The 72,089-nt window shown below is 36.5% G+C and overlaps 1 long non-coding RNA gene across 4 annotated transcripts; it reads right to left on the bottom strand.

The window, feature by feature from the left end:
- Positions 1 to 16,490: 16,490 nt before the first annotated feature.
- On the bottom strand, positions 16,491 to 67,852 carry LOC112655933 (uncharacterized). Of its 4 annotated transcripts, none has more exons than XR_007404876.1 (4): positions 27,284 to 27,325; positions 26,559 to 26,659; positions 25,711 to 25,809; positions 16,491 to 16,687 (listed from the first exon to the last, which is right to left on the bottom strand). It is a non-coding gene; the product is annotated as an uncharacterized LOC112655933 (long non-coding RNA). The 4 variants fall into 4 exon arrangements; XR_004808240.2 differs by lacking the exon at positions 27,284 to 27,325 and adding an exon at positions 26,869 to 27,273; XR_004808239.2 differs by lacking the exons at positions 26,559 to 26,659; positions 27,284 to 27,325 and adding an exon at positions 67,553 to 67,852.
- Between the last annotated feature and the right edge of the window lie 4,237 nt (positions 67,853 to 72,089).

Below are 72,089 nucleotides of genomic sequence, written 5' to 3'. Positions count from 1 at the left end.
TGTTTTGTAGATGAGGAAAGTGAGATTCAGAGATTCACAAAACTAAGACTAATACAACTTCTGACCTGCCTAGTCTTTTGGTTAAACTGAAAACTCAGCCAATTCCAATGCCTTTTTTTTTTTTTTTTTTTTGAATAACAATCCGGATTATGTATGTCCTATGTAAACACTGGCTCAAATTTCTCTTGACTACTTAGCTAAGGGCAAAGCTAGAGGTAATTACCTCCTTTGGTCAGGAAACCTTTATGTGGAATAGCTAGAAAGGCCCACTAACTTATTAGTAAATTGCAGTATTACTCCCAGGTTAATCTGAATACTTTTAGAAGTCATTTTACTCTGGATTAAGGAGTTTTGAAGGAGTGGGCAGTGTTTAGATAATTCATCTCTTAAGGGAAGAATGAAGCAGAGAAATTCTTTTTAAGTGAGAGTTTCCATGAAAAAAAATAAAATTTATGAAGTTGCGATAGACTACATTTGGTGTTTAATACCCACCATATGTCTGGTTTTATTCAGGGACTAGAGGAGTGGGTTAGTGCTTATTTTCACAGATTATATAAATAACAGTCCTGCTATTGCTTATTTCTTCTAGGTGAAAACATTTTGAATTATACTAAATAAAATGCTAGGGAAAAAATTATCACCATCCTAATTATTAATAAAGGCAGCCCGGTAACAGTTTAGTGTCTATGATACTTTGGGCTGTGAGATTTTAGAGTGTGGATTGTTTTACAACCAGAGATAAAGGTGATTGATTGTTTTCAGGACTTTCAATATTAATATCTCCATTTCCTGTTGTCCTTTTTCTCACTTTGATTTTTTCAGGCTTTGCTTTATGACTCATAAATCTAAAACTGAGTTTTAAAATAAGGGTCCAGTCACACCCTTTGATATTTTTCTTTTTTTCTGTATCTATTCCCCATTAGGACACCAAACATCAACCTTTCCCATTCTCCTTTCCCTGCATGCATCTCAGTGGTAGAAGCGCAAACAGACCTTGCCTGGTTCAGTGCCCAGAGGGAAGAAAGGTACTAACATTTGTGGAGTGCTCTCATGTCCAGGCACTGTGCTAACCTGTTACATATGTGGTGGTATAATATTTCAAAGTGCTAATTGTCCGGTATAACTGCCAATTCTCCCCCGGCTTGGCAGCTAAATGGAAAAGCAACATGGCCGTGGGGACGATTTACAGTGGGGAACAAAGTTCTCTAGCTTTTAAGTTCAAAGGGCACCATCTGGGTATGAGAAAGGAAATTTTTTGAAAAGGAATGTAGTCAGGGAGAACAGGTTTTTCTTCCTAATTCGAAATTAAAGAGATAAAGGAGCCTGGAGCTGGCATCCAAGTCTTCTCCAAAGTTGTCCAGCTCCAAAGACACTGACTGGACTTGATGTTACTTTTTACTTTCCTTCCTTGAAATGTGTTGGCTGCTGCTTTGTTTCAGAGGCCACCCAGAGTCAGCAGTTTGGCAAAGGATAACAGATTGAAGTTACTTCTTTGGGATTTGTAACAAAAAGGGAGCAATTGAGTACAATGGACATTGACTATAGAATTGATTAAATATTTTAGTTGAAGTGTTTACAGATATGCTGTTTGGTCGTGGACATAAATCTTTCTATTCTTCCTCATTTTCTGGTTAATAACAAATAGGTCTTGTCTCAACTCTACCCTTCTTGTTCCTTCCACCTTTTACTTCAGAAGGCTTTCAAGCTTTTGCTGGGATATCTTCATCTTCAAGGAGTAGTTAATGAGAGGGCTTGTTTCTAGCCTAGGATTCCTAGCAATCTTTTTAAGTGCCCCCATCTTTGAACGGCGGCACTCTTCTCTTATCCGGCCCTGTGTCTTCACCCTCTGCCATCTGGCTTTCTGTCTCTCACTGCCCTTTCCTTACTTTCCACCCTTTGCCCTAGCATGTCCTATCTAACGCATACTCCCCTGGGCAGTAGTTCCTTTCCCATAGGGTTCTCTGGCAATATGCAAAATGGACAGGTTATTTATTTCCTTTAGAAAGTTGTCATTTTGGAATGAAAAATTTAGTATACTCTTAGGAGGAATCCTCCCTACTTCCGCCTACCCCAGAAAATAAGTCCAAGCTGTTTCTAGCTACTTCCTGAATTTCTAATTTTAAAGCATGCCTGTAGCAGCCCTCTTCAGAATGGTAGTGACCACCAGCTGCCAAGATTGCAGAGGGAGACGTGAGCTTTCTATTAGTCATTTAGTGCTGTGGCCACCCTGAGTGAGCAATTCTAGATGTTAGGGTCTTAAGTTCACACATAGCCAGTCCCTTGTGCAGATGTCACGTTGGACAACAAATCATTTGTCTCTGTCTCAGTTCTTCATCTGCAGGATGGATTTCTACTGCCTCGGAAGCAGGATAAAATGAGATGAAAGATATGCAGTTTTTCAAGATAAAGATTCTTTTAAAATGCAGAGTTGTGGTATTATTCTGTGGAGATACTGTAATAAAAATATCTACTATCTCTTATTTAAAACTAATAGACTCAAAATATATGTACTATTTAGATTGGATTGTAAAGTAAATCTATTTTCAAGTAAAATTTGAACTGTTTTTGACATTTTCATATTGCATAAACTATTTAAACCAAACTTTTTTTTTGTAAAATTGAGCAAATCATGTTAATTTTAAGATTCTTCCTCTTACTTTGTAAAAGTAACAGTCAAAAAATAAATAAAAGTAACAGGAAAATTAAAAGCCATTGTGCAAGGCAAGTGAGTACAAAGAACAATGTCTATTGGACTCTTGCTACTTAATAGGAATTCTTGTTTAGTTCCAGCCTTTAGAAAAAGCTATCACTTTTTATATTTGCTGGCAACAATCAAATGTAAGAAAGTATAGTTTTTAGGAAAAAGCCTAAATAAATATTTTAGAGGATATGCAGATCTGTTTTCATTTTCACAGATGGAAATACTGCAAAGTTGGTTACAGCATATTTATCTCATTCAGAACAATCCAGTTGAATGTTTCCTTTTATACAAAAAATTGCAATTTAAGTGGAAAGGTATACTTTCATGTCACAGTGATGTCCTATGTGGCCTACATTTCAAAACTGATAGATGATATACATAATCTTTTTTATTTTGTTGAAAACAATAATCAAATTGTAAGGGTGAAAAAAATTGTGTGTTTTTTTTGCAAATGTTATGTGGCAGAAAAACAGTGGAAGATTTGGTCAGGGATGAAGGCTGAAGCACTGATGTAGTTCACACAGAGCTGCAGCCTGTGAAGGGGGCAAGGCCACAGAGCCACCCTGCATTTCCATAGGCACAGGACAGAAAGTGGAAGAAAACGAAATTGCCTCAGAAATGCAAAACCATTACAAGACTCTATTAACTATATTCTTGGGATGAGATCTGGAATATTATATCTCTCACTGCACTTCCAATGCACATTTGTTCAACTGTGATAGAATTTAAAGCTATAGGTAGCCTGATGTCAATATTGCAATTTAGAATTTTAATCTGATTGAAGACACAGCACTCTCTCCCTTGCAGCATGCTCTATGTGCTTGGGTTTTTGGTAATTAGTTGGTAATTATTATTTTGGTAACAGTATTATGAATGACTTTGAGGCCAAGGAACCCTGCCTCGCGTCACTGTTGGTCATATCTCTGGCAAGACAAAACCACAATATTTTGTTTATCATGAGGGATTAATAAATACTTTTAATTAAAACTTAAGATATGAAATGTATGCAGTTTACATGGTGTGTGTTTACTGAACGCAAATTATAAACAGATGTTTATATTAAATAGAAAAATACTGATCATGGACCTAGCCAAGCGGAAGTACACATAGACAACTGAAAAAAATGTAGTGAAAATTTCAGAAAAGCAAATACTGCTTTTAAAAGAAAAGTCTGCGGATGCCCGGGTGGCTTAGTGGTTGAGCCTCTGCCTTTTGTATAGGGCGTGATCCCAGAGTCCCGGGATCGAGTCCCACATCGGGCTTTCTGCATGGAGCCTGCTTCTCCCTCTGGCTATGTCTCTGCCTCTGTGTGTGTCTCTCATAAAGAGATTAATAAAATCTTAAAAAAAAAAAAGTCTGGCTCTGGGAAATACTAGAAAAAAGTTTCTACATATCGCAGAAATGTGCAGGTTTCATTCATTGATTCATTCATTCCTACAAATATTTTTGATCATCTGCTATGTGAAATGCATTGTGCAGGGAAGCAAGTTATATGTCTCTGCCCTAAGTTAATTCTATGACGACATAATAACTCATCAGAAGTATCTTGGAATATCATCCAAACACTAAACAGTTGTGTTAGCAACTTTAAAAGAAAAAAAATCTGCACTTGAATTTAAATATCTGCACAACTCTACATGACAAAATAATGGTATCAGATAAATTCACTCAAAGATAAAAGCTTGATTTTATAAGGTATTAGAAGCAATGGTGCATGAAAAACATTGATTTTATAATGCTCTTATTAACTTTATTGTGCATAGATGACACAAATCTAGATATAAAATCGCTAGATCTTCTAACATTAAAATTGCTGCCCTACAAATACTAAAGATTGTGTATTAGTTTAATATAAAATCAGAAGCTCAAAAAAAATCAGAAGCTCCACATGCTATGTTACACAAGAATAGCGTAGATAAGGAAAAAAATAAATACAGTTATCTTAAAACAAAGATAAAGAAATACAGATACCATTATCACTCTTTAGAATGCACAAGACGAGGAAGTGGGCAGAAATAAGAAGACCCATACAAATTCAGCCTCTAGTGACTATGTGTGTGACTTGTCTAGTTCACTTCCTGGGTATCCTACCTCTGCTCCCATCTCCTTTCCAAAAAACAGAAAATAAAGAACCTTAAAATTATGGGATAATAATACACCTGCCTTCCCAAAGTAGTTGCCCTTATTTCACTAAATTGTTGAAATGATCAAAATGAGAAGCTGTATATGAAAACCTGGTTAAATACACACATTCATACCCATGTGAACAAATGCCATGATTTACTACAGTTATACTTATTGCTACCAGTTTTCTTTTTTTTTTTTTGCTACCAGTTTTCAACTCACTAAAATTTTTAGAAATTGTGTTTTGAAATGATATTATGACCATTTGCTCTGTCTCATAAAAGATTCAATCTCATATTATAGTTGCATTTCTTTTTTAGTCAGACCACCCTTCCTTGGTTTAAATTACCTACTTTATTCATGGAGCAATTTCAAAATTACCTTTGATGGGAGGGAGAAGAAATAAGGGGGAGAGAACCCACAAGTGACTCTTAAACATAGAGAACAGAGGGTTCGTGGAGGGAGGTGAGTGGCAGGATAGGCTAGATGGGGATGGGTATTAAGGAGAGCATCTGTCAGTGTTGAGCACTGGGTGTTGTACGTAAGTGATGAATCACTGAATTGTACTCCTGAAACCAATATTGCACTGTATGTTAACCAACTAGAATTTAAATAAAAATTTGAAGAAATAAAATAAAATGTTCACCCTACAAAAAAAGTTACCTTTGATTTTGTCAAAAAATTCAGTCAAATCCTCAAAGGGGACATTTGCCATTAATAAAGATATTCAAAATAATTTGACTCATGTTTTTTAATCAAATACATATATATATATACATATATATAAATGTATATACGTGTTTCAGAAAAGCAAATACTGCTTTTAAAAGAAATATATAAATATATATATTTAAATATATATATAAAGCTGTATAAATCCTAAGAGTAAAGCTTGGTGAATTTCCACAAAATGAATACACTGGTTAATCACAACCCAGGTTAGAAAATAGAACATAACCGGTACCCCAATGCCTCCTTTGTGCCCTCCTCATAGTCATTCACAATTTCTTTCTTCCCCAAAGGTAACTACCATCCTGATATCCATCAACATAAATTATAGAGAAGAACTTGATATAGGCAAGATTGAAAGGAATGTATGCTTTTGTATTATTTACTCAAAACTGATAGTTATCCAAGTTATTACAGATATCAGTAGCTCATTTATTTTCACATGACAATATACTGAATGAATATTATGAATATGCCACATTATCCATTATGATGGTCTGATGATCTTTTGAGGGAAATGATCTAACTAGCATTGGGCTATTTCAAATACTATTGCCATAAACATTTTTGAACATGTGTTTTGCTGAACATATGTCTGCATTTCTCTTGAGTACATTCTTAGGGGTAGAACTGCAGGATCAGTGGACATGTATATCTTAGTTTCATTAGACACTATCAGTTCTCAAAATGTGATGGAACCAATTTGGACTCCCACCATTAGGAGGTAAAATCTCCAGTTTATTTTTTGATGATATATTACTTAATTTCCAAACATAAAGTGGTTTTATAGTGATTTGACTATTATTGATTCCTACCTTTCTTTTTTCTCAACCTTTTTATTTTTTAATTTTATAATTAACTTTTAATTTTAATTCCAGTATAGTTAATATATGGTGTTATACTGTTTCAGGTGTACAATATAGCAATTCAACGCTTCCATATATCACCCAGTGTTCATCACTTCAAGTGCCTTCCTTAATCCCCATACCCTATTTCACCCATCTGGTAACCATCAATCGGTTCTCTATAGTTAAGAATCTGTTTCTTGCTTTTCTCTCTTGTTTCTTTCTTGTTTCTTACTCTCTCTTCTCTCTCTCTTCTTTGTTTGTTTTGCTTCTTAAATTCCCCATGAGTGAATCATATGGTATTTGTCTTTCTCTAACTTATTTCACTTAGCATTATACTCTCTACCTCCATCCACATCATTGCAAATGGCAAGATTTCATTCTTTTTGATGGATGAATAATATTCATTTATATATCATATATATCCTTTATATATCATGTATCATATATATGATATATATGTGATATATATGATATATATGTATCACTCTTCTTTATCCATTCATCTATTGATGGATACTTGGGTTGCTTCCATAATTTGGCTATTGTAAATGGTGCTGTAATAAACATTGGTGCACATTACCCCTTTGAACTATTAAATACCTCTAGTGATACATTGAGAGATAATCTGAGTGAAGCATTGGTAGAACAGCAACAAAGAAGACTGTCTTGTACTTACACAATTATGGAACTTATTTACTTGAATATCTCATAAATTATATCTGAAAGTAGTTTTAAACTTGTTTTTCAAAAATACCTTGACCACTTAGGGACAAAAAATCAAGACCACAAGGAGGTGCATGTATCCCTTTGAGTTAGTGTTGCTATATTTTGGGGATAGTTCTATTTTTAACTTCTTGAGGAACCTCCATACTATTTCCCCTAGTGGCTGCACCAGCAGGAAAACATATACAATGGGAAAAAGACAGTCTTTTCAACAGATGATGTTGGGCTACATGCAAAAGAATGAAACTGGACCACTTTCTAACACCATACACAAAAATAAATTCAAGATGGATTAAAGACCTAAATGTGAGGCCTGAAATCATAAAAATCCTTGAAGAGAACACAGGTAGTAATCTCTCTGACATTGGGTATAGCAACATTTTTCTAGATGTCTTCTGAGACAAAGGAAATAAAAGCAAAAATAAACTACTGGGGCTATATCAAAATAAAAAGCTTCCACACAGCAAAGGAAATAATCAACAAACAAAAAGATAACCTACTGAATGAGAGAAGACAGTTGCAAATTAAAGATTTGATGAAGGATTAGTATCAAAAATATATAAAGAACTAATGAAGCTCAACACCAAAAAGCCCCAAATAATCCAATTAAAAAATGGGCAGAAGACATAAACATTTCTCCAAAGACACAGAGATGGCCAATAGACACATGAAAAGATGCTCAACATCACTCATCCTCAGGGGAATGCAAACCAAAACTACAATGAGAGATTATCACGTGGCAGAATGGCTAAAATCAACAAGAAACAAGTGTTGCTGAAGATATGGAGAAAAGGGAACATACCGTTGGTGGGAATGCGAACTGATTTCTACCTTCCTTTATAGTCCAAAAATATATTATTGATTAAAATCCTTTGAATTTCTTACAGCTTGCTTTGTAGACCTGCATATGGCCAGTTTCGATAAATACACAATGTTTACTTGAAAAAGAATGTACATTCTGCAGTTGTTGTTGCTTTGCTGCATATTAGGTAAATTAGGTCAAGTGTGTTAAAAGTATTGTTAAAAATTTTTATAGCCTGGGATCCCTGGGTGGCTCAGTGGTTTAGGGCCTGCCTTCAGCTCAGGGTGTAATCCTGGAGTCCCGGGATCAAGTCCCGCATCAGGCTCCCTGTGAGGAGCCTGCTTCTCCCTCTGCCTCTCTCTCTCTCTCTCTGTGTCTCTCATGAATAAATAAATAAAATCTTTAAAAAAAATTTTTTATAACCTTAATGAAGTATTTTGTCTTTTTTTTTCCATTATTGAAGTAAGTATTTAAAATTTCTCACTATAACATTCTACTCTTTTTATAGTCTGGCAATTTTATACTGCAATATATTTTGCAATATAAATTTTGCAATATATATTTTGTACCTATATTATTAGGTACATATAAATTTAGAGTTGTTTATCTTCCTTGTGGGGGAATGTGAAGGAACATCTTTTGTTTATATTTAGTAATACTTCTCCCTTTAAATTTTACTTTATTAATTTATATATGTTAGTTTTCTTTGAGTTAGTATTTGTTTAGAATATTTTTTTTCAGACTTTTTCAAACTTTCTTTGTCCTTCTTTATGTCTTTATAAATGTGTCTTATAAGCAGTATTTATTCTGGATTTTAAAATCCAATTTGGTAGTTTTTGCTTTTTTAAAAGAAATTATTTAGTCCACTTATTTTTATTGTTTACACATGTTTTTATGTTTGTGTGTGTGGTTTTGTTGTTTGCTTGCTTTTAATTTTTAGTGAAGTGAAATTTAAATATGTTGAGATGTATATTAACTGTATAATATGATGAGTTTTTACAAATATAAACACGTGTAAACAACATTTCAATCCAAATATAGAACGTTTCCATCACCCCAGAAAGTTCTGCTGGCCACATTACAGGCAATCTCCACTTGCATACACAGTGTTCTGAACTCTAGTACCATGATTAGATTAGATATGTATTTAATATAATTGAATTATACAGCCTATAAGCTTTTGCATATAGTTTTCTTTGTTCCACATGATATATGTGACACATATGGCATATTCTTTTTATTACTGAGTAGGTTTATATTGTATAACTATTTTCCTGTTGACGTACAATTGAGTTGTTTCCAGTTTTTGTATAGTATGAATAAGACTGTTATAATCATTTGTATGTACATACATTCCTATTTCCTCTGGGAGAAATACAAGAGTGTAAAATTTCTGGGACATAGGATAAATGTACACTTAACTTTATAAGAAATTAACAAAAAGTTTTCCAAAGCCATGGAGCTGCTTCATAATTGTTCTAAGCCAGTTAGATGTAATGTAATCAAGGATACATTTGATAGTAATTCTATCATTTTACTCCTTTTTATCTGTTTGCTCTGACTGTTCTATATCTTTTTCTGGTGTTTTGCTTTTTTAGTGTGTTTTTGTTTTTTGTTTTTGGCATCCTTTGGATTTCATAAAATATTTTTTTTATCATTCCAGCTTCTTCCTTTGAAATTTTTGGTTACATATTAATTAATTAATTAATTATATTAGAAATCATACCATGTATCCTTGACCTACAAAAATCTAATATAAATCAAATCTTTATCACTTTTTATACTGTATAAGGATCTTAAAACTCTTCAATGCCATTTATTTACACCTCTTGCCTTTGAATTATTTTTGTCGTGCATTTTAATTCTATAAGTACTTTTTAGCCAATCAGGTAAAATTATTATAATTATTTTCAGTCCATATTTATTTAGGTTTATCCTAATATTTCAAACTTCATTGTTTTTATTCTTTTCTGCATTTCTGTGCTTCCAACGATTATAATTTTCCTTTTGCTTGAAAAATTATTTTTAATATTTATTTTACACATGTCTGTTGGCAACAATTTGTTGTACTTTTAGTTTGTCTAAAAATGCTTTTATTTGTCTTCATTTTAGAAGAATATTTTCACTGGTTATAGTTTCTAGGTTGGTGCATTTTTATCTTAAGAGACATTATTTTATTGTTTTCTGACTTCCTTTATTTCCTTTGATAAATTTGTTATTTTGGTCCTTGCAAGTAAAAGCTTGTATTTTTTCTCTAGCTTCTTTGAAAGTCCAATCCTTTCTTTTTAATTTTTTTCAGCAAATTTTAGTAATTTACCTAAGTGTATTTTCTTTGTATTTATTGCACTTGGGGTTCATATTGCTTTTTGAATCTATGGCTTGATATTTCTTCATCAGTTTTGAAGACTTCTTGGCTATTATGTCTTCAAATATTGGTTCTTTATCATTTGCTCTTATTTTCTGCTTTGGGACTCTAATTATACATGTATTAGATTTTGACATTTTGTCCTATATTCTCTTAGTCCCTTTTCTAGTTTTGTTCTCTCTATACTTTATTTTGGACATTTTTTTTCCATGAACACAATTTCCAGGTCATTTTCGTCTCTTCAGTTGTACCTAACCTATTATTATACATATGTATTACATTCTCCATTTCAGTTTATCACAATGTTTTAGTTCTAGAGAATTAATTTGCTTTCTTCTTTGAACAGGTTTCAATTTTTTATTGTCTTAGTCTGTTTATGCAGCTATAACAAGACTATGTGGGCTAATAAACAACATTGATTTACTTTCTTACAGTTTTGGAAGCTGGGGAGTCCAAGATCAAAGTGCTGGCGGATTTGGTATCTCGTGAGCACCACTTTCCAGTTCATAGTGGTCATCTTCTCACTGTGCTCTCACATGGTGGAAGGGGCAAGAGAGCCCTCTGGCGGCTCCCTTATAAGGGCACTAGCCCATTCATAAACACTCCACCTTCATGACCGAATCACCTGTCAAAAGCTGCACTTTCTAATACCATCACATTGAGGATTAGGTTTCAGAATCTGGAGTTTTGAAAGGACACATCTTCAGTCTATCATACTAATAAAATTATTCATCTTGTCAAATATTTTCTCAAGTTAATTGTAATATCTGTACCTTATAACTTTAGTATTTGTATTATATCTGCATTTGTCATCTATTTTCACTCTAGGTCTGATCAGATTGCTGGGTTCACTTCTTTGTGTTTATCTTCTCTCCAGAATCTTGACCCCTCAAGCCCCAGACTACCAAGTTTAGGGTTCCCAGTCCTCTGAGACTATAGAAAACTACTCAGCTTCCCAGCCTCTTCATATCACATTCTGCTCAATTTCTCAGACTTTATGTCTGTGCTGATTAGGAAGGGGAAAGTGGCTTAAAATGCTGAGTCTCATGTCAATGAATTTCTGTTCCCTTTGGGATCTTGGCTTCTTAAGTCTGGCTTCCCTGAGAGCTCTACAAAATCTTCAAGCAGATTTTTAAAAAGATTTTATTTATTTATTCATGAGAGAGAGAAAGAAAGAGAGAGAGAGGGAGAGACAGGTAGAGGGAGCAGAGAGCCTGACGTGGGACTCAATCCCAGGTCTCCAGGATCATGCCCTAGGCTGAAGGTGGCGCTAAACCACTAAGCCACCTGGGCTGCCCTTCAGGCAGATTTTTAAAAAGTATTTTGTCAGGCTTGTCGAATTTTTTTTGGTGGGAAGACCATTCTATCCTAGTCTGCCATAGCCAGAGATATTTACCTTGAATTTTTATGGCAAAGACAAATAACTTAATACCCACAGAATCCTGGGGTTGGGCAACATTCCTATATGACTTTTAGCCAATGTGGCTTTTAGTTTCAGGGCAGAGGCAAGCTACCATCAAGAAAATTTGTATGTGCAAATTTAAATTTAGAGTAAATCAAGAGAAATACTCCAAATTACTGTTTCATCTTTAGACTAAATACTACAAGAATCACTTTTTATTTTTTGAGTTTTCAGGGGTTTTTTCTTTAAATAAGAAACAAAAATGGAATTAGTAAGACTAAAACACTAACTGTACAATTAAAATGGTTGATTTATACTATAATAAATCAGAATAACAGAATTAGAAAATAAGTTTATAAAGACAAATATAGTTTCCTCATTTCCTTTCAATTATAATGAATTATATCCTTTACCATCTTAAATTAATGTTCTTCTGAATTTTTAATTTTACTAGATTCTGAAGATTAACTTCAAAATCCTTAGAAGAAGAGAACAAACGGTAAAAATCATATTTAAAATTCTGTGAACCTTAATTATTAAGTATACTTTTGAAGCAAACATTTAAAAACATTCTAGTGTCCACTGTTTACATAGCAATTACATTATAAATTATAATTAAAAAATAAGATCTTATTCTAAATGTGGTATTTAAACAACATTGTAATAAACGCATAAGGAAAAAATTCCTTTGGTAGAGCCAACTCTTTATTTGTGTTTTCCAAATTTGAAATATCTATTATTAAATTTTTAAAAGTGAAACATAGCTATTTTATTTATTTATTTATTTATTTATTTATTTATTTATTTATTTATTTGTGAGAGACAGAGAGAGAGAGAGAGAGGCAGAGACATAGGCAGAGGGAGAAGCGGGCTCTTCTCAGGAGCCTGATGCGGGACTCCATCCTGGATCCCGGGATCATGACCTGAGTTGAAGGCAGCAGCCCAACCGCTGAGCCACCCAGGCATCCCAAAACATAGCTATTTTAAAGCAGATATAAATTATAAGTAATCCTGGCACCCTATTCAAGAAAATTAAAATCATATTTGAGGTAATATAACATATTTTGAAAACACAATTAGGGACTTTGACATTAGTAAATGCATAATTATCTGAATTAAAGTTCTGTATCTATAATCCTTTGTAAGTTGATTATGAAGAAAGCTATCCCATTGGAGGGACCACCTATCTTCCTATGATCCTGAGAGGCAGTCCTCAATACTCAACATACTCTTAAATGTTGCAATAATATGAACTCATGTTTTAATCAGAAGGTTAAATATAGTCTTAAGGGTTCTCTAATTTCTAATTCTCTTTATTCATTTTCCTTTGGTGATTATCTAAAGCTAGAACCCTGCAGGTTATTTTGCTCAGAAATGTTTAAGCCAGACTGCCAAAAAACCTTTTCCTACAGGTTTTGAAAAAACATTTCTCAGATGTATAGGAATTCTTATTTGTCAAAAATCTGCATGAATCTAAAATTAAACACAACAACAGCAATTCATGTTGAAAAGAATTTATGAAGAAGGAAACCATGGCAACAGAATCATTTATTTTTAACTGCACCAACCCTTATCTCTACCCTCACCTCAAAACTAAGCATACTTAAGCCATTGCTTTTTCCATGCTTCCTTTATCCCATTGTAATTCTGCAAGAGTCAAAAATAGCAACAGGAATTGTCATATTTATATTACTAAGTACTGTGCAAGCCATCCTTCTCTTCATATTTACTCCCTCACATTATCCTGCAAATAGTCTTTGAGGAACTTCTGTAATTGTCAAGGGGAAGCTCAGGTAATGCATCCTACAGGGTCAAGTGCCACTGTTAACTTGGGCAGGCTCTCCAGTGGGAGGATTAGGGTTCTGATTTAATTACTCGAGGATTTTACATCTTATCAGAAGTGAGCTGACCATACAGAGCAGGAGCAAATGTAACTGCAGCATATTTCAACATAAGTTAAGCTTCCCTTGGCTCCTCTTTGTGCACAGAATCCAGAAAGCTCTGCTTTTGCTGTGCTACTGCCTTTTACATCACTGCCTGACCTTACATCACCAGGCCAGGAGAACTAACACAATGTATGTGCTTTTCTGAAGCAGAGGATTACAAACTTCTGGTAAAGACTGTTTTGTTAAAATGTTCTAAAATGACCTAACAGAAATTTTTATATGATGGATAACACTAAAAAAACATAAGCATATTTCCCTAGAATTTCAAATACAACTCACTTTCAAGACCAATATATACCTGAAAATCTTATAGCCTCTTCTAGTAAATACCAACTAATAGGTTTTGGTATTTGAAATGTGTTTATCCTGAATCCTTTGTCTATTTTGATTTCTGTTAGCTCGGTTAGGGTGAAGAATGTTGGGTATACAAAATAAAGGTCCATTCCTCATTTGTTGAAATCAGCTCTTCATCCAAGAAGAGCCCTATGAGAAACAAAGACTTCAGTTTTGAAGATCAAGACTTGGGTAACAGAAAAGGCACAAGAACATATTTAAAGCATGAAGGGCATTAACCCAATAAGTCAACTGAATTGCATGGAAAATTGATCTTATATTTTCTTAAATAAATGGAAAATCTGATAGTTAAAAGGGCTCTAGCTTGCTTATCTGTTAGCCACAGTCAGTGTTAAATAAGAGATTGCATGAAGGCTCAGTCTTATACCAGTCACATCAAGAGGAGAACAGAGGCATCAGTTCCTTATTGCTTCATTCCAACTTCTCCCTCATACATAAGGAAGTTTCTTTGCCCAGTTTCCCAGAATTCCCCCCATTAGGTTACTCTGCAGGTCAGTTTGCCTGACCTTGTTTCACTGAAGGTTTTCTGGGATATGAGCCAAAAGATTACCTGGTATATTTGCACAAAGGCTTTGGCAAATTCTCACATAGATACTTAAAAGAATGAATATTTAACAATGACATTAAGCGTCTGGATTTCTCTGAAGTAAAGGAAAACAAGAAAAACAGTGTTTTAGATGATTTCTTTGAAATGAGACAATGCCAAAGGCGTATCTTTTTCAGCTTCAGTACGGAGATACAAAATCTTTTCTCCCTTTGGAAGAATGATAAGGAGAAAAGCAGGAATATCTTGCAGTTCCTTTATTTCTACAGCTGCAGTTACTTTATTTCCTGCGATTGCTTCTTTGTTTCCAACACTTCCCAGTTTTGGTAGCAGCTCTGGGAATTGATTCAGCAAATATTTATTTTGTCCCTATGAAGTCTAAGTCACTGCCCATGATCAATGGTTAAGTGTAGAAGTTGGGCTACAGGAGCAAAAATATAAGGGGCTCCAGGTGTAAATATGGTTTTGACTAGCTGTCTCTTGCCATGCCTTGGAGACATGCAAAAAGAAAGGTGCTTATTTGACAAGAAAAAAATAAGAGCACAAAAATAAAGGACAGAGATTTTCTTTTCCTACATTTTGTAGAATATGTAAATGACTGTCCTTGAAACAAACCAATTTGGGACACCATAATTCAATGAGCAGATAAGAAAAAGGAAAATATCAACCTTTCTGAGCTTATGGTCAGCTTTGATATAGTCAAGCTTTATCAATTTGGGTGCCTTTGCATTGAAAGGCTCGCTAAGAAGTTGATAAGTCTAACAATTTTTACTCTTCGGATATGTCATTGGAAATGTATTAAACATATTAAGTAGGTAAGCAAGTGACAGGGGAAATTTGGAAATATCTGAAAGAATTGCTTATAGGCATCTGGGGTGTGCCTATTCTTGGGAAGAGACAGGTATTTAAATTCTTTTCCCCTGTTGGCAAACACTGTTAGGAAAAGAAGGCTGGGGACGGCTGGGTGGTTCAGTGGTTAAATGTCTGCCTTCCGCTCAGGGTGTGATCCTAGAGTTCTGGGGTCAAGTCCCACATTGGGCTCCCTGTATGGAGCCTGATTCTCCCTCTGCCTGTGCCTCTGCCTCTCTCTGTGTGTCTCTCATGGATAAATAAAATAAAAATCTTAAAAAAAAAAAGGAAAAGAAGGCTGATGTTAGCATAAGGAAAATTGAAGACTTATGCTCCAATATTTCATTTGTAGTCAACCTCTTCTCAAGCGGCTGTGTTCAAATGTCTGATATATAATAGGATAACAATGATAAACATGTGAGGTAATCAAGACAAAGAGAGAAGCAGAGTAGAAAACAATTGACATTAAGCCAGAACAGGGATGGGAATGTAAAAGGTGTGAGTGTTAGGAGGTGCTGCGCCCTTGCCAGGAGAGGAACCCTGATTTGTCCCAACACTTTCTGGCCACCATCCTAAATGGGAAACCAGTGGTTACATGATTTACACTGTCCATGAGCTAAATCTAGTGCAATCATTCAGAAAAAAAGCATAATTATTCCTGGTACTTAGACTTGAAAGAAATTTTCCCTCCCTTGGGTCCTCATAAAAAAGCCAGTGAATCATCTGCTGAAGCTCCTGGAGTGTGTCCTCACTGGAGGTGGAGGCATTTCATGGAGAGCTGCCTCCACTCAGGCCCCTGGGGTCTGGCATCCACTCACTACTCAGTAAATTAAGTCACTTAACCTCTCAGTGACCAAGATGCTTCAAATAAAAACAAGGGCCTGAGTGACCTCTTGGGGTTCATCCAGCAGGGAAATTCTGTTTCTTGGATTCTAGTCAGTACAGTAGGTCTTGAAAAAGCTCTGCTTGCTACATTTTTCATCCTAGAATTGTTTTGAAATAAGACTATACATATGTGTGTGTGTATATTCATTGAAACTTTTTACTCATTGATATACTGTACTAGACAAGGTCCAGGAAGGAAATAGAGTCCATACCAGTAATTTGAAGAGATAATATTCATTTATTTATTTTAAAGATTTTATTTATTTATTCATGAGAGACACAGAGAGAGAGGCAGGCAGAGACATAGGCAGAGGGAGAAGCAGGCTCCATGCAGGGAGCCCAATGTGGGACTCAATCGCAGGACCGTGGGATCACGCCCTGAGCCGAAGGCAGATGCTCAACCACCCAGGCGTCCCTGAAGAGAGAATATTTAATATAAAGAATTATTAACTGGTAGCAGGTGAGTAGCCACTAAGAGGGGATAAAAGAGAATTCAAAGAATACCTTGGGGCTGAGAAACAGTACCCAGTGAAGGAATGCACTTGAAGTGGGGCATCCTCTGCAAGGCTGAGATTTAGACTTTACTGGAGAGAGAGTAGCTGGACCTACTGGTTGGCAGAGAGTTCACTATATTGTCCAGGCTAACTCTTGTCACAGCCAGGTGGCAGGGATTAACATTCAGAAAACCTTCCATTGGTGTCTCAGCAAACTGGTAGAGGGTTTGTTCCCTGGTTCCCCTTCCCCATCACCTCTAGCAATTGAGCCTTAGACAGGAAGAGAGGAAGCAACCAAATCAAGAGAAGTCTCTTCCTCTGGTACAATCTGTCCTCTGACACCAGCAACTGACAAAGCTTAATATGGTGCCAGCTGGCAAAGGAGAAATCCGTACTGATTCCAACTCCAGTATCACAAAGCAGGGTAATAAAACGTGAATTTGGAGATTAGAGGCAAAAAAAAAAAAAAAAAAAATCGATCACCGGCATACCCACCTTTCCCTAAGTCATTAAGTTCTTAAATGTGTAATGTGCCTATACACATGTTCACCATGCATTTTATGCTACAGTACATAAAGTGATGCATATTACAGAGGTTTAAGTGTTGGGATAAGAAAGAATGGCAGTAGGATCTAGGGCATTAGTAATTTTTCCAGCAGTCCCATGGACAGTTGACAAGGGAAGTTTGTCAAAGGAGCATACTGTATTGCTGTAATAACTTTCCAATATTCATGGCATACATGTTTGTGATTTAGAGCATCACAGCAATACTCAGTAAGCCAATAATAATCTGAAAAAGAAGACCATATTTTGAGTAAGTGCTAATTCATTTATTCAGTCAGTCAGCTTATATTTGACAAATATCTATTATATGCTAGAGTTAGGGATATAGAGCAAGATAAGAATTAAAAATCTCCAAAGAATTTGCAGTGGTAAGTGCTACAAAAGAAGAAGAAGAAATTGCATAAGTGCTATGAAAGCGAACTATAGGGAAACTTCACCTACTCAGGAAGACTGCACAGAATTTTCAGTAAGTGCAATTGAAGGTGAGCTGAGAAGAGTTACTTGCCTAAGGGAAGGGTTTGGTGGAAAAAAAAAAACCAAAGCAAAACAGGGCCAGGCATATCATGTGCAAAGACCCTATGATGGGAAAGAATATATATTCAAGGAACTGAAAGATCTGTGTGTCTGAAGCCTAGGGATCATGGAAAGGGATCACTGAGGGAGATGAATTCTCCAGCTAATATCCTTTAACTTCATCTGTACTGTTGGCTCTTCTGGGTCTCCAGACTATTGGCACATAACACAGATTTGGACTTACTAGGCTCCAAAATCATGTGAGCCAATTTCTTATAATAAATATCTTTTTACATATATCACATGTCCTGTTGGTTCTATTTCTCTGGAGAACTCTGACTAATACTAAGATTTTGGTAGGTAGGAAAACACCATGTGGACACTTCTTAATGATTTAATCACACTGTCAATGGTTCTCAAATGGGGGCAAATTGGCAGACATTTAGCAATGTCTATAGATATTTTTGGTTTCCATCCCTTGGGGAAGGTGATATTGGCACCTAGGGAGTAGAGACTAGGTTAAATCTTCTAAAATGAATAAACACAGTCCCCCAACTACAAAGAATTGCCCCATCCATATAGTCAATCCAATTGTAGCAATGTTGAAAAATCCTGCTCTGTCTGAATGGATAGCCACTGAAATCTTTCAAGCAGGACTGAGTAGGGTGTTGGAGTGGGGTGGTAGGAGGAAAGATCAGTGAGACTGATCTTTTGCATTTCAAAAATATATTGGTCTGGAGAAAGTCCGTAGTAGATACACATTGTGATCAAAGGAGTCTTAAGAAATACTGCTGTCATTGGTTAGCCTTATAAAACCTTAAGTGAAATTTGTTTACAATCATTCATAGTTTTATTATTTTTTAAAATCATCACTATATAAATTCTGGACCCCATTCCTCAGGAAGGAGAAAGTGAGTGACAGCATTATTCAAATGGCTTAATATAGGGGGAAACAATTAAAAGATGGATAATGTTCATCTTTTAGTTATCTTATTCAAATGACATGAGTTACAGGTTCCTGTGAAATTAAGGAATTGATTTATTTCCTATCAACTCAACTTGCAGACTTAAAAACATTTTCAGGTAAGCATGCAACAAATTCCCCTAAATTTCCATATGGTTAAGTGTTATTAAAGACTAGCTGTAGAGGAAGTCATAAATATTCCAGGGGGAAGGTAATGAAGATTAAATTCTGAGATTTCTAATTTGCAGCCATAGGACTCTTAGCTGAGATCTGAGAGGAAAAGATTCTAATTGCTGTAAGAAGTTTTTGGTATTGCAGTGATAGATGTGAAAAATAGGAAAAAGCACATTCAGAAAGCATAGTATGTCACAAGGTATTCAGATAGCATAGCATATCAATGTATAGCTTGTAGCCTATCCAATTTACCCTACCTTTAACTCAGAAAGGGTAACATTTTAACATTTAGACACCTTTTTATTCAATACTTTCTGTCTAGAGATAATGAAAAGTATAGATTGCAGGTATACTTCTATAAACAGCTTTGTGCTAAGATTTTTAGGAGATATTTTGTTTTCAACTTTCATAAATTTTTAAAAACTTTTTTGTTTTTTATTATTATTTTTTAAGTAGGCTCCACATCTAATTTGGAGCTTGAACTCATGACCCTGAGATTACGAGTTGCATACTCTTACCAACTAAGCCAGCCAGGCACCCCTCAACTCTTTTAAATGAATTATGAGTATTGAAAATCTTTGTAGCAAAAGTATTTACCAGACTTGTTTGAGTATTTGGCAAATTCTTTTTATTTTTATTTGGCAAACTTTATTTTCCTTCCAAATTCTGATTGAACCCGGGTATACTGGCCCATCTAGACCTAACTTCATCAAAGTACTGGCTGTCACTATATTTTCGAATTATTAAACACTTCCTTTATTCCTTAGACAAAGAGAAACTGTCAGAAAAAAAAAACATGCATTATGAATGAATGCTAAAAGCCAGTAAAAATAGCTAAAAATAGAACTGTCCCCCAAATATGAAAAAAATTCTATCTTAATGCAAAAAGAAAAAATAAGAATCTTCATGTTCGCTAGGAAATAAATAACCATCAAAATATTAAGTGGGTAAATGCTAGAATTTTTTTAATTTTTATTTATTCATCAGAGACACATAGAGAGAGGCAGAGACATAGGCAGAGGGAGAAGCAGACTCCCAGGGAGGAGCCTGATGCGGGACTTGATCCCAGAAGCCGGGGATCAGGACCTGAGCCAAAGGCAGACATTTAACCACTGAGTGGTTGCCCCAATCCTAGAATATTTTAATTCAAGAGATTCCATTTGTTTTCATCTGGGTGAAAAAGTATGTATCACATTTTGCTGTGCTGAGCTGAGCCCTCTTGCTGCTTTTATTAATTTATACCTTTAAGCCTTCCCCACCGCCTATTATTTGCTTAAAACAAGGAAGCAACAAACAAACAAACAAACAAGCTAGAATATTAGAAAGGAATACTTCTGAAAACTGAAATAATTTGATTGTTACCAATCAGGAGTGTGTATTAAATAGATTCTTAATAGATATGGCAAAAACGAAGTAATATTTAGGATTCAGAATTGTACATATTAAATAATTGAATATTCAATGCAGAGGGCTTCTACATACATTTTTAAAACTGAACCACCAATATGGATGGAACTAGAGGGTATTATGATAAGTGAAATAAGTCAAAAAGACAAATACCATATGATTTCAGTCATATGTGGAATTTAGAAACAAAACAGATGAACATAGAGGAAAAGAAGGAAAAATAAAATAAGATAAAAACAGAGGGAGGCAAATCATAGAAGACTCTTAGCTATAGGAAATCAAACCAAGGGTTGCTGGAAGGGAGGTTAGTGGGAGTTAGTGGGGTGAAAGGGAAACTCGGTGATGGGCATTGAAGAGGGCACTTGGTAGAATGAGCACCGGGTATTACATGCAACTGATGAATCACTAAATTCTACCTCTGAAACTAATAATACACTATATGTTAACTAAAGAAAATTTTAAAAAACACAAAAACTACGAACCACCTGGCTCCCTCATCTGTACTCAAATTGGCTCCAATACTACATTTTACTCCCAATGTATACATATATTCACCTTTCACTCACACTCCTGATAAGAGGAATTGCATTTCTTTGTAGATGGAAGCAATCTAGATAGTGGCTAAAAGGAAGTGTTGATGAACAAGCAGCTGCAGGGGTGTTGTCTACAATATTTAATGACTGTCCTGCAAAGAATCAGAATCACAATTTATAAAAACACTGACCTTCCTACCTCTTGCCACATCACATTTTAAATCAAAGAAAACAAAGATTCTAAAAGAGGAAACATATGGCCAACTGTTCACACTGTAGTCCCTGAAATCAATCTATTCCACTAGAGGACACTTTAAATGGTAGAGCATTTGCCTTCATGCTTTGTGTTTTCATTTAGTTCTTTTGTTTTTGATATTTATCCTCTCTCTGCCAGATTGTTGGTTGATAAATTATTTTCAACATTTGTATGACTTTTGTTTATGTATTCCAGAGGGGGGAAGACCTTTTGTTATAGGTAGTAAAAATCAAGAAAAACAGATAGTCGGGGTCCTGATTTGCCAAATGTCAAAGGTCATGACAAGTGACTGGCTCCAGAGGCTTTGGGGTCAAAGGTACAACTGGAATCCCATAACCTCCACTCTGAATTTTTGCATCACAAAGGAGACCAATGCTTTCCTAACTTCTGTGAAGGAATCTATACCCATGTTCACGGTTTTCCTTGCAAAGTTATTTCAAAATGATTCTGCCCATGATTATTTTCCCCCTTGAAACCAAGTGGCATGAAATAAGCTTTTATATAAATTGAATGTTTCCTTAGCTTTTTATTAGTATTCCATATTGGCAACCTAGAGGAGGAGGAACTAACAGAGATTAATACGTGTTTTTTAAAAGGAAAATAAACACATTTTTTAAAAGTTCAAAATCCAAACCAAAGAGGTATATTTATCTTTTTGTTATTTCCTTTTTCAATCCCATGTGCATTTATTAAATGTACCTAAAAATTTGTTTTCCTTGAAAGAATAACTAAAAGCAATAGTATTCTCTATGCTTTCTAGTGGGGATTTATCTTTAAAGCTGAATTCTTAATACAGGTCCAAAATCAGGTTTTGTAACAGGAACCGTTCTGGAATTATTATAATGTGTGTGTGTGTGTGTGTGTGTGTGTGTGTGTGTGTGTTTCTGATTTGAAACAAATATAAAACATCAATGATGCCAGGGTCACTGTTTAGGTCAGAATGTCTGGCAGATCTCACGATGTATTAGTAGCTGTGGCTATATCTATACCATGTGAACTGGAGGAAAAATGGAGAACCTTACTTTTCAACTCCACTGGTTTCTAACCTCTCATGAGCACTTAATTCCTCATAGAGAAGGAAATAGTCACGCTGTAGAATCCTGTGGCCCATGAAGGGTAATTGGATAACATCTTTTGAAAGATTTACAAGGCTGCCAAGGATTTTGCCAGCTTTAAACCTGATTGATTCAGTGTGAAAAGATCTGAACAATTCTGACCTAAAAGTTTAAAGACAGACCTTTCCTGTGAAAGTATAATTTAGAGCCTGTAATAAAATTGTATTGGAAAACACCACATTGAAGAACACAGCCATAAATTGCAAAACTTAGCATTATGTTAAAGGACTTTTTTTTCCTTCAAGTCCTCTGAAAGAACCCTAATTGTTCACCAGATATTTTAATAATGAGGTGTTTTTTGTTTTTGCCCTTTTTTTTTTTTTCCTGGATGTCCCTAAAGAAAGACAAAACTAGCCAACTACTTTGCCTCCCTACCCAAGAAGTCAAACATCTCAGTTATACCTACACATGGTGTTTATATATCCTTTTTCTTATTAGGTAAAATAAAGAAAAGCAAAATTCTGTTTATCTTTAGCAAACAAAGAGTAGACTAAACAGACTTGTTCCATATTTTAATTTTTCAACATGCTGGTTCTCATCATATATTAATTTCCATTTTGATAAAATATATACACTCATAATTAGTGCAATATTTTGTGGGTAGGCTCAAATGCCTGTGATGACTCAGACAGATTAATGATTAAACATCTTCCAGCTAATTACTCCAGGTCATTAATTATTTATCTAAGTCCATAATTCTATCATCTGTTTTAGCCTCTCTCTTCTATTCCCCATCTTGGAGGAAAAGCAGGTTTGGGGAAATGAAAGCATAAAAATTTGAAGCAAACAAAATTAAGTAGAATATACACATCTTTTTCTGTTTCTTTAAAATCAGGAAAAAATTGAGACTATGGTATTTAGACAAAAGCCTATTTATCTTTAAACAATACCTCCTTTGTGACATGTTCACTAACTTTGTGTTTCCTCCTCAAATTTCAGTTTGAAGGATTAGGGGAAAATGCTGTGTGCCCACTTACCTGTGATGTGGGAGATATGCCATTTGCCTTTTGATTCTTTGAATCATATGAACTAGTCTCAGATGTTTAAAAAGGAATCTCAATTTATGGGGATTTTTGTCAGTATAGACATATTTTATTTACAAGTGACTAGAAATGACTGTTTTTTGTTTTTGTTTTTGTTTTTGTTTTTTTACAAATTTGTGAGAACACTAACTTGTCAACAAATTGAAGGCCTACTTTTCCACATCCTTTCAAAAGACAAAACAAAAGCAGAGCGGTAGTACTAAGAAAGAAGTTTCAGTTAAGAAATGTGTAAAGGAGGAACCGTCTTCCTTGTAAACCAGTTTATACTGAGAAAGGCATTCCGAAAGCAAGGAGGGGACAATGTGCTGGGCTCTCGTATTTCTTTCCTGAAGAATTAGGTAGTAATTCTTACTAGTAATTCTAACTAGTAAGTTAGCTTAGGCTTTCACCTCTTCCAACTCTAACTAGAGTTAAGTGTCTAGGAGGTAATTCAACCACTATCTGAAAGTCCTCCTTGCCTTGTGAATTAGAACAGTTCTACCCTTATTGAAGCCATAAAGAGTTGAATAAATTCCACTGTATCAACTTCCAGCTAGCTGACTGCTAGCAATTTCTGCAGGACAACGTTATTACATTGGTCATCAACAGTACTCTAAACTGGCATGGTCCCTAGAAGCGCTTCCTCAGGGCGTTACAGTCAGTTAAGCTGAAAATTGTTAACTACCGGAAAAATACCCCAGGGAGAATGAAGAGGCATATTAGACATTGGCAATAAATATATTTTCTGATATGTTCACATCACATCAAATATCTTTATACAAGTCATCCATTCTACAATAAAGGTTTAGAGCAGATAGCCTTTTCCAGAGGCCTGATTTTGAGTTCTGGTGCCACCTAGTGGAAAGGAGGAGGAAGAGAAGATGCAACAGAGATGACTGAGTCACTACACAGTAATAGATCAAGACTATCATTAATTTCCTTCAAATCAGTTAGAATATAAAAAATACCTATCATTTTCCTGATAAGATACTTTTCAAGTCCCCTCATCAGTTAAAGTATTATCAAACACCTATTTTTCTGCAGCATTACTTGCAACTTTGTAGTATTAGCTGCAGTTATTCTTCTTCACAGATTTTTTCATAATAGGTTGGTCTACTTCCAAACAACCTTCCTCATCTTTGTTCATGATATCTTCTCAGCCAGAAAAGACTCTCATATTTGGAAATCTCACATTTGGAAAGACTTTATGGTTGGATTAGATGTCTTTAGTCTTTGTGCCTCCCGTAAAATTTCCTTCTAAGAATTTCCTCCAGCATCTTCTTGAACATCTCTAGAGTCAACGAATTCAACTATCTGAGATGGCTTGCTATGTTTTCAACCACCTCTGGTAGAAAGTGTTTTCTTACACTGGACCCACAGCTTCACCTCAAGAGCAGAGTGAGTGGTAGATGGAGGTATGGCTTCAGTGCACAGACTCCAGGGCAAGTTGAGTTTGCATTTCAACTCTGTAACTCTCTAGTTGTGTGACACAGGACATACGACAAGTTACCTAGGTCTCAGTCTCTTCACCTATAAAATAAAGATGAGGGCAGCCCGGGTGGCTCAGCGGTTTAGCATCGCCTTCAGCCCAGGGCCTGATCCTAGAGACCTGGGATTGAGTCCTACGTTGGGCTCCCTGAATGGAGCCTGCTTCTCCCTCTGCCTGTGCCTCTCTCTCTCTCTCTCTCTCTCTCTCTATGTCTCTCTCATGAATAAATAAATAAATCTTAAAAAAATAAACTAAAGATGAGAATAATGCCTATTATCAGTGTTGTCAATCACCTTGTAGGAATGAAAGTACTTAGAACAGCATATAATACAGTACATGCTTTATAAGTGTTTATTATACTTTTAGGTTGGGGAAGCCATCAAGATATCCGCCACAGCTACAGTAACAGGGACAGATGAAAAGAGTATATTGAACAATATACTCCTGTATATTGTTCAAGATTTTATCTCAATGTGTATACTTGGAATATTCCACCTATAAGATACTCCACTAGTTCCATGAGGACATAAATTTGGGAGATGCTGCATGCTATAGACAGCTATCTAGTGTATATGGCTATATACAGATGTCCATAAATATATGTACAAAGATATGTGATAATTAGCATAATCAAGGCTGTCAATTCCTGACATATTAACAACTTACCTTACTTTGTCTAACTTGGCATTTCCTTAAACCTATTTGACCCAAGAATCCTTTTTATAATAGAGCATCTTAACATCTTTTTTTTTTTACATCTTAACATCTTAATGCACATTTAGGGTTTAAGAGTAGGATCTTCAACTCAAACCTTTAAGGACAAAGCAAATAATGTAAACCAGGGAAGTAGGTCAGGTGAAATGCAGTATGGAATAGTGTGAATCATGGAAAACCAAAGGACACATACCTCACATATGCATTTCAATTTGGCTTGTGGAAAACACTGTGTAGGCCAAGGAAACATATCTGCAAGCTGAATCTTGGCTATGTTCAGCAAATCTGATTCCTGCAGAGTGAAAAAAGAGAACTAATTATGTAATTTGGGGAAGAATGAATTTTAGGAGATAATAAGGAGAACTTAACAAAAGAGACTGTGAAGGAAAGGTAAAAAATATAAAAGAAGGAGAGGGTAGCACCCTGGAAACAAAATGAGGCAAAACAGAGGGGTCTCTAGGACCAGAGAAAGGGTCTATCCATGTCCATTGCTGCTCTTATAAAATTCTACAGTCTTTGTGGCTTAACTAAAAACTATCTTAAATTCTGTGGGTCAAAAGTTTGATGTGGGTCTAACTGGGCTAAAATCAAAGTGTTGGCAGGGCTGTGCTACTTTTGGAGGCTCTAAGGAAGGATCAGCTGCCTGTCCTTTCCAGCTTCTAGAAGCTGCCTACAGCCCTTGGCTTTGGCACCCTCCTCCAAAAAAGACAGGTTGTGTCCAGTCCTTTTCACATCACATCACATCACATCACATCACATCACATCACATCACATCACATCACGTCACCTACCCTCCTGCCTCCCTCTTCCACTTTTTTTTTTTTTTTTTTTTTAAGATTCCATTCACTCACGAGAGACACACAGAGAGAGGCAGACATAGGCAGAGGGAGAAGCAGGTCCCTCGCAGGGAGTCCAATGTGGGACTCGATCCCCGGATCCAGGATCACACCCTGAGTCAAAGGCAGATGCCCAACCATTGAGCCACCCAGGCGTCCCCCCTCTTCCACTTTTACAAAAGACTTGTGATTACATGGGACTCACCTAGATATCTCAGGATACTTTAAGGTCAGCCAATTAGCAACATTAATTCTGTCTGCAACCATAATTCCCCTCTGTCCTGTAACACCACGAATTCACAGGTTCTAGAAATTAGAACATGGACATCTTGGGGGAGCCATTATTTTGTCTATGGCAGAGAATATATAGGAAGAATCCTGAAGAGAGAGGCTACTGTGTCTCTGAGAGCAAGGACTGGAGCTTCTTTACATCCCTGCTCTGCTATACTATCCATCCTCTTACTTTATAATAATGAGAGAGAAAGGTAAGAAAGGGAAAGGAAATTGAAACCCACTTGGCAAGAAATTATACTCATAATTCAGTGTGTGGCTCTACGGTGTCTGTACATATTAGAATACAGATGCTCCTTCAGGAAGAAAGATTAGAAGAAGAGGCCTATGGGGGATCCCTGGGTGGCGCAGCGGTTTGGCGCCTGCCTTTGGCCCAGGGCGCGATCCTGGAGACCCGGGATCGAATCCCACGTCGGGCTCCCAGTGCATGGAGCCTGCTTCTCCCTCTGCCTGTGTCTCTGCCTCTCTCTCTCTCTCTGTGACTATGACTATCATAAATAAATAAAAAAAATTAAAAAAAAAAAAGAAGAAGAGGCCTACGGAAAGAAAAAAAAAAAGAGTACTTTTCCAAGCAAATAAAATCCCAAAAGGCTACCCATTCCCTATTGAGGGGAAGATGGTTTCAAAAAGAGCGCCTACTCTGGCTGATGCTGTGAAAGACTGTGTGGAAATCAGGGGAGAGTCCACGCAGCCTCATCTGGGTTCCTTTGCTTGGGGCACAGCGTCACAATGGTGGCTGCACAGTGACAGGGAAGGAACAGGGAAGCCCAGTAATCAGGGCTCTGCTGTGAAAGTTTCTCAGTTGCTGTCATGCTCAGACCCATGCTTCTTCCATAGCCTTTTCCAAACTTTGTAGGATTTTCTCAGAGCATTTTTTTGCATGGAACTCTAGAATAGCCTATCACACGTGTTATCTTGACTTCCTTGATAAATACCTTTCTTCTTGATAGTGAGTTCCCTAAATACAAAGGACATTTAAAGCATTTTATTTCGACCCCAGCAGAGTGTCTATTTAAATCATTAGGTTTACCATGGGTAGGGGGGTACATGAGAGGATTTTACATGACATAAAGATAAATTTTAAGACATTGCTAGTTAAGGATTTGAGTATATGTATTTGTGTGTGTGTGTATATAAATAGATTCTTGATATTCAAAGTGTACTTCCAAGCCTCACCGTGGAGCTCATAAAAAAATGCAGAAACGAGCCCCATCCAGACTTACTGCACCAGAATCTTCATTTTAGTTCTATCCCTGGGTGACTTGTTCATATATCAAACGAGAAATACTGATGAAGAATGAAACCCATGATCTGACAGGTAATGCTGTGTAGAATGGGGCACATTTTTTAAAAGTGAGTCCATTTAAGGCAGCCTGGGTGGCTCAGTGGTTTAGCATCGCCTTCAGCCCAGGGCGTGATCCTGAAGACCCAGGATTGAGTCCCAACGTTGGGCTCCCTGCATGGAGCCTGCTTCTCCCTCTGCCTGTGTCTCTGCCTCTCTCTCTCTCTCTCTGTGTGTCTCTCATGAATAAATAAATAAAATCTTAAAAAAAAAAGTGAGTCCATTTAAGCTGCATTTAAAGGAAAAATAGTACATATGTATTGCCTAAATATGGCAAACAGTGAAAGAACTAAAAAAACAAACAAAAACTGAAATGTGAAAAATAGTGAACACAAAATGTGACTAAAAATGTGCATTCAATTAGTTGTGTATAACTTTCTGTGCCTTTGGGCACCATGTTGTTATACTCACCTAATAGGTTGCTACTATTTTTTTCCTCTCCATCTCTACCCTGAATCTTCTTTTCTTTTTCCTTTCTAAGTCAGTAACTTCAAAGCTTTGCCTTATTTGTTTCTTTTTTTTTTTTTTTAAGATTTTTATTTATCCATTCATGAGAGACACAGAGAGGCAGAGATATGGTCAGAGGGAGAAGGCTCCCTGCAAAGAGCCCAACACAGGACTTGATCCCAGGACCCTGGGATCACAACCTGAGCCAAAGGCAGACGCTTAAGCACTGAGCCATCCAGATGTCCCACCTTATTCGTTTCTTTACTCAGTCAACAGATACTTGTCTGGGAGCGCTTGTCTGTGCCATAGCCTAGGTATTGGTAAACAAGAAATTACATATATATTTACACACACACACATACACACACATATATGCATAATAAGTATTAGATAGATATTAGATATATTAACCTCATAGATATTATATTATTCCACCATACCTATGATATCTGTAGGTAACTAAAGTAATTTCTTTATTACTGACAACTAACAAACCCAAGAACAAAGAACAAACCTCACTATCCTCAGGTTTGACTTAATCATGCAAAGCCATGAGCACATGCACATGTTGCAATACTTCAGCTGTAAAAGAAAGTATACTTAATCCTATGACAAAGTACTAGCTGTACATAAAGCAAAACCAGTTGAGTAATGGTAGCATGTAAACTCCACCCAGATTCCACAGGTCCTAGGAGTGGAATATGTCACATCTTCATCCTTTGATATGTCCTACCACTAGCAGACATGGGCCCTTTCAGGCAGTTAAAAGCCAGGGGTCATAAAAAAGCAGTCAAAAAGCCCTTTGCTCTGAGTGACTAACTGCTAGCTGCTACTTTGGGGCTGCTATTTGAGGCAATACAGTCTTACTCTTGGAATCCTAGGCATTAATTGTTCAACTATATCATTCTTAATCTAACCCTCATGAAACCAGGAATTTCAAAGGTAAAATGCTTCATGTACAGAGCTTATCATTCTTCTCAGACTTTCAAAATAGTCATGCTTTAGGAAGGTGCTTCTCAAAATTCTTTTGTCCACTTATGAGTAAATCTTTTATGATGTAACATTAGGGATATTGTTACTCTGTGTTTTGCTGGTTTGACACTTCCAAAGACCTAAATAAAGTGAGTCGTGAATGGTTTAGAGTGTGGTTTTAAGATCAAGAGACATGGGGCATTTGTACCAAGAATAATAATGTATTGCCTAAATATGGCAAACAGTGAAAGAGCTAAAAAACTTTTTACTTTTAAGAAAATCTTATTATTTAAAGATGTAGGGCAATTAGCAATCAATACTTTATTCCGTAGAGAATTGATTCCATAATCCAATGAAGATCTAGTATGAATGACTGACCACTGAGGCAGTTTTATTATTGAAGATATTCAAATGCTCACTTCTCTGTGTTATTTTGATGTAAAGGCTACAATTTAATATTTATCAAATGTCTTAAGTGCTTTATTTGTATCTTCTCATTTAATCCTCACAACTTCCATTTTAGAGGAGAGAAAACAGATACAGTTGATTTGAACCCAGAATAGCATGAGGATAAAGTTCAAATTCTTAATTCTTTCCTTGACATTAACTTAAACTTTTTTTTTTTTTTTTTTTTAGTTTATGGTGTCTGTGAAGCATGAGTCTCTAAAATAGGGGAAAAATTTGGCTGGCTTGAAGAAAAAGTAAATTGAAACCGAAAGCAATTAATTTCTCTTAATGTGAATGAAAAATGACCTAAATACTGTGGAGAAGTGATTTCAAATATGGAAGTTTATAGGGAAAAAAACTTCTTTTCTAAATAAGCAATTTAGCATTAATCCTCCTATTTTTAAATCTTTATATTTACATTTTACATTTGTTCTTAAAACTTGCTATTTTCTACCCAACCATGGATATATTGTTACATATATGTACATTCTCTCTCTTTCTCAGGGTGTGTGTATACATTTTTACACCAATATATGCAGTTATTTATTCATAAAATGACTAAGAAAGATTGCCTTGGCTCTCTTTACCCCTCTGTAAATCTCTCAGTTCTCCAGTGTTTGGAAAGGAAATATGATCAGTAGAATGAAACTGGACCTACAACCTTCAGACCTTTGCTCGTGACTTAACTGGCTGTTTGTGCTTCAGTATCTTCTATCTGTAACGTGAGAACCATAGCAGAACCAACAGATAAGGTTACTAGGAAGATAAAAGGTAATAAGGAATGTCAGTAGTACCGTCCCTGTGGAGGAGCTTTAGAGCTTGAGCCGTTAGGCCTGTTTCCTGAGGTTCTGGCAAAAGATACAGCCTAGTATAGGCTGTGCTGGTTAGATTTCAGCCTTCCCTGTTCCAGTCCATAAGCTAGGACTAAGCCCCATTCAGGCTAGTCTGCATGTTCTGTATCAGCTACAAAGTGATTTCTTGCAAAGACAGCTTTCCCTTCACTGTGTGATGTCTTTGTGATGAGAAATAAAGAAACAAAGATTTAGTAAAGGGGTGTCTGGGTGGCTCAGCTGGTTAGACTCAGATCATGATCCCCGAATCCTGGGATCAAGCCCTGCGGGGTGGTGGTGGTGGTGGTGGTGGTGGTGGTGGAGTTCCCTGCTCAGTGGGGAGTCTGCTTCTTCCTCTGCCTTTCTCCCTCTCTCCCTCAGCCCCTCTCCTCCCACCCCACCTCACTCTTGTGTACATGCTTTCTTTCTTTCTAATAAATAAATAAGATCCTAAAAAAAATTTAGTAAAATAAAGTTACTGAAACTCAGTAAAATAATATACATTGGAATTGATGGTATCATTTGTATATTATTACATCCACTAGAAAAAATTTCAAATGTAAAAATTTTTCCCTATTGTTGTGGCTATTATGGATGTAATAATTTTTAAATAGCCATGGGACTTACATATGAATTGTTTAGATTTCTTTCTTTTGTATCTTTCAGAAAATTAACCATTTTTTGACATTATAATAGTATCTGAATAGAAACAGAAATAATAGAAATCTGAAAAGAGGGACGCCTGGGTGGCTCAGTGGTTGAGCATCTGCCTTTGGCTCAGGGCCTGACCTGGAATCCTGGGATCAAGTCCCTGCATCAGGCTCCCTGTAGGGAGCCTGCTCCTCCCTCTGCTTATGTCTTTGCCTCTTTCTGTGTCTCTCATGAATAAATAAATAAAATCTTAAAAAAAAAATCTGAAAAGAGATATTCAAATGTTTTAAATAATTATCTGCAGACCTAACTTTTCTATATTTAACATGTATTGGTGTATTTATAATTTAAAAAACCTTTTATTTAAAAATTCTTTGGTATTATTTTTGAAATAGCTATTTTATATCTCTTTGGGATGATTTTAGCCATTGGGTAAAGCCAGCAATGAAAAGAAGGATTTGACACTTCAAAAAATAAAATAGTTTTGGCATGTGAAAAGTCACACCTCAAACTTTAGCCGTTAATATTAACAGGGATACTTATAGCTGAAAGGGTCGTTACATATTATAAAGGAAGTTTCACTAAATATAGTCAGCATTAAGAGAAGCTGACAGGAAGAGTTGAAAATAAAACCTCAAGACAACTTTTTGATTTAAAAATCTTATTTTTTCATGTGTTAATGTCATTTTTGAGGAAACTTCACACCTTATTGCAACATAATAAAGAAATGAGAAAAGTAAAAAAATGGTTAGTTAGCCCAAAGTAGCGGACAGTCTTTAAATAGGTAGATACATAGCCCATGAGAGTTTGAAGCTTTCATCTTATTCATCCTGTTGGCCTATTTAGATTTGTCCAACACCAATTTGGTTAAAACATATTCTTTTCTTATAGTTTTAATTGCACTATATAAAAATTGTTTTGTCCTAATAAGTAAGCTGGATTTTCTTCACTATAACAGGGTTAATATCCTTATAAATATTATACCAGAATATTTTAATTTCTTACTGAAAACATGTCCCCCTTCAGGTCAGGAATATAGGGAAGAGATGGGTGGGAAGATAGTAGAGTATGAGGATCCTAAGCTGACCTCCTCACAGGGATACAACTAGATAACACATCTGTGTAAATAACCCAGAAAATGACCCAAAAACTGGCAGAACAAACTCCACAGCTAAATGTAGAGAAGAGGCCACATAGAAGGGAGTAGAAGGGAGACGCAGTGGGGAGTTAAACAGAGCCTCAGGACTGAGGGAGGGAGGGTCTGGCATATATGGAGAGGGGAGAGGAACAGACTATTACCCCTAGAAGCCCACATGGGAGGTAAAGCCCCATAATATTTGGCTTTGAAAACCAGAAGGGCCAAATTTTGTGAGTGTTTACAACCAGCAGGACTTAAAACTTGGAATTTTAGGGCAGCTCCGGTGGCCCAGTGGTTTAGCGCCATCTTCAGTCCGGGGTGTGATCCTGGAGACCTGGGATCCAGTCACACGTGAGGCTACCTGCATGGAGCCTGCTTCTCCCTCTGCCTGTGTCTCTGCCCCCTCCCTCTCTGTGTATCTGTCATGAATAAATAAATAAAATCTTAAAAAAAAAAACAACTCTGGAATTTTAAAAATCAGTGGGCTGAGCTCTAGGAGAGCTGGGAGAGCAAGAGGAAACCGAGTCGTCACCTTTAAAGAGAGTACAACAAGCAGCCTCTCTGATATAGCACAGAAGCAGCAGTTTGAAAAATGCCTGGGGCAGGGGCATATGGGAAAGAGTTATTTACTCATCTCAGAGCATGTCCTGAAGGGACAGAGATTCTTGGGAGCCTCCTTCAGGAGCAATGAAGCTGGTGGGCACCATTTCCATCCCCAGCTCCTAACATAAACTCATGGCCACCTGCTCAAACCAGTACAACCAACACTCACTTCCTAACTTGCTAACAACCCTGCCTCACCTACCTGCACTTCAGAGTATCCATCCCCTCCAGTCAGGACTGCTCCAATCCAGCAATGCAGGTTCTCTCTCCCAGAGGACTGACACAATATGCCCCGCTCTGCACACATTGTGGATCCTCTCCCTCTAATATGCTCTTGGCCAAAGTTGCCACAAGCCTGGCAATGTGCAAGTGGCCCCAAGAGGGACTAGCACCACCCCAAAGAGACTTTCGACCCAGGGAGAGGAAAAGATAACCACACACATCAGTGAGATTGTAGCCCAAGGGGTGGGCTGGAGGCAGACATCTGGTCTGACTGCAGGCCCAATCCACCAAAGAAAGCTTAGGGGACAACACAGGGAGAGTGCCCTGCAGTTTGGTGCTACTATTTCTCACAAATGCCTGATCTGACTCAACTCAAGTCCAAGGTGACTCCAGATGGGCCCACTAACACCACAGGGACCACTGTCCCTGTCCACAGGGCAACACTGTGGACACTGTCCACAACAGGCAAAGAAAGCTACGTGATTGTACTGAAGGGAAAAGTGACTCACCTACAACAGCAGGGCACACTCAACACCCATAGGAGACGATCCTGATGTGCCAGGCTCTACTGCATCAGGCTATTGTACTGCAAGGAACTATAGAACCTGTTTAATAAAGCCACTTCTTTCAAGAGCAGAACATGTAGCTGACTTTCCTAAAATACAGAAACAGACTCAAAGAGACAAAATGAGGAAACAGAGGAATACATCCCAAATAAAACAATAGGACAAATCACAGCAAGAGACCTAAGCAAAATGAAGATAAGTAATATGCCTGATAGAGAATTTAAGTCAACAATCATAAAGATACTCACTGGACTTGAGAAGGGGGGAGGACATCAGTGAGATCCTTAATAAAGAGATAAAAAGAAATCAAAGATGAACAAAATAATAAATGAAATTAAAAATGAACTAGATGGAATAAATAGCAGACTAGAGGAAGAAGAACAAATCAGTTACCTGGAGGACAGAGTAATGGAAAATAATCAAGCTGAACAGATGAGAGAAAAAAATTATGCAAAAGGAGAATAGACTTAGGCAACTCCATGACCCCACCAAGCATAATAACATTTACATTACAGACAGCTTAGAAAGAGAAGAGAGAAAAGAGAACAGAAAATTTATGTGAAGAAATAATAGCTGAAAATTTCTGGAATCTGGGGAAGGAAATAGAAATCCAGATTCAGGAGACACAGAGACTCCCCCACCCCCTAACAATCCAAGGAGGTCCACTCCAAGACACAGAAATTAAAATGTCTAATAGTAGTGACAGAGAATTTTAAAGGCAGCAAGACAAAAGAAAGCAGATACATACAAGGGAAACCCTGTAATGCAATTGGCATATTTATTCAAACCAAACTTTCCAGGCCAGACAGGAGTGACCTGACATATTCAAAGTGCTAAAAGAAGAAGAACAACAACAACAACAAAAAACTGCAGCCAAGAATACTCTGTCCAGCAAGGCTCTCATTAAGAAAAAAGAGATAAAGAGTTTCCCAGACAAATAAAAGTTAAAGGAATTCATGACCAGTAAGCCAGCCCTGTAAAAAATGTTAGAAAGGATTCTTTTAGTAGAAAGGAAAGACCATAAGTAAGAGTAAGGAAAGTAGGGATCACAAATGCAGTAAAAATAAGTATATATGTAAGAATCAGTCAAGGGACTCAGAAAACAAAAGGATGTAAATTATGACATCATGTACCTAAAACATGGGGGAGAGAGGTGTAAGGAATGGGTTCTAACTTAAGGACCATCAATTTAATATAGACTGCTATATGCAGAACATGTTATATATAAACCTAATGGTAATCACAAGTCAAAAACCAGTAATAGATATACAAAAAATAAAGAGAAAAGAATTAAAGTATATCACTTAAGAAAGCCAACTAATCAGAGAGAAGAACAAAGAAAGAAAAGAATAGAGGAGAACTATAAAAACAACAATAAAACAAGTAACAAAATGGCAATACATGCATATGTATCAATAATTACTTTGAATGTAAATGGATTAAATGCTTCAATCAAAAGACACAGGGTGATAGAATGGATAAAGAACAAGACCCATCTATAAGCTGCCTACCCATTTCAGACCTAAAGACACATGCAGATTAAATTTGAAGGGATGGAGAAGTATTTATCATACAAATGGATGTGAAAAGAAAGCTGGGGTAGCAATACTTAACATCAGACAAAATAGACTTTAAAACAAAGACCATTAGAAGAGACCAAGGACACAATATAATCATACAGGGAACAATCCAACAAGAAGATATAACAACTGTGAATACACAGTTGTGTATACACAAAATACACAACACAGTTAATAACAAGCATGAAGGAAGTAATCAATAGTAATACAATAATAGTAGGTGAATTTAACAGCCGACTTACATCGGTAGACAGGTCATTCAAACAGAAAATCAACATGGAAGTAATAGCTTTAAATGACTCATTGATCCAGATGTATTTCACAGATATATTCAGAACATTCCATCCTAAAACAGCAGAATGCACATTCTTTTCAAGTGTACATGGAACATTCTCCAGAATAGATCACACATAAGGCTACAAAACAAGCCTTAACAAATTAAAAAAGATTGAAATCATAACATACATCTTTTCTGCCCACAACACTATGAAACTAGAAATTAGCCACAAGAAAAAAATCTGGAAAGAGCACAGATACATGCTACTAAATGAATGCTACTAAACAATGAATCAGTCAACCAAGAAATCAAAGAGGAAATCAAAAAACACATGGATACAAATGAAAATGAAAATACAATGGTTCAAAATCTTTGGGATGCAGCAAAACTGTTCTAAGAGAAAGTTTATAGCTAAATACAGGTCTACCTCAATAAGTAAGAAGAATCTCAAATAAACAACCTAACCTTATATCTAAAGGAGCTAAAGAGAAGAACAAACAAAACTCAAAACCAGTTGATGAAAGAAAATGATAAAGTAGAGCAGAAATGAATGAAATAGAAACTAAACACAATAAATAAAACACATTAATGAAACTAGGAGATAATTCTTTGAAAAAAATCAACAAATTGATAAAACTTTAGTCAGACTCATCCAGAAAAGAGATAGAGGACTCAAATAAGTGAAATCAGAAATGAAAGAGTGAGAAATAACAACTGATACCACAGCAATAGAAAGGATTACAAGAGAATATTATGAAAAATTATATGTCAATAAATTGGGCAACCTAGAAGAAATGGACAAATTCCTAGAAACACATAACCTCCCAAAACTGAATCAGAAATAGAAAATTTGAGTAGATAGATTATTATCAATGACACTGAATTAGTCATCAAAAAATTTCCAATAAATAGAACTCCATGGCCAAACAGCTTCACAGATGAATTCTATGAAACATTTAAAGAGGAGTTAATACCTATTCTTTTCAAAATATTCCAAAAAAATAGAAGAGGAAGGAAAACTTTCAAATTCATTCTACAAGGCTAGCATTACCCTGATACCAAAACCAGATAAAGACACTACAGAGAGAGAGAGAGAGAGAGGAGAGAGAGAGACAGAGAACTACAACCAAGTATCCCTGATGAACATAGATGCAAAAATCCTCAACAAAATACTAGCAAACCAAATCCAGCAGCACATGAAAAAAAAATCATTCATCATGATCAAGTAGGACTTATTCTGGGGATTAAGGGTGGTTCAATATTCAAAAATCAATCAACATGATATATCACATCAATAAGACAAAGGATAAAAACTGTAAGATCATTTCAATAGATGAAGAAAAAGCATTTGACAAACATGCATTCATGATAAAAAAAAAAAAACCCTCAACAAAGTAGGTTTAGAGGGAACATACCTCAATATAACAAAGGTTATATATGAAAAGCTGACTGATAACATCATCCCAAATGGGGAAAAACAGAAATTTTCTGCTACAGTCAGGTACAAGACAGGGATATCCACTTTTATACTTTTATTCAACATAGAACTGGAAGTCCTAGTCACAGCAATCAGACAACAAACAGAAACAAAAGGCACCCAAATCAGCAAGAAAGAAGAAAAACTTTCATCATTTATTTATTTTTATTTTTATTTTTTTTACTTTCATCATTTATAAATTACATGATACTCTACATAGAAAATCTGAAAGAATCCTCCAAAAGAACTGCTAGAACTGAAAAACAAATTCAGTAAAGTCACAGGATACAAAATCAAGGTACAAAAATCTGTTGCCAATAACAAGGCAACAGAAAGAGAAACTTAAAAATCAATCCTATTTACAATTACAACAAAATAATAACATATCTAGAAATAAGCTTTAAGAAGGTAAAAGACCTATATTCTGAAAACTATAAAATATTGATGAAAGAAACTAAAGATAACACAAAGAATGAAAAGATATTCCATGCTCATGGATTAGAACAAATATTGTTAAAATGTCCACACTACCCAAAGCAATCTATACATTTAATGCAATCTCTATTAAAATACCAATAGTATTTTTCATAGAACTAGAACAAACAATTCTAAAATTTGTATGAAACCACAAGGGACCCCAGATAGCCAAAGCCATCTTAAAAATGAAAAACAAACCTGGAAGAAGTACAATTCGAGATTTCAAGTTAGGCTACACAGCTGTAGTAATCAAAACAGTATGGTATTGGCAAAAGATGAAACACATAGATCATTAATATATAATATAGAGCCTAGAAACAAACCCACGATTATATGGTAAATTAGTCTTCAACAAAAAGGGCAAGGATATGCAATGGGAAAAAGTCTCTTCAACAAATGGTGTTGGGAAAACTGGATAGCTACATGCAAAAGAATGAAACTGGACTACTTTCTAACACTATACACAAAAATAAACTCAAAATGAATTAAGGATCTATATGTGAGGCCGGAAACCATAAAAGCCCTTAAAGAGAGCATGGGCAGTAAATTCTCTAACATTGGCCATAACAATATTTGATATTGTCTCCTGAGGCAAGGGAAACAAAAGCAAAAATAAACTATTGGGACTACATCAAAATAAAAAGCTTCTACATAGCAAAGGAAACTACTGACAAAACTAAGTAAGATATCCTACTCAATGGGAGCTATTTGTAAATGATATATCTGCATTCAAAATCTATAAAGAATCTATCAAACTTAACAGCAAAAGACCCTCCAAATAATCCAATTAAAAATGGGCAGAAGACATGAATAGACATTTTCCAAAGAAGACATATAGATGGCCAACACACTGTGAGAAGATGTTCAACATCACTCATCATCAGGGAAATGCAAATCAAAACCATGATGAGATACCACCTCACACCCTGTCAGAATGACTAAAAACAAAAACAAAAACAAAAACAAAACAAAACAAAAAAACAAGAAATAACAAGTGTTGGCGAAGATGTAGAGAAAAAGGAACCCTCAGGAACTGTTGGTGGGAATGCAAACTGGTGCAGTCACTGTGAAAAACAATATGGAAGTTCCTCAAAATTAAAAAATAGAACTGCCATATGATACAGTAATCTCACTACTTTGTATTTACCCCCCAAACCATGAAAACACCACTTTGTTTTTTTGTTTTGTATTTTTTTAAGATTTTATTTATTCATGAGAGACACAGAAAGAGAAAGGCAGAGACATAGGCAGAAGAAGAAGCAGGCTCTATACAGGGAGCCCAATGTGCGACATGATCCTGACACTCTAGGATCATGCCCTGAGCTGAAGGCAGATCCGCTTAACCGCTGAGCCACCCAGGTGTCCCCAATTTTTCCATATTCTTGATAATACTTGTTTTGTGTTTTCTCCATAATACCCAAATGGTGTGAGGTGGTATCTTACTGTGGTATTGACTTGTCTGACCCTAATAACTAATGATGTCAAGTGTCATTTCATTTGTTTATTGTCCATTTGTAAACCTTCAGCAAAATGTCTATTCAAGTCGTATAGCTGCCTTTGAATCGGGTGGTTTTTGTTGTTGAATCTTAGGAGTTCCTTAAATGTTCTAGATATTAATCCCTTATTAGATATGTGATATGCAAATGTTTTCCCCCATTATGTGGGTTTCCTTTTTACTGTTGCCATGTCCTTTTTTTTATATAAATTTATTTTTTATTGGTGTTCAATTTGCCAACATACAGAATAACACCCAGTGCTCATCCCATTCAAGTGCCCCCCTCAGTGCCCGTCACCCAGTCACCCCCACCCCTCCACCCACCTCCTCTTCCCTGACCCCTAATTCATTTCCCAGAGTTAGGGGTCTCTCATATTCTGTCTCCCTTTCTGATATTTCCCACTCATTTTTTCTCCTTTCCCTTTTATTCCCTGTCACTATTTTTTATATTCCCCAAATGAATGAGACCATATAATGTTTGTCCTTCTCCGACTGACTTACTTCACTTAGCATAATACCCTCCAGTCCATCCACATCGAAGCAAATGGTGGGTATTTGTCGTTTCTAATGGCTGAGTAATATTCCATTGTATACATAAACCACATCTTCTTTATCCATTCATCTTTCGATGGACACCAAGGTTCCTTCCACAGTTTAGCTATTGTGGACATTGCGGCTATAAACATCGGGGTGCAGGTGTCCCGGCATTTCATTGCATCTGTATCTTTGGGGTAAATCCCTAGCAGTGTAATTGCTGGGTCAGGGAAGATCTATTTTTAACTCTTTGAGGAACCTCCACACAGTTTTCCAGAGTGGCTGCACCAGTTCACATTCCCACCAACAGTGCAGGAGGGTTCCCTTTTCTCCACATCCTCTCCAACATTTGTGGTTTCCTGCCTTGTTAATGTTCCCCATTCTCACTGGTGTGAGGTGGTATCTCATTGTGGTTTTGATTTGTATTCCCTGATGGCAAGTGATGCGGAGCATTTTCTCATGTGCATGTTGGCCATGTCTATGTCTTCCTCTGTGAGATTTCTGTTCATGTCTTTTGCCCATTTCATGATTGGATTGTTTGTTTCTTTGGTGTTGAGTTTAATAAGTTCTTTATAGATCTTGGATACTAGCTCTTTATCTGATATGTCATTTGCAAATATCTTCTCCCATTCTGTAGGTTGTCTTTTAGTTTTGTTGACTGTATCCTTTGCTGTGCAAAAGCTTCTTGTCTTGATGAAGTCCCAATAGTTCATTTTTGCTTTTGTTTCTTTTGCCTTCATGGATGGATCTTGCAAGAAGTTACTGTGGCCGAGTTCAAAAAGGGTGTTGCCTGTGTTCTCCTCTAAGATTTTGATGGAATCTTGTCTCACATTTAGATCTTTCATCCATTTTGAGTTTATCTTTGTGTATGGTGAAAGAGAGTGGTCTAGTTTCATTCTTCTGCATGTGGATTTCCAATTTTCCCAGCACCATTTATTGAAGAGACTGTCTTTTTTCCAGTGGATAGTCTTTCCTCCTTTATCGAACATTAGTTGACCATAAAGTTGAGGGTCCGCTTCTGGATTCTCTATTCTGTTCCATTGATCTGTCTGTTTTTGTGCCAGTACCACACTGTCTTGATGACCACAGCTTTGTAGTACAACCTGAAATCTGGCATTGTGATGCTCTCAGATATGGTTTTCTTTTTTAAAATTCCCCTGGCTATTCGGGGTCTTTTCTGATTCCACACAAATCTTAAAATAATTTGTTCTAACTCTCTGAAGAAAGTCCATGGTATTTTGATAGGGATTGCATTAAACGTGTAAATTGCCCTGGGTAACATTGACATTTTCACAATATTAATTCTGCCAATCCACGTGCATGGAATATTTTTTCCATCTCTTTGTGTCTTCCTCAATTTCTTTCAGAAGTGTTCTGTAGTTTTTAGGGTATAGATCCTTTACCTCTTTGGTTAGGTTTATTCCTAGGTATCTTATGCTTTTGGGTGCAAATGTAAATGGGATTGACTCCTTAATTTCTCTTTCTTCAGCCTCATTGTTAGGAAAACACCACTTTGAAAGGCTATAGGTACTGCTATGTTTATTGCAGCATTATTTACAATAGCCAAATTATGGAGGCAGATGATCTCCATCAACTGACGAATGGATAAAGAAGAAGTGGTATACACGCGCGCACACACACACACACACACACACACACATATATATACACATCTATATATAATGGAATATTATTCAGCCATAGAAAAGAATGAAATCTTCCTATTTTTTTTATTGGTGTTCAATTTACCAACATACAGAATAACCCCCCAGTGCCTGTCACCCATTCACTCCCACCCCCTGCCCTCCTCCCCTTCTACCACCCCTAGTTCATTTCCCAGAGTTAGCAGTCTTTACGTTTTGTCTCCCCTTCTGATTTTTCCCACACATTTCTTCTCCCTTCCCTTATATTCCCTTCCACTATTATTTATATTACCCACATGAATGAGAACATATAATGTTTGTCCTTCTCCGACTGACTTACTTCACTCAGCATAATACCCTCCAGTTCCATCCACGTTGAAGCAAATGGTGGGTATTTGTCATTTCTAATGGCTGAGTAATATTCCATTGTATACATAAACCACATCTTCTTTATCCACTCATCTTTCGATGGACACCGAGGCTCCTTCCATAGTTTGGCTATCGTGGCCATTGCTGCTATAAACATCGGGGTGCAGGTGTCCCGGCGTTTCATTGCATCTGTATCTTTGGGATAAATCCCCAACAGTGCAATTGCTGGGTTGTAGGGCAGGTCTATTTTTAACTCTTTGAGGAACCTCCACACAGTTTTCCAGAGTGGCTGCACCAGTTCACATTCCCACCAACAGTGCAGGAGGGTTCCCTTTTCTCCACATCCTCTCCAACATTTGTTGTTTCCTGCCTTGTTAATTTGCCCCATTCTCACTGGTGTGAGGTGGTATCTCATTGTGGTTTTGATTTGTATTTCCCTGATGGCAAGTGATGCAGAGCATTTTCTCTTATGCATGTTGGCCATATCTATGTCTTCCTCTGTGAGATTTCTGTTCATGTCTTTTACCTCTTCCCATTTTTAACAACATGGATGGATCTAAAGAGTATTATACTAAGTGAAATAAGTCAGAGAAAGACAAACCATATGATTTCTTTCTTATGTGTAATTTGAGAAAAAAAAACAAATGAACAAAAGGAAAAAAGAGAGAGACGAATCAAGAAATAGCATCAACTATGAGAACAAACTGATGGTATCAGAGGGGAGTTGGGTGGGTGGGGATGGGTGAAATGGTGATGGGGATTAAAGAGTACACTTATCATTATGAGCACCAAACAAGGTATAGAATAAAAAAAAAACAATGTATAGAATCATTAAAACACTATATTGTACACCAGAAACTAATTTAACACTAGGTTAAATATTCCTTGAATTTAAAAAAAGCATAGAGGAAGCAAGAATTTTGGTCCCCTTATTAAAATGATAGCCTTAAAAACCAAATGATTTTCATAGGAGCTTCTATATTCACTTGCTTTAAAACTCATAGAATTCAAATAACTATGTTTTCAACGTGCTATAGAACAGCCATATTTTCATAATTGCATTTGAATCATTCAAAAAAAGTTAAATCTCTTTCAATATAATTTGAGTGACTACATTCTTTCCTCAGGTTTGTGCTCTGAGGTATCTGGGATTCAATCCTAGTGCAACTGCATTCTAGATATGAGACACTGGGCAAGTCACTTAATTTCTTCAGTTGATGGGAAATTAAAATGATGTTATATATTTAAGTCCTACAGCATTACATCTTATAGAAAGCATTTGTTAAATGTAACCCGAGTTATAGAACCATAGTAGTGATTTAGGTGGCCAAAATATCACATTAACTAAAAATATTTCCATGCTCTGGTATTCTGGACATATCACCATTCTTTGAAATGTCCATAGTCTAATTTGTGTGAACTAAGAACACCAATAATCTAAATGATGGCAATAACAGAACATGTTAGGCTATCAATTATTTGACTTTTATATACTCATTTGAAATATGTTTAAAGAACCTTTGCTCTATGCCAGGCAATAGTCTGGGCATTGGACTAACAATGGTAACAGTCCTTGCCTGTATGGAGCTTATAGTCTAGAAGGCAGAAACACTCCGGATCTATTCCGGATTGGGAGTGAGGGAAGTCCAGGATGAGGCACTGACATCCAAGCTGACAACTAAAGGATGAGAAGCAGCCAGCAAGGCAAAGGTCTTAGTGTCCCCAGCTGTATTCCCAAGGAAGCAGCAAATGCAAAGATTGTAAAGGCAGAAGAAACTTGCTTATTTGCAGAACAGAAAGAAAGCTGATAGGGGTAAATAAAGTACAGTAAGTGAAGGGAGAGTGGGAGGAGGAGAGGGCTGGGTCATGTAAAGTTTTGGTCATGATAAGACTTTTGTTTTTTAAGCAGGTGAAAGAGACACCTGACTTGCAATTTAAAGACTACCATAGCTGCTGTGTGAGCAATGGCTGTTGGGAGATGAAAGTTCAAACAGGACATGAAATAAGAAGTCATTTTAATTCAGAAGACATGATGTGAAAAAATAAAAAAAAGACATGATGTGTCTAGGGTTGAGTTGGTCACTTTGAAGATGGAAAGATAGGATGTTCTATAACATATATGCTCCAAAAGGGTATATTTAGAAGTAGAGTTGGTAAGACTTCTTGATATTATGAGAGATGAGAAAGTAACCAAGGACAACTGCAAGGCTTTTGGCTTGAGAAATTGGGTAGTCTGTGATACAATTTACTGAGATGAGGAAATTTAAGGAGGAAGATTATGCAATGAGGCCAGTTTTCAGAGCCACATGGCCAACCTCAAGAGTGGATGTGTTCCATTTCTCCAAATATGATGTGATTACTTGGAAACAGAAAACTTGCCATTTCCCTCATCCTTCTAAAATACCTTTCACTTTCTACCTTTTACCTAAAACTATACAAAAACTGGAATAACTGACTGGCTCAGTCAGTTAAATGTCTGCATTCAGCTCAGATCATGATCCCAGGGTCCTGGGATGGAGCCCCACATTGGGCTCCCTGTTCAGCATAGTCTGCTTCTCCCTCTGCCCCTTCCTCACCTTGTGCACTCTCTCTTGGTATACCCAAGATCACTGCATAGGTAGATTTAGTGTTTAGTTCATAGGATGGCTATCTTGTAGCTGTGCTTTCACGTGATGGAAGAGGCAAGGGGGCTCTGGGGTGTGTTTTAATAAAGGTACCAGTTCTATTCATGAGGGCTCCACTCTCATGACCTCATAGTCTCCCAAAGGTCACACCCCAAAATGTCACTATCACAATGGGAATTAGCTTCTTTTCAACGTATGAATTTTGAGGATATGCAAACATTTAGTATATATAGCAGGTCTTTTTTTTTTTTTTTTTTTTTTTTTTTTTTGTGGCATATAGCAGGTCTTGATTGCTACCTGAAGTCCTCCATTGCCAGCATCAGTAAAGATCAAGAAAGCACCAGCATCAAAACTTACAGAATGTCAGAAGCTTGGAATAAGACCCCAAAGACAATATTGAGGCATATTTTAGGAGCATCACCAGTGCTCTCGATAGCATTAGAGGGCAATATTTTGTGGGAAAACAGAAGGATCAAAGACTTCATTGGAAGTTATCCCAAGAAGTAAGATCTTGTGAAGATCTGAAATTCCTTTACCAATTTATTTTTATTTTCAATTCATAAAAAGTCTATTTTTCTCAACAAATTTGGTACATCTTATATAATGTTATAGATTTAATGAAATACCATTTGCCTTTGCAGACAGAGCCAATAAGGACTTAGGGGTAAAGAGAGTAGAGTGACTGTGTAAAAGTGAAGATTCCAACCCCAGATTCTTATTCTTCAATTTGACTATTTTTCTGAGTCCAGGTTCGTCTCTTACTTTCCCTCTAGTCTGTTTCTAGTACTTTGCTACTAATGCTTAAAAATGGAGTATCCATGTCATTAATTTACAGCATTTCCAACACATAAACCTCCAAGTACAGGTCAAAGACTGGACTTTGGCCACAATCAACTTAAGTAGATGTCTTCCAAGGGTAGCATATGCATAGAAATGTTAGGCTTTATTTCTTTTAACTTCTTGCCTGATGCAAAACAAACTTTGAATTTATATTCTTTGAGTCTTATTCAGCCTACAAGGTTTTCTGTTATCACTCTGTGTTAAAAGAAGAACATGAGACCATTTGTAAAGGTTTTTGATGTGCAAAATTGTATACCTATAAGTTATAACAATTGTACCTTGCAAAAGGAATTTTTTCAAATTTTCATCTTTTAGCCACAGAACATTAAGTAGCACAATCCATTTTATATTTAATTTTATTTGAATGTTACATAATTAGGACATTAGTTTCAAATTTTAAGATTTTATTTATTTATTCATGAGAGACACAAAGGGAGAGGCAGAAATATAGGCAGAGGGAGAAGCAAGGTCCCTGTGGGGAGTCTGACGTGGGACTTGATCCCAGGATTACTCCCTGAGCCAAAGGCAGATGCCCAACTACTGAGACACCCAGGTGTCCCAGTTTTCAAATTCTTTTAATTTTACTTATATAATCCTAATAAAACTGTACTCCATTAATGTCAGTTCAAATGTACTAGCATGATTAAAAGAAATATTTTAATTCAAAAAAGTATTAAAAAGTAAATATCTTTGTTGATGTTTTCTGTAAATATTTGTTGATATGGCTATAAGGCATATTTTGTAAGTAAACTATCTATAGTCTGTTAAAGAATGAGCTAAAGGCCAGATTGCTTGGGTATTAATTACAACTCTGCCACTTTTTAGTTGATTAACCTTAAGCAAGCTACTTATTTTCAAATTTCCAGAATTTTCTCATTTATAAAGTAGAGGCTTGCTAAAGTTGTATAACTATCTTATACAGTTGTTGTGAGGATCAACTTGAAATCATACATATAAGCCACTTAGTACTTGTTACAGAATTAATAATAATCAATAAATGTTTATTATTGCTGTTAACTTTTAAGATCTCTTTTAAATATCTCTCTCCCTAAAGTCATAATGGTACTTATTTCTCACATTTCTTTCCCTGATATCTCTCAAAACTCTAGCTTACTACATTACCACACTTTCTTCCAGATTGCTTGCTTTCTTATTTTTTTCCCCAATGTAACTCTATTCTTTCTTATAAACTAATTTAGATTTTTGTAGGCACAATTCTCCACCCATTATCTCAGCCCAGTAAAAGTCTAGAGTCCAGTAAAAGTCTTGAGCAGGTAATAAACTATCTTTCTAAGAAACACTTGTGATTGGTACAGGAGTACTGAGGTTGGGAGAGGGAAACTGTTATTTTCTATATTTAATTTTGTGCCATTAATTTTCAGTACATTCCTGTGGGAATTTTCTTCATTCTGTTTATAAAAAAAATCACATATATGTGTGTGTGTGTGTGTATATATATATATATATATATATATATATATATCATGAAGTCATTTAGCCTCTCATCCAACAACTGAAAATATATTTTTACAGTTATTTTTAACAATTAATGGAATGTAATTTAATGGGTCAAGTCTGGACTGGAAGGCAGGGTTTTTTTTAATAGATTTCTTGTTGAGCCTGCCAAAGTGCTTTTCTTTCTTCCTGAGTGTAGTGGGATAATACATTTAGAAATGACCTACAGGTACATTTTGAAAGTTCATGGTCCAAGAATTATTTTCAATATTTTTAAGAAGATGACAAAAATATATTTTTAGTATACATTTTAGTAATATATTATGCTTTATATTCAGTGGTATGCTGGTAAATGTTTAACAGCTGTGCCTGGCACCCCTCCCCTCCCCAACCTAAAAAAGCAACCTCTGACTTCTTTTGTTTCATTTGCATTTCCATGGTGTAGATACTTTCACTATGGGTGACTTCAAGGTATACCAAGGTGAGGTCACTGAGAATTGGGAAGAGATATTCAGTAGGACACTATTAGAGGGTATTCCACAATAAATAAGTAACAAATGTAAATAATCTTGAGAGCACAGATATTAATAAAATGCATTAAAGGTATTAGAAAGTAATGAGTTTGGAGTATTTAGTAATCCCTTTGCTTTTAATGTAATTTATTTAAGTTTATATAATTAAATTTCTGATAATGGCTATGTTTAGTAACTGATTTCTAGAATTTCTGAAAATTTAAGAATGGACTCTTAATGAGCCTCTATGAGCTGGCCCTAGCACATTATTTCTGTATATATGATATTTGTTATTGCCCATTATAACATGGGTCAAAGATAGTGGCGTTTCAACTCATGTGATGTCCCTTTCTTCTTGTATTCTTTCTTTCCTTTAGTTCTTAAAGATTTGCTGAACATGTCAAAGACTTAAATAGACAGAAATCAGTTTTGACAAATCATAAAGTTACCCATTTATGGTGGTATTATAAAGACTGAAATAAGAAGGTTACAATTCATCAGGATTTTATAATATATGCTTTCATTATATATTATGACATGCACATATCTATCCATGTATCTAGATATAGTAGATCTATTTTTGTTTCTATGAAAACCATATTGAACGCTGTGAAAAGACTCAAGTCACTAAAAAAAAGGGTCTGTAGGTATGAACCAGGACTGGGCAAGACTGAGATAAGCAATATCAGCTGACGGTTTCTGTATTCTGATTATGTTGTTAGTATCTTTACATTCTTGGACCATTTTGAAGAAATAAAACTGGAAATTTTAGATAATGAATATCTGAATGTGGATGATAGTAATCTGGTAACTTATAATCAAAGCAAAAGAGTATATGTAAAGAAAGACAAATGTGTATGCACTTATGCTAAAATAAAATTTAATTATTTCTAATGATTATTTGCTTGTTTTTAAAAAACCATTAACCTATGAACTACTGCTCTAAACTGAGTGGATATGCTTTTGAGGAAAAAATATATATATATTATATACTTACAGTATATAGCTATATATACTTTATGTGCCAGTTGCAAAATTCATATTTACTAAATTTTAAGTGAAATAAAGTATAGCAATAGAGTAAGTCAAATGAGATAATTAATGGTTTCAGTTATGTCTCTCCATATTTTAAATTTGACTGAATTAAGGAATAAAAAAAGCAAAGCTGGAGACATCACAATTGCATATTTCAAGTTATATTACAAATCTCTAGTAATCAAAACAGTATGTTACTGGCACAAAAATAGACACATAGATCAATGGAACAGAACACAAAACCTAGAAATGAACCTATAATTACATGGTCAATTAATCTTCAATAAAGCAGGAAAGAATATCCAATGGGATAAAGTCTCTTCAACCAATGGTATTGAGAAAACGGACAGCAACATGCAAAAGAATAAAACTTGGACCATTCTCTTTCATCATACACAAAAATAAACTCAAAATGGATTAAAGACCTAAATGTGGGACCTGAAATCATAAAAATTCTTGAAAAAAGCACAGGCAGTAATTTCTGTGACATCAGCCATAGCAACCTTTTCCTAGATAGGTGTCCTGAGGCAAGGGAGACAAAAGCAAAAATTATCTAGTGGGACTACATTCAAATAAAAAGCTTCTGGACAGTAAGGAAACAATCAACAAAACTAAAAGGCAACCTGTTGAAAAGAGAAAATATTTGCAAATGATATGTCTGATAAAGGGTTAGTATCCAAAATCTATATGGAACTTATCAAACTCCACACCCTCAAACCCCCAAATAATCCGATTTAAAAATGGGCAGATGACATGAACAGACATTTTTTTCCAAATAAATAGACATGTTTTCCAAAGAAGACATATAGACACATAAAAAGATGTTCTGCATCACTCATCATCAGGGAAATGCAAATCAAAACTATGAATAGCTAAAATCAAAAACACAAGAAACAACAAATGTTGGTGATGATATGGAAGAAATGAACCCACTGTTGGTGGGAATATAAACTGGTGCAGCCACTTTGGAAAACAGTATGAGGTTCCTCAAAAAGTTAAAAATAAAACTACCCCATGATACAGGTATTTACCCAAAGAATCCAAAAATACTAATTCAAAGTGATATATGCACCCTGATGTTTATAGCAGTATTATTTACAATAAGCAAATTATGGAAACAGCCCAAGTGTCCACTGATTGATGAACGGATAAAGAAGTGATAGATAGATAGATAGATAGATAGATAGATAGATAGATAGAAATAGAGATATTATGCAGCCATAAAAAAGAATGGAATCCTGCCATCTGCAACAACATGCATGGAGCTAGAGAACATTATGCTAAGTGAAATAAGTCAGAGAAAGACAAATACCATATGATTTCACTCATATATGTAACCTTAAGAAACATATCAAGTAAGCAAAGGGAAACAAAAGAGAGAGAGGCAAACTAAGAAACAGGTTCTTGACTACAATAAACAAACATGGTTACCAGAGGAGAAGCAGATGGGGGGATGGCAATTAAGGAGGGCACTTGTTGTGATGAGCACAGGATGATGTATGGAATTATTGAATCACTATACTGTACATTTGAAACTAATATTACACTATGTTAACTGGACTTTAAATAAAAACTTAAAAAAAGAGTACATAAAAATAAATTTATTAAAGTTACACATATTAAAATTTAGTTCTTGTTAGGCTTATAAATCAATATACATAGTTGTGATACTGGAGGAATTTAATACTACTTTAAAGAGATCTTTAATTAATAGTTGGTGCTATTTAAATCTTAAAGATTAGGGACACCTGGGTGCCTCAGCAGTCAAGTGTCTGCCTTTGGCTCGGGGTGTGATCCCGGAGTCCTCAATCCCAGGACATCAGGTTCCCTGAAAGGAGCCTGCTTCTCCCTTTGCCTGTGTCTCTGCCTCTTTCTCTGTGTTTCTCATGAATAAATAAATAAAATCTTTTTAAAAAAAGCCTAAAGATTAGTGAATATTTTAAAGTCTCATTTAATATATTCAAATATACTTCTATTTGAATTTCTGACGAAACCAAATTTCAAGTACTCAAATACTTTTACTTATTAGATATATTGAAATGGCTATATGTAAGTTCTACCCATTGTCCAGTATTTTTCATTATCATTTCACTTTTACTTTTCAACTCTAAATGAGAACTTGAAATCAATTATTTGGTGACACATATTAAATTGGAATCACAAGGCTGTTCTAATAGGACAAACTCCAGTGAACATTACACATAGAAACTACATGCCCAGATATCTTAATACAAGAATATTAACACCATATGTTTGATTCTCTTAGGCCTTTCTGTACTTAATTTTATACCTTTCCTAGGTTTAATGAATCTTATTCATTAAATAAACAATGGTATTAGTCTGAGCAATTTGGAGAGTATCTTCTCAGTTGGTCATGATTGCATAATGACCAGGGAGGGACATTTGATAGAATATTATCTGGGCTCCTTTTCATGACATTGATGAGACATTCTGAGTCCTGTTTAGAGGCATAACCCTAGTAGCCTCAGAAGTCTATTTTCTAGGTTTAATCATGGAAAATTTGAAATTCCCACTGATGGTGTGATAATATTTGATTAGCCTCTACATTTCTTTGGCTCTTAATATGTAAATGGCCTCCTTGGCAAATTATGAAGATATTCAAATTTGGGGGATCCTGCATTCATTTCATATTCCTTATATGTCTTTGGGGCCATATAACTTTTACAAATATAATAATATCTAAATAAATTTTGAATCTTTCCTGGTTTTATCTATTGGACCAAATCTTCAAAGATCGTTCTGTCAAAAAAGTATTTGAGGCTTCCTATTTGTTTAAACAAAATCAGAGTGATGGTTCTATGACTTCACTGCCAAAAGAATGAAGTGCATGCATGCCGAATGAAATTAATCAGTGCTATTTGTTCAATCTTTCTCTGGTTATGTAAATAGGTAAACAAAGTGTCTTCTCTATAAACAGCACTATGCTTATGAAGTGAGAATATGAAGAGCCCTTGTAAATTTCTTAACATTTTACATCTTTAATACTGTCATATTAGATAATAACTTCCCTTAAACTCTCAACCCCCCAGATCCCTTTAGAAAAATTAGTATCATTGATTTTTCATGACAGTATATGGAAAATAAGCACAATGATCAGAGGTCTTGGAGCAGGCTGTAGTGAAAGCACACTATGCCTATAGGATGGCCTATGACACAGAACCAGGGTAGGAGGGGATATGGGAAGTGAAGGGAGGAGAGACACCTGGGTGAACAGTATACAGTAAAGCATTACTTCAGTCCCACTTTTATATCTTTCTGTATTCTGATGGAAACGGACTTGAAAATAATGTCCTTTGCTTTTGAGTGCTTGCGCCCTTCATATTACCAGAAAATTCACTACAAATGATAAATCAAATGGTAAAAACAGCTCAAATGCATTCCTAAATATCAAAAATGTCCTTCTGAGGTGAAACTTGGTGTGGGCTAGTCAACTTTTCACAATTCAAGGCAAAGAGGAAAGCGGCCACTACTTGTAAATCTCTTCAAAAAAATCATTTAAAAAACTCTACCGAATTCAGTTCACTAATTTCCTTTTCTTTTTTTTACTTTTGCTTTATCTAGAAATCAAGCAGTTATACTTTTCTTTGTGACTCTCCTCGCCTGCTATGTAAGTTGCCCGATATATGCCCTATGTAAGTTGCTCAATCTCTTGCAAATATTTTCCCGTTAAAATGGTGCTTTTCTCATGGCAACAACTTATATACCCTAGATCATATTTATACACATGAATTCAAGTAGAAAATTGACCATTTTAACTCCTATGCTTCTGACCTTTGTTTTCTGTAAATCACTGTTTGGGTTTGGATTACCACGGTTCCAATTATACTTTGGCAAATGGCTTTGCTGGAACAGGCTTCCAGAATTTTCAAGTCAGTAACAATTAGCTTAGAGGGATATGTGCATTTTTTTTACACCAATACTTCCACTTTATAGTTGTTTTTTGTTATTAACATTTGTGTTAACAACATCCACTCATCTAATACCTGCACAGCTGCAGGTATTAGCTTATGAAATGGGACATTGATGTAGACTAGAATATATGTTTCCTTGTACAAAGAAATTAAAATGCTAAGTGAACATGAGTCCATTACTATGTCAGATGACTAGAAAATTCATGCCATCCAAAGATCTCACTGATGGGCCCCAAAGAGATGCAGACCTTAAGACAAAGGCACAAACAAAAGACAAATGTGTGAAGTTCTGTGTGTGTGTGTGTGTGCACATACATGTGTACACATGCAAACTATTTTATGTTGAAAGCAGCTAAAAGTAGGCGAAACTCTTACATTTTAATTAGATAGTACTTTGAAAAGCATATCAGTTTCCATCAATTGGCAAGCAAATTATTGTCTGAGTAATTTCTCCCTTTCTTCCTTTCCTGACATATTTTCCTAAGCCAGTATCACTGTAAATTGCTACCATCCATTTATTTAACAGTTCAATCAGCGGTTGTACTAATACTTATTTATAACATAGGCCACTGTTTTCATGGTGCTCTTCTGACCTATATTCAATGCTTTACATGGGCTTCCTGAGGATCACAAAATTATTTGAGAAAATTTGATAATCAGGGAAACTTGCATTGTCAAAGTGAAGAATTGAACAAAATGTAAAAATAATAACAATTGGGGATAGAAAAAGAAAGAGAGTAGAATACTTTTATCCTAATTCAGATTCCAGGCAAGCTAAATAGTCATTTATGGAATTATCTGGAAAATTACTTTTGTGCTTTAATTCATTCAGATGGCATAAGCTTTGGCCTCATTGCTGGTTCATATTATGTACATATAAATTATGATTAAATCAAATAAATACATATCTTGGTAAAATGACTTTTTGTGACAGAAAGCCTTGTATTCTATAGTTTTAATCTTTTTTTTTTTAACTCAACTTTCCTTTTTGGTTATCACTGAATCTAGTTGTTTGCTGTAGTCTGATTTCATGTGGTGAATACTTAACTGTGCGGTTTTACTCAAGTGTGAAAATCATAATGGAGCTGGGTTTGTTGTGTGGCCTCTGACTCACTTCCCACAACTTGAGAAGGTGTCAGAATTATGGCTTCTATTAACATTTCTTTGTGAGGGATTTGTGCACCAATCAGATTTGCTCCCAGACTGAATCAGTAGAAGTGAAGCAATACTTTTTGTTGTTCTTGATTTTGAAATCAAGAAGACACACTGGGCTTACCTTGTTCAATCATTTCAAACCTCTCATTGATTTTAATGTGTCCATTAAAATAATGGCTCTGTTCATCTTATGTGATTACTACTAAAGTGGTCAAGAGCTTAGAAAGCAAAATAGAACCACTGAAAGATACTTCACTAGGATGAAATTCATATCCTCAACTTCCAAAGAACATTTTTCCAATTTCCCAAGAAGCACAAGCTAATGTATTCACTACAACTTATTTACTACAGTGGAACACTTTCTAGCAGATTTAACCCTGAAGGCAGGTCAGTGATATTGATAATAAATGCATTAGAACAAACTATAAATATCCTTTTGTGTTAAAAACTAGAGTCTTTTTATCTGAATATTACATAAGAGAGGTCTAAGAATCTCATGAAAAGTGTATATAATAATGAATAAACTTTACACAACAGGAGTGAGGAATAACATTATTCCTTTAAAAAAAATCTGACTTGTTTTACTTTAAAAAAAATACTCCCTCTGTTGTATTATTTGAAGTAGAGAAATACAGCTCAACAAGTCTACTTACCATAATTGTAGAGGGTTTTTATTGTTGTTGTTTTTGTTTTAGCTTATTTTTCCCCAAGTGAGAGCTATTTCAGTAGATTTTAATGTTAAATCAGTTCAATGCAGAGCTCTTCCTTTACTGACAAAGAAACATTTTGATTGAAGACCTCTTTCAACCTTGAAAGGGTCAGTTAAATTTTACCCCAGCCAATGGCTTTATTGTCTGTGTTGCCTTGAACTATGTTTCAAATAATAGGGCCTCTGCTCTACTTTTAAATCTAGTACTTTCCAGTGTGTGCTGCTTCTGTTTCTCCTAAGAGGAAGGGTGCTGAAGGCAATTTTTAAAGTAATCTCAAATCTTCTATTGAAGTAAGAAAAATAAATGCATAAATATAAAACAAACCGTAGGCACCATCATTATTATTTTTACCTTATGAGACACATACTTTACAGTTAAGGAAAAAAATAATCAATTTTGTTAGGAAAAAGCTTGATACCTCATTTGTACTTCTATATAGAAGTCAGTTGAGTCAGTACCATGCTTTATAATGAATGAAGGGGATATCTAAGATACACATTTTAACTAAATCTGCATTTTCTACTTCCAAAATATGTTTTTCATTGAATATATTAATGCTACCAAAAGCGGCATAGATTCTTCTACATCCACCACAGAAAATTTCTCCTGAATGCAATCATCTGAAATTCCACAATTAAAGACTTTAATTAGACTTTTGATGTTTTTGATATCACTGTCATTTTCCAATTTTTTTTGAAAAGAAATTCCTCAGGGAAAGGTAATATTTTAAAAGTTATCAGTCATTTTCACTTATGTCAGAATTAACATTGGATCCATTTCTGAGACTGGTGTTGATCAACAAAGGAAAACCATATCCAGTGGGGAGTGGGTAAGATACAGTACGTGATTTCAGATTCAAGAGATCAAGATTCCACTAGGAATTTTAACTAACTGCAGCCAGGAAATTTAAGCCTTTTATAAGATTGAATGTTTACACAGAGGAAAGGTTTCCTCAGGTTGCAGACTAGGCTTTGGATTTAGAGTCAGATAGCATGATGTTTCTTTCTTTTTTTTTTATTAATTTTTTTTTAAATTTTTATTTATTCATGATAGTCACAGAGAGAGAGAGAGGCAGAGACACAGGCAGAGGGAGAAGCAGGCTCCATGCACCGGGAGCCCGATGTGGAATTCGATCCTGGGTCTCCAGGATCGTGCCCTGGGCCAAAGGCAGGCTCCAAACCGCTGTGCCACCCAGGGATCCCGCATGATGTTTCTTAATCAAAAGCTATGTTGGCATTCCTAAGACAGAAACTTCAAATTATTAATACCTGGTATCTTTTCCAACCACATATATCCCCCAGTCATTAGCAATGACTCTTATTTCCACTGGAAGACCCAATGATGACTATGCCCTGATTGTTTAAGGAAGTCTGCCTAGGGTAGAAACACAAAAGCTTACAGCAATAGTCATGACATTTCTGATTGCTAGCAGTACTTGGATCTTTTCTCTACTTTTGTCTCTTTTCTCTCTGAATGATCTCATACATTGTACTTACTTTAAATACTGTATTGTGCTGATGAGTTTTCAAGTTAATATCTCAGTCAAGATATCCTCCTCTAATCTCCAAATTCACATGGTCCATTTGGTCCTCTAATAGGTATCTCCACTTGAATGTACATAAAAGTAGGCTATTGATTCATACTTCCACACAATCTTGGTTTTCCCTCCCTTTTGTTGGGTTCTCCACCTGAGTAAATACATTAATTTCCACCAGTTTTTCAAGCCTGGAAACTAAAAGTCAGCTGTGGTTCATTAACTTTCGCCATTCTCATCTTTGCCACTTAATCCTTCATCAGGTGCTAGTCAATCAAAGAGCTCTACTTTTTATTGTTTCATTGTGATTGCCCCAATTGAGGCTGCCATAGTTTCACATTAGAGATGCTTCTATGGCCTTCCAACTGGCTTTCTTACTTCCACTCTGGTTTCCCTTAAAATCTAATTTTCATGTGGTAAGAAATAACAAGGGTTGGCGGGAATGTGGTGAAAAGGAGTCCTCCTGCACTGTTGAAATGTTAATTGGTATAGCCACTGTAGAAAACAGAGTGGAGATTCCTCAAAAAAATTAAAAGTAGAAATACCATATGATCCAGTAATTCCACTACTGGGTATTTGCCCAAAGAAAACAAACATACACCCCTATGTTCACTGTAGTGTTATTCACAATAGTGAAGATATGGAAGTAACCTAAGCGTCCACTGATAGACTGATAAGGAAGATGTGATATATGTGTGTATATATGTGTGTGTGTGTATATATATATATACACACACACACACACACACACACACACAGGAACATTATGCAGCCACAAACAAGGAGGAGATCTTGCTATCTGCAACAACATGGATGGACTTAGAGGGTATAATGCTGTGAAATAAGGCATACAGAGAAAGACACTATATGATTTCGCTTATTTATGGAATCCAGAAAACAAAACAAATGAATAAACAAACAAAGAATAGAAGCAGGAGGAGGGGCAAAATGGCAGAAGAGTAGGGTCCCCAGGTCACCTGTCCCCACCAAATTACCTAGATAACCTTCAAATCATCTTGAAAACCTACAAATTCGGCCTGAGATTTAAAGAGAGAACAGCTGGAATGCCACAGTGAGAAGAGTTCGCACTTCTATCAGGGTAGGAAGACAGGAAAAAAGAAATAAAGAAACAAAAGGCCTCCAAGGGGGAGGGGCCCCGCGAGAAGCCGGGCTGAGGCCGGGGCGAGTGTCCCCAGGACAGGAGAGCCCCGTCCCGGAGGAGCAGGAGCTGCACCGACCTTCCCGGGCGGAAAGGGGCTCGCGGGGAGGTGGAGCAGGACCCAGGAGGGCGGGGATGCCCTCGGGCTCCCCGGGACAGTAACAGACACCTGCGCCCCGGGAGAGCCCCACACCCCGCGGCTGAGCTCCCTAAGGGCTGCAGCGCGCACGGCGGGACCCGGAGCAGCTCGGGGGGGCTCGGGGGCGGCTCCGCGGAGGGGGCTGCGGGGCGGGAGCAGCTCGGGGGGGTTCGGGGGGGCTCGGGGGAGGCTCCGCGGAGGGGGCTGCGGGGCGGGAGCAGCTCAGGAGGCTCGGGGGCGGCTCCGCGGAGGGGGCTGCGGGGCGGGAGCGCGAATCCAACAGTCCAGGATCCGGCCTACCCCCCGGGACAGGCAGAGGCCGGGAGGGCCCAGGACAGCGAGGACGCTCCTGCCCCAGCTGAGCAGATCGGCGGCCCCGCCCCGGAGCCTCCAGGCCCTGCAGACGGAGAGCTCCGGGGTTACTGCGGGAGCTGACTCCAGGGCTCCAGAGCTGGCCCCGCCACTGCGGTTGTTCATCCTGGGGCCTCACGGGGTAAACAACCCCCTCTGAGCCCTGCACCAGGCAGGGGGCAGAGCAGCTCCCCCAAGTGCTCACACCTGAAAATCAGCACAGCGGGCCCCTCCCCCAGAAGACCAGCTAGACGGATAAGTTCCAGGGGAAGTCAAGTGACTTAAAGTATACAGAATCAGAAGATATTACCCTGTTTTTTTTGTTTGTTTGTTTGTTTTTTGTTTTTTTTGGGGGGGTGTTGAATTCTGTTTGCTTCCCCCATCCTTTTTTCCCCCTTTCTTTCTTTTTCTTTCTCTTTTCTTCTCTTTTTTTTCTTTTCTTCTTCCTTTTTTCTTTTTTCCCTTTTCTTTCCTTCTTTCTCTCCTCTCTTTTTCTCCTTTTCCCAATACAACTTGTTTTTGGCCACTCTGCACTGAGCAAAATGACTAGAAGGAAAACCTCACCTCAAAAGAAAGAATCAGAAACAGTCCTCTCTCCCACAGAGTTACAAAATCTGGATTGCAATTCAATGTCAGAAAGCCAATTCAGAAGCACTATTATACAGCTACTGGTGGCTCTAGAAAAAAGCATAAAGGACTCAAGAGACTTCATGACGGCAGAATTTAGAGCTAATCAGGCAGAAATTAAAAATCAATTGAATGAGATGCAATCCAAACTAGAAGTCCTAACGACGAGGGTTAACGAGGTGGAAGAACGAGTGAGTGACATAGAAGACAAGTTGATGGCAAAGAGGGAAACTGAGAAAAAAAGGGACAAACAATTAAAAGACCATGAAGATAGATTAAGGGAAATAAACGACGGCCTGAGGAAGAAAAACCTACGTTTAATTGGGGTTCCCAAGGGCACCGAAAGGGACAAAGGGCCAGAATATGTATTTGAACAAATCATAGCTGAAAACTTTCCTAATCTGGGAAGGGAAACAGGCATTCAGATCCAGGAAATAGAGAGATCCCCCCCCTAAAATCAATAAAAACCATTCAACACCTCGACATTTAATAGTGAAGCTTGCAAATTCCAAAGATAATGAGAAGATCCTTAAAGCAACAAGAGACAAGAAATCCCTGACTTTTATGGGGAGGAGTATTAGGGTAACAGCAGACCTCTCCACAGAGACCTGGCAGGCCAGAAAGGGCTGGCAGAATATATTCAGGGTCCTAAATGAGAAGAACATGCAACCAAGAACACTATCCAGCAAGGCTCTCATTCAAAATGGAAGGAGAGATAAAGAGCTTCCAAGACAGGCAGGAACTGAAAGAATATGTGACCTCCAAACCCGCTCTACAAGAAATTTTAAGGGACACTCTTAAAGAAGAAGTCCAATGGAACAATCCACAAAAACAAGGACTGAATAGATATCATGATGACACTAAACTCAGATCTTTCAATAGTAACTCTGAACGTGAACGGGCTTAATGACCCCATCAAAAGGCACAGGGTTTTAGACTGGATAAAAAAGCAGGACCCATCTAGTTGCTGTCTACAAGAGACTCATTTTCGACAGAAGGACACCTACAGCCTGAAAATAAAAGGTTGGAGAACCATTTACCATTCAAATGGTCCTCAAAAGAAAGCAGGGGTAGCCATCCTTATATCAGATCAACTAAAATTTACCCCGAAAACTGTAGTGAGAGATGAAGAGGGACACTATATCATACTTAAAGGATCTATCCAACAAGAGGACTTCACAATCCTCAATATATATGCCCCGAATGTGGGAGCTCCCAGATATATCAATCAATTAATAACCAAAGTGAATAAATACTTAGATAATAATACACTTATACTTAGTGACTTCAATCTAGCGCTTTCTATACTCGATAGGTCTTCTAAACACAACATCTCCAAAGAAACGAGAGCTTTAAATGATACACTGGACCAGATGGATTTCACAGCTATCTCCAGAACTTTACATCCAAACTCAACTGAATACACATTCTTCTCAAGTGCACATGGAACTTTCTCCAGAATAGACCACATACTGGGTCACAAATCAGGTCTGAGCCGATACCAAAAGATTGGGATCGTCCCCTGCATATTCTCAGACCATAATGCCTTGAAATTAGAACTAAATCACAACAAGAAGTTTGGAAGGACCTCAAACATGTGGAGGTTAAGGACCATCCTGCTAAAAGATGAAAGGGTCAACCAGGAAATTAAGGAAGAATTAAAAAGATTCATGGAAACTAATGAGAATGAAGATACAACCATTCAAAATCTTTGGGATGCAGCAAAAGCAGTCCTAAGGGGGAAATACATTGCAATACAAGCATCCATTCAAAAACTGGAAAGAACTCAAATACAAAAGCTAACCTTACACATAAAGGAGCTAGAGAAAAAACAGCAAATAGATCCTACACCCAGCAGAAGAAGAGAATAAAAATTCGAGCAGAACTCAACAAAATCGAGACCAGAAGAACTGTGGAACAGATCAACAGAACCAGGAGTTGGTTCTTTGAAAGAATTAATAAGATAGATAAACCATTAGCCAGACTTATTAAAAAGAAGAGAGAGAAGAGTCAAATTAATAAAATCATGAATGAGAAAGGAGAGATCACTACCAACACCAAGGAAATACAAACTATTTTAAAAACATATTATGAACAGCTATACGCCAATAAATTAGGCAATCTAGAAGAAATGGACGCATTCCTGGAAAGACACAAACTACCAAAACTGGAACAGGAAGAAATAGAAAACCTGAACAGGCCAATAACCAGGGAGGAAATTGAAGCAGTCATCAAAAACCTCCCAAGACACAAAAGTCCAGGGCCAGATGGCTTCCTAGGGGAATTCTATCAAACGTTTAAAGAAGAAACCATACCTATTCTACTAAAGCTGTTTGGAAAGATAGAAAGAGATGGAGTACTTCCAAATTCGTTCTATGAGGCCAGCATCACCTTACTTCCAAAACCAAAGACCCCACCAAAAAGGAGAATTACAGACCAATATCCCTGATGAACATGGATGCAAAAATTCTCAACAAGATACTAGCCAATAGGATCCAACAATACATTAAGAAAATTATTCACCATGACCAAGTAGGATTTATCCCTGGGACACAAGGCTGGTTCAACACTTGTAAAACAATCAATGTGATTCATCATATCAGCAAGAGAAATATCAAGAACCATATGATCTTCTTATTAGATGCAGAGAAAGCATTTGACAAAATACAGCATCCATTCCTGATCAAAACTCTTCAGAGTGTAGGGATAGAGGGAACATTCCTCAACATCTTAAAAGCCATCTATGAAAAGCCCACAGCAAATATCATTCTCAATGGGGAAGCACTGGGAGCCTTTCCCCTAAGATCAGGAACAAGACAGGGATGTCCACTCTCACCACTGCTATTCAACATAGTACTGGAAGTCCTAGCCTCAGCAATCAGACAACAAAAAGACATTAAAGGCATTCAAAGTGGCAAAGAAGAAGTCAAACCCTCCCTCTTCACCGATGACATGATACTCTACATAAAAAATCCAAAAGCCTCCACCCCCAGATTGCTAGAACTCATACAGCTATTTGGTATCATGGCAGAATACAAAATCAATGCCCAGAAATCAGTGGCATTTCTATACACTAACAATGAAACTGAAGAAAGAGAAATTAAGGAGTCAATCCCATTTACAATTGCACCCAAAAGCATAAGAAACCTAGGAATAAACCTAACCAAAGAGGTAAAGGATCTATACCCTAAAAACTATAGAGCACTTCTGAAAGAAATTGAGGAAGACACAAAAAGATGGAAAAATATTCCATGCTCATGGATTGGCAGAATTAATATTGTGAAAATGTCAATGTTACCCAGGGCAATTTACACGTTTAATGCAATCCCTATCAAAATACCATGGACTTTCTTCAGAGAGTTAGAACAAATTATTTTAAGATTTGTGTGGCATCAGAAAAGACCCCGAAGGGATCCCTGGGTGGCGCAGAGGTTTGGCGCCTGTCTTTGGCCCAGGGCGTGATCCTGGAGACCTGGGATCGAATCCCACATCGGGCTCCCTGCATGGAGCCTGCTTCTCCCTCTGCCTGTGTCTCTGCCTCTCTCTCTCTCTGTGTGTGACTATCATGAATAAATAAATAAAATCTTTAAAAAAAAAAAAAAAAGAAAAGACCCCGAATAGCCAGGGGAATTTTAAAAAAGAAAACCATATCTGGGGGCATCACAATGCCAGATTTCAGGTTGTACTACAAAGCTGTGGTCATCAAGACAGTGTGGTACTGGCACAAAAACAGACACATAGATCAATGGAACAGAATAGAGAATCCAGAAGCGGACCCTCAACTTTATGGTCAACTAATATTCGATAAAGGAGGAAAGACTATCCATTGGAAGAAAGACAGTCTCTTCAATAAATGGTGCTGGGAAAATTGGACATCCACATGCAGAAGAATGAAACTAGACCACTCTCTTTCACCATACACAAAGATAAACTCAAAATGGATGAAAGATCTAAATGTGAGACAAGATTCCATCAAAATCTTAGAGGAGAACACAGGCAACACCCTTTTTGAACTCGGCCACAGTAACTTCTTGTAAGATACATCCGTGAAGGCAAAAGAAACAAAAGCAAAAATGAACTATTGGGACTTCATCAAGACAAGAAGCTTTTGCACAGCAAAAGATACAGTCAACAAAACTAAAAGACAACCTACAGAATGGGAGAAGATATTTGCAAATAACGTATGAGATAAAGGGCTAGTATCCAAGATCTATAAAGAACTTATTAAACTCAACACCAAAGAAACAAACAATCCGATCATGAAATGGGCAAAAGACATGAACAGAAATCTCACAGAGGAAGACATAGACATGGCCAACATGCATATGAGAAAATGCTCTGCATCACTTGCCATCAGGGAAATACAAATCAAAACCACAATGAGATACCACCTCACACCAGTGAGAATGGGAAAATTAACAAGGCAGGAAACCACAAATGTTGGAGAGGATGTGGAGAAAGGGGAACCCTCCTCCACTCTTGGTGGGAATGTGAACTGGTGCAGCCACTCTGGAAAACTGTGTGGAGGTTCCTCAAAGAGTTAAAAATAGACCTGCCCTATGACCCAGCGATTGCACTGTTGGGGATTTACCCCAAAGATACAGATGCAATGAAACGCTGGGACACCTAAACCCCGATGTTTATAGCTGCAATGTCCACAATAGCTAAACTGTGGAAGGAGCCTCGGTGTCCGTCTAAAGATGAATGGATAAAGAAGATGTGGTTTATGTTTACAATGGAATATTACTCAGCCATTAGAAATGACAAATACCCACCATTTGCTTCAATGTGGATGGAACTGGAGGGTATTATGAGTGAAGTAAGTCAATCGGAGAAGGACATTTTATGTTCTCATTCATTTGGGGAATATAAATAATAGTGAAAGGGAATATAAGGGAAGGGAGAAGAAGTGTGTGGGAAATATCAGAAAGGGAGACAGAACATAAAGACTCCTAACTCTGGGAAACGAACTAGGGGTGGTGGAAGGTGAGGAGGGCAGGGGGTGAGGGTGACTGGGTGACAGGATCTGAGGGGGGCACTTGACGGGATGAGCACTGAGTGTTATTTTGTAAGTTGGCAAATTGAACACCAATAAAAAAATAAATTTATTAGAAAAAAATGTAAAAAATAAAAAAAATAAACAGAACTTGAGGAATTGCTCCACCTCTTTTGCTGGTCCCCTAGACCAGTCCTTAAAACTAAGCTGAAACCCACCTCAGGGTCCAAGTCCCTGCTCTGCTGTGTCGGGTATACTTGGACCCAAGCTCGAGCTTGTAAATAAATCCTAGTGTGTTTGAAAAAAAAAAAAAAAGAATAGAAGCAGATCCATAAATACAGAGAACAAACTTATGGTTGCCAGAGGGGAGGGGGCAATGGGGATGGGTGAAAGAGTGTTTTGCTTTTTTTACAAAAACTCTACCCTCAACATTGGGCTTGAACTCATAATCCTGAGATCAAGAATCACATGCTCTACCAACTGAGCCAGTCAGGTGCCTCTCCCCCACCAGGTTCTAGTTATGGAATGAATAAATAAAGGAGATAAAAGGTACAGCATAGGGAATATAGTCAATGGTATTGTAGTAGTGTATCGGTGACAGATGGTAACCACACTTACGGTGAGTATAGCATAATGTACAAACTTGTCAAATCTCTACCTTGTACACCTGAAACTAATGTGACATTATATGTCAACTATACTTTGAAAAAAATCTATTCTTCATATGGTAACCAGAGAGGTGTTTTTATTTATTTGTTTCGTTTTCCTTTTAAGTTAAATTAGATCACGATCTCTGCTGCACATGAAATCAGTATGACATTCTCCCACTGCACCTAGAATCAAACCTTTACCATGGGTTCTAAGATTCTGCATTATTTTGGTACAACCTCTTTTCTCCAGCTTAACCTTCTGCCAAACCTCTCCTCTCACTCACTCCTCCAGCCTCACTGGTTTTTATTTCCAGTTCCTTGGGCATTCCAAGTTTTCTCTCACCTCAGGCTCTTGTACATGTGCACTCTATTTGGAATATACTTCTCACTTTTTGAATGGTTGTTCTTTCTTTTTCTCACCTTTTAGTTCTCAGAGTAAATATCATCTATTCAGAGGGGGGCTGGTGACCATCCTACCCCTTGCCCATCCGTAACTATCTACCCAAGCATAAAGTTTCTTTCCTTCCCCTTTCCACTAGGCAATGAACTGCAGGAGGTCAGGGAAGAGGCTTCTATTTTCACTGCCGTCATGCAATGTTCATCGTGACTAGTATTTGGGTATTAAATGAAATGAATGCCAACTTTCTCCAATTGACCAAACCTTCCTGAAGGAGTCTAGTTGCCTCTCTGTATTTTTTTTAGAGCTTTTACTGTTTTTCAGTTATTTTTCCTATTGCTTTCTGAATACTTTTTTCCCCCTTTGCTTCCTGTACATTATCTTTGTTTTCCAGCTTTGAGTTCATGGGTGTTCATCTGATCCACTCATTTAAAGTTATTTGCATACTCTTCAAATGAAGAGCAATCTGTTGGATGTGGCAGGGCACAGAACTATGAGAAAAACAAAAGCCTACTCTTATGCCATTGGCACATCTTTGAAAATAGGTATGAGGCAGAGAGAAAGGAAGGGAAGATTAAAATATATTTGAATAAGGTAAGGGACACAAATGCATGTACAGAATTACAGGGATTTCAAAATGCCTCAGCATATTTCTTGTTGCTGATGTACCATATAATCTAAAGCTTGAATTTTCTGACTTCTAGGGCCCACTGCATGCTTTTTTTATGCTCTGGAATTTGTCATGATACCAGAACTGAATATAATAGCCTTTATTTGTTACTTGCAATAATTTTTCTATATTTATAAACAAACTCAGATATTTTAGCTCATTTGTTCAACTGGTAGTTGAACAACTGGTAGGTGTTACTTTGATGAAAAAATAAAGGATCTAGAGTAGCGTATAATAATGAAAAAGTCAGCTGATTAAAGCATACTATTAAATACACCACAACCAGATTCACCATCTTAAAGTGTTGATATCACACTGAATATATACCTTTAACATACATCCATATCAGCAGCGACAACATAATTTTTCATTAAAGCATTCCACCCACCTTGTAAGTAAAATTTCGTTAAGGTTTTAGAATCCACCAGTGAGATAACTGCTCACTTGGCAAGTGAGTGAATCACTCTCTTGGATGGATAGAAAAGTTTAACCAAACTTTTGGAAATGTTTAGGAAAATTTAAACCAAAACTATTTAGTGTAGTTAATATAATGCGTTTTCTTTCTCCTTCTCTATAAGGAGAGTAGTTCAGTAATATAAAAATTCATCATCACTTCACATTGGTCTCTTTGATTATTCAAATATGAATCTGTAAGGAAACCAGCCAGAAAGTGTTCATGTCTATCAAGCCCTGGATCCAAATTTGATGGGCCAGTGGTTATTAAAAACTCATGGAAGCTGTTTAACTGCATAGCAACCTCACTCCAGCAAAAACCAAAACCACACAAACAAAAATAAGGCATAAAAAGCCCAAAGGATAAAATTCTAAGCATTTGAATTCTGCAGTATCAAATTCACTTTAGTAGTAGGTGGTGAATGCTTTATTTAAATCTATTCAGGTAGAAACAAAGTTCTTCTTTGGCTAGTGTTTTGTGTCTGATGTCCAGTCAATTTAACATTAAGGTTAAGAGTTAAGAGTTCAATTACTTTCACAGTGCTAATTAAGGTGAGTAAAGTTTATTTTGCCAGCCATCAAAACACACAGAAGAGTTCCAAAATTGCAAGTTGCATAAGAATGGTGTTTTTGAGATCAATTTCAAAGTAATTTATCCGCTTAAATATATTGGTATTTTAATTTTCAATTCACATGTTTGATAGAACTAGCATTCACTTGCCAATATGAATGGAACTCATACGAGATGGTACTGACTTAGAGAGGCATGAAGAAAAAAATGTATACTTTATCAAAACAAAACATTACAAGCAAAACCTCACTGAATAAACCCAGTTCCCTGCCACTAAGGAATGTACACACTTCAGTAAGTTGTGAATAAGTGACTAGATAAGAATTCAGTCTCTTAAAGAAACACCATAGACTGCTGTCAATCAAGCACCTCTATTTTGACATATATTTTTCTTTTTGCTCTATGTTCTTTCATATTGTACAGAGGACATTAATTAGACTAATCAGATAGTGTTGCAACAAATTCATTTGAGAATAATTACAAAGAAAACTCTCCTTTCTTTCATTTTTTCCCCCTAAAGGTCAGCATGAGTTCTAGACTGAACCAAAAATAGTCTAATCCTTATTCAGGAGGAACACTCATCAAATTTTACAGAATTACTTGAAATACAGCTTTATCACTCTATATCAAATACAATAATATTTTGATAAAACTAAATTAGCAAATAAAAGGGTGTTTGGAACTAGTGAACATCAAAGAGAACAAATTACTTTCAAAATTTGGCCATTTTGAATGTAATAGAACATAATGCAATTGCATTCTTGTTTTAAAATGTTATTGAGGTATTTCATACATTTAATAAAGAATATTGAGAAATTTCATAAATAATAAAGCCAGTTTGCTGAGATTTTAAAGGCATAAAGTTATGATAATTATTTGAGCTACAGTATTTTATTATGTAAAATAGGTGTCAATATCATTATTACTGCACTTTCCAGGATACTTTATGAGATTGTTGTAATATAATTTAGCTTAGAGTGCACAGCAAAACAAGTATTCTGTTACTACACAACTAATCTTTGTAACAGCTGCACATTTACCATCCTCAGCTGCTCCAGTTACAACAATCATCCTTTTAACAGCCTGACACCTGTCTCTTATTATATTTGAGAGCAATTGTTAATTTCCTTAAATTTTCCATCCCTTTTAGTGCCTTCGCCTTGCTTTATTTCTCTGATGCACATTTACATGGTCTATTATATTAATTCTCTCATTTAATCTTGAAAACCTAAAATTATTAGGAAGTTAATTGTGCAGGGATCAGAGGTTTTTCTCACTTACAGTATAACCCTGTTAAATGACACAGTCTGCTCCAGCTTCTTGCTGACACTGCAAGGGATTGTCTAGAATGAAGAGTTCAATTACTTTCACAGTGCTAATCATATATCATTATGTAGAAGCATGAATCCTTAATTCCCAAGCCAGAGCCGGAAGCAGCATAGCAGCAATAAAGGACATTCCAAATTCCTCTGTCCACTGCAGCATGCAGGTAATAACCAAAGAATAAAATAATTGTGTCTACTTGGCTATGCTCTTTATTAATTTGATGATGCCCACAATGAATCATGTTCCATTAATTTTTATTCACCCACACAAGATTTTTGTCAGAATTGATTTGAAATGTATTGTGCAAGGCCAAATACATATTTACCCTCTCTCTCTTTTTTCTTTTCTTTTCTTTTCTTTTCTTTTCTTTTCTTTCTTTTTTTTTTTTTTTTTTGAGAACTTTTCCTCCGCCATATAACGTTTCAGGGTACAAACAAAAGTTCTTAAATAACACTGAACCAAGTCTTGCAGGCAAATAATTCCTCAGCTTTAACAAAGCCTGATTGCTCCTTCTCCCCATACAATCTGAAACATGCAGGTTAATATGTAACACACAGCATTCTCTTGTTCAGTTTCCCCAAGGTCAACAGAGAAATGGAATTGGAGAGAAGAATATTTTGTTTGTTTCAGAGGCAGGAAAACGTCTTATGAAATCTCAGAGCAGGGTGTAACCTCATTAAGATAAATGTAAAAATAACTCACCGATCATAAGTTATGGAAACAGGAAATCAGTGCTTGTGTTTTATAACAAAGGCACTCTTACATTTCTGGCGTTAGAAAAAGCTTCTGTTACCATTTTCTTTCTGTCTCCTTCCTTCTCTCTGTTGGCCTGGCAGGAAACTCTCTGGCTCCCTTTGCTCATGTTTCCAGCTGCCAGCTTGTTCTATCACCTGCCCAGCTGTGGCCAAAGGAGGCTGATAAATTTCTCCCCTTTACTCAGATGAGTAACTTCCAAATCCACAGAGAGTTATAATCAAGATTGCCCTGTGCAAGAGAAACACAGCACAGTCCTTACTGTTTAACTTTTTTTTTTTTCTCGCTAAAGCTGCTCAGGGTCTTACTCTCTGTGTTGTACTTCTTGTTTTCAGACTATGAGTAACCGTAAGAGGATCAGAGATGTTCTATAGTCACAAACACAACTATTTATAGAAAATAACTCCAAAAAGAGTTTTCTAATGTAATGACTTCAATCAAATAGCAAGGTTGGCAAATAGAAAGTTTCAAATTGTTCCATTATTTGCTTGATTTTCTCCAAAATTTAAAGGAAAAAATATTTTCCCTTCTGTTCTCTCTTCTTCCTTCCCTACCTCTCTCTCCTTCTCTTTTTTTTTTCTCTCTCCCCCTCCCTTCCTCCCTTCCCTTCTTTCCTTCCTTCCTTCTTTCTTTTTGGTGAAAGGGTCAGTTTTGTGCCCTTTTGTATTTTATGTGACCAGCTCCTAACCCTAGACTTTTGTCAATATTTGGCTAATATTTTTTTCTGTGACATTAATAAATCATGTGTAAATTTAATATTCAATATTATATTATCTATATTTAAAATGTATTCTATTTTCCAAAAGTTGAACCTGTAACATTTAAAATCTTCTCTGTTGTTTAGAGCCTTCCATAATGCTTAGACTACCAGGGACTCTGCTTCAGATCACTGGAAACTAGTACTTTTTGCAAAAATCATTTCTATAGATATAGCACTTTTGGGGATTAAGTGGTAATCTTTTGCCTTTATTTTTTACACAATCCATTGTAACTACTGTGAGACACAACTTATAAAAATATCATAGTATTAGTTTGTTAATATTTAATAGCATGACAGTTTCTCCAGGTTTTGATTATTAGAGCACATGACCCAATTGGGTTGGATGCAATGAGACTGGGAACAGCCTGATATTGGAGAGTTGCTAAGTATAATTAATTATTAATTGACTTATGTGTACTTGGAAAAGTCAAAGTTGTTATGCTTATTTACCCTGGTTACACTTTAAAATGGCATTGAGATCTTTTAAGAAATACCAATATCAGACCAATGGAATCTGAGGTGCCTGGGAACCTGTATTTTTAAAAAGTTTGCCAAGTGGTTCCGATGCAAATGAAAGTGGGAATCCTTGAGCTTGAGTTTCAGTAACATCAGTGACAGAAAAATCAGCCTGGGGCCATTCTAAGCACTTCAACTATTAATTCCTAAATACGCCTGACTATCTCACTATTCTTTTTATTTGCTTTCACACTTGCATATTTATCAAAATATGAAGAGTTTGGGTTGAATGCATATTCTGTCAAATCAATATTTGCTCCCATATATCAGCTGGGGTCTGGATACCCTCTTGATATTTCAGTAGGTATCAAATTAGCCTTCTTAAATATTTTACTTCACCTGAAAATTGCCATTCTAAAATTTACCGTGAAAAACCTATTTACATTTTTATAGACCTTATTGTCACTAAATCATATGGTTTTACTGTTTGAAATAATGCTTATTTCTGTTTTCTCAAAACTCACCTCCTTCAAACTCAGACATCTCTGTAATTCTAATACAAGATTTTATAATAGACATCATGTTCAAGTTTATAATTTCAGAGAGTAATTATTAATGGCCACTAATGTATATTATTGGGTACTATTGCAGTTTATTTTTTTTTCTGCTAAGTTTTATAGCTATAAATTTTTTGTGTAAATATTAGTCACACATCAGAACATAGTTCATGTATCTTGATTGTTTAAAAAACAGTCACATTAAATATGTTTATTACTTTTTTTCTAATCCTCAAGAATCTTTTCCTTCGTGTGACAGTCTCCCATCCCTTTTGTTTTCCAGATTCTGTTTTGTTTTTTGATCCACTCTATGAGTGGCCAGTGGCTGGCACATGGAGCATATATTGATTAGTTCTTATTGCATAACAAATTGCCCAGAAATTCCAGGGCTTAAAACAATAATCATTTGTAACTGTTCATGCCTCTCTAAAGGTTGGTGGAAGTTCACTGATGTAGATTGAGTTCAGCTTTGTGGCTTTGCTTTTCACTCTGTGCAGGTCAATGGGATGCCTGGGGCAGCTCTGCTTCAGGCTGTGGGGACCAGGATGGTTTTTCTTATATCTGTTATCCTTTTCTTGAGACTCGATCACCAGCTGGGGTATGTTCTCATGAGAAAGGCAGAAATTTTAGAGAGCAAGTGGAAACACAGGAGGATATTGAGGTCTTGGCTCAGAAACTGCATACTTCTAACCTACATGCCAATGGCCCAAATGGATTACAAGCCAACTCCAAGTCAAGCGATGGAGAAGTCCACTCTCTCTTCCTTCAGGCCACACAAAGGTATGTATGCAAAAAGAGGGTTGGAATTGGGAACAATAAGTTAATATATAAAGAAATACTCCTCATTCTTGTGCTTATACCTGGTATGATTGACCTGTTAAACTCTAACTGGCCTCAGAATTCTTCTTAAGTCAGTGTTTTATGAAGCTATGCCAAATTGATTCACTATTAGGTAGAATTCTGTTTTCTCTTCCTTATCTGGCATTCATTTTCTTCATGTTTAATTATTTCTTTCTCCTTCATATTATTTCAAAATTAAGACTTGGTCTAGATTGTAGGACTTGTATAAAGCATTCAACTTTAAGAAAAAATTATTTAACCAATAATTAATATTTGCCTACTATTAGGACAGGATTGCAGGGAGAGATGACACTTTTCAGCCCTCTTAAGGTTATGTGTAGCCTTTGACCTACGTTCCTAATGAATTTTGAGTAGAAATGGCCCATGTCTTTTACAGAATGAATCCTTTCATTTTGAGACTTTTCAGTTTTTCATCCTTGCCAGTGGTCATGGAAGCAAATACTGATTGTGGGACCCAGGAAATTTAACAAAAATCCCCTACCCCTGGACAAGCAGAGCAGGACTAACTCCATTTTGTGCTGCACCCGCCACCTCCTGTATCACCCCCACATGACCTGCTTATTGCTTAAGGCTCTGCCCCACCCTAGTCAAGCCGCTGGGCACACCCTCACCAGAAATCGGCTCATAAAAATGTAACCCCGCCTTGTGCACGCCAAACCTGCGTGCCAATTCTGACCAGAGTGATAGGCCAGTTCAAATGGTCACTATAGGGTGACTCGTGATTCAATTGGCCACCTGCGTGTGGACCGACATGACTGTGCAACTTTCTATGTGTGTTACAATCCCATTGGCCACTGGCCCCTATAAAGCTGCTCCGCCTCTTAGCCTGGGGTCCAAGTCTCTGCTCCGCTGTGTGGGGTATACTTGGACCCAAGCTCGAGCTTGTAAATAAACCCTCATGTGTTTGCATGGATGTTGGCTCCTTGGTGGTTTCTCGGATTCGCAATGGGCACAACACTGATAATGGAGGTATGATGCTGAGCCATTGCATAGAAGACATCCCCTGAAGCATCAGCCAGACTCACAGCTAACTTGCTCATGAGAAATAAAACGTTTTTATGCCCCTGATATTTGGAGATTTTCTGTCACCTCAGAACTTGATCTATCTTGAACAAACTGTGTCCCAAAACTGAAGCTGAAGGTAAATAATGAACACAATTCACTAGAGTCAATTCTTTATCTTAGATGAACAAAAACAGTGCAGTATAGCATATGTAGGAAAGGAAGAACGAGAAGGCAAATGTGAGTGATTTTCAACATTTCTTAGTTCTTTTTTCTTATTACTAGTTGCAATTAAAATTGATATACTTTGGAAGAGCTCTCATGCTAATCACTATATCTAGCCAAATAGGAGAAAATAAAAGCAAGTGAGGAAAGGAATGGTATAAAAATGCCAGGCAAAGGGGGCATCCCTATAAGTTTTTCTCTTTTGTCACTCACACCTGACTGAGCTGGTTTGAATATGGAGGTACTGATTAGGAAAGTATCTTTGGAAAAGTTGTCTATTCAGCCTTTATTTTAAGTCAAACTAGTCTTGGATTGAAATTTAAGATGCTGTTCTTCCAACAATCTGCATTGATTTATCCCTTAGCCTGTCCTTTGATTTTTTTATTTTTATTTTTATTTTGACATTTTGGTATCTTGGAAAGTTGATATATTTATAGGTAGAGATAGGAATCTTCTGATTTAACAAAGAAATGTTCTAAATCATAACATTCAGGAAAATTCCTTGATTTATAGAGTATCTACAGCCCCTTGGGGAAGAGTTTGAACACTATGTATAGTTGGGATTCATATATATAGAAACAGATTGACAAACTGCTATACCTGGAGGTAAAGATGGACATGAAGG

The sequence above is a fragment of the Canis lupus genome, chromosome 22, assembly GCF_003254725.2.
Source record: "Canis lupus dingo isolate Sandy chromosome 22, ASM325472v2, whole genome shotgun sequence".
In the NCBI taxonomy this organism is placed as follows: Eukaryota; Metazoa; Chordata; class Mammalia; order Carnivora; family Canidae; genus Canis; species Canis lupus.
This window is presented reverse-complemented; position numbering and strand designations above follow the sequence as displayed.